This window comes from Macaca mulatta, chromosome X (genome assembly GCF_049350105.2).
Source record: "Macaca mulatta isolate MMU2019108-1 chromosome X, T2T-MMU8v2.0, whole genome shotgun sequence".
Lineage (NCBI taxonomy): Eukaryota > Metazoa > Chordata > Mammalia > Primates > Cercopithecidae > Macaca > Macaca mulatta.
This window is the reverse complement of record NC_133426.1, coordinates 24,819,387-24,890,983: the sequence shown is the minus strand read 5'-3', so window position 1 is coordinate 24,890,983 and position 71,597 is coordinate 24,819,387. Positions and strand designations below refer to the sequence as shown.

General features: G+C 45.8%; 1 protein-coding gene and 2 pseudogenes across 2 annotated transcripts; 2 read left to right on the top strand and 1 right to left on the bottom strand.

Annotated features, from left to right (window-relative positions):
• Window positions 1-38,731: 38,731 nt before the first annotated feature.
• Window positions 38,732-39,167, top strand: LOC700134 (small ribosomal subunit protein uS10 pseudogene; annotated as a pseudogene). The gene has a single exon (XR_001441931.2). The product of XR_001441931.2 is annotated as a small ribosomal subunit protein uS10 pseudogene (transcript).
• A 341-nt stretch (window positions 39,168-39,508) lies between these two features.
• On the bottom strand, window positions 39,509-40,334 carry LOC700016 (platelet-activating factor acetylhydrolase IB subunit alpha2 pseudogene; annotated as a pseudogene).
• A 14,279-nt stretch (window positions 40,335-54,613) lies between these two features.
• Window positions 54,614-66,777, top strand: ARX (aristaless related homeobox). The gene is made up of 5 exons (XM_001091313.5): window positions 54,614-55,037; window positions 56,772-57,648; window positions 60,280-60,325; window positions 63,146-63,474; window positions 65,674-66,777. Exons 1-5 carry the CDS (start codon window positions 54,842-54,844, stop codon window positions 65,912-65,914), a joined length of 1,689 nt encoding a protein of 562 aa, XP_001091313.1. The 5' UTR covers window positions 54,614-54,841; the 3' UTR covers window positions 65,915-66,777.
• The last annotated feature ends 4,820 nt before the right edge of the window (window positions 66,778-71,597 follow it).

Genomic DNA, 71,597 nt, shown 5'->3' with positions numbered 1-71,597 from the left:
CTTTTTTTTTTTTTTTGAGACGAAGTCTCGCTCTTGGCCCCCAGGCTGGAGTGCAATGGCGTGATCTTGGCTCACTGCAACCTCCACCTCCCAGGTTCAAGCGCTTCTCCTGCCTCAGTCCCCCAGGTAGCTGTCATTATCTTGTAGCAATAGTTTCACAGCACAAACACATTCCAAAACTTATCAAATTATACACTTTACATATGTGCAGTTTATCACATGTCAATGATACTGCAACAGAACAGCTAAAAACATTAAGAGATAGAATACTACGTCTCTTAAAATACTTTTGCCAAACAAAACAAATATATATATTTATATTGTTATATATTTATATATATAATTGATATATATTTATATATATACATGTAAATACACACACACACTGAATCCAATCAAGCCTCTCAACCTACCAATTTATAGGAATAACAGGGAACAGAGGAATATGTTAAATGACACCATGGGCATGCATTCAGCAAAATCCAGATTGTGGGAAACGCTATCAGATGAATGACACAATTCCTTCAGCAAATGAAATGCAAAGAACATAGAGATTGTGGAGGAGCTAATTGAATAAAAGAGATGCAGGAGATATAACTAATCACAATATATATACTTGGGTCCTCATTTGAACTAACAGACACAAAAATTTTATGAGACAATCATGGTAACTTGACCTTGAGCTAGATACTTGATAATAGGAAGAAATTATTTTTTAGAAGCAATAATGGTGTATGGCTACACTTATTTAAGAGGTCTTTCCTTTCAGAGTTCATACTCAAATGTTTATGTAAGAAATGATACAATGCCTCAGATTTAATTCAAAGAAATTCAAGTGTGGAATATTGATGGAAAGGTTGGCCATGAATGGCTAATTGTTAAATCTGGGGGACAGGTGCATGAGGGTTGACTATATTGTTCTCTCTACTTTAGTATATGTTTATATTTTTCCATAATAAAAGATTTTAAAGTGTTTTAAAAACTTAAGTTTAAAAATATATCATATAAAATAAAAATGTATTGAAATGGTCTATACAAAAGATATATATGGTATTTATATGTGCATATAAACATAAAAGAAAATTAGAACTATATACTGTATATGCTCAAATAGGAAGAAATTCCCTATTTTCTTTTCTTTTTTTTTTTTTTTTTTCTGAGACAGAGTTTCATTCTTGTTGCCCAGGCTGGAGTGCAATGGTGCAATCTCAGCTCACCACAACCTCCGCCTCCCAGGTTCAAGCGATTCTCCTGCCTCAGCCTCCTGAGTAGCTGGGATTACAGGCATGCACCACCATGCCCAGCTAATTTTGTATTTTTAGTAGAGACGGGGTTTCTCCATGTTGGTCAGGCTGGTCTCAAACTCCCAACCTCAGGTGATCCGCCCATCTCAGCCTCCCAAAGTGCTGGGATTACAGGCATGAGTCACTGTGCCTGGCCTGAAGCAATCCCCTATTTTCACAATGTGAAGTTTGCCCTCAAAAATGATGTTGTCAAGCTTATATAATAATCTAAACCCTTATGGATGTGGATGAAATAGCCAAACATCTACTTACAGTATCTAATTATTAATTATACATACGTATTTAATATCAGATATAATATAAACTAAATGTTAATTTCAAAATATTTCTCTTTTCCCCCATTCACATTGCATAAAATAATGCTATCTTCATTCCTTACATGCTTGTGATCACCAGAATCATGTTCTGAGTCTTTTCACAGTGAGATTCTAGAATCTCCAACTGGGTTAATGCATACACTCGGGAGTACAGCAAAGGCTTTCCAAGTGGTACACTGGTGACAGTTTTAAAAGAATCTGTCCCCAGGTCCTCAAATTTATAGACTCTTTTCCAAGAACTGACCTCCTGAAAGTGAATCAATGATAGAGGAGCAGGTTCTATGTCTGCCTGCCCTTTCATAGTCTCCCCTTTCTACCTTTACCATGGGATGTTGTACAAGCATGTAAAAACCTCCAGGGTGCCAAACAAAGGGTTAATTCCAAATACAGTACTGACATCAGTGTTGAGAAGGTGAAAGACATTAATGACTACATAACAAATTTTTTTGCAAGTAAGGTGGTTTCTAAGTCTTTGCTTTCAACAAAATTGAAGGAGGACCAAATAGAGTTGTCAGCTAACAGATGATTAAAAATAATTTCTGATGATAGATTACCATGTGATTTTTGGCATCTAACTAGGAGAAAATTCAAAGATTTAAGTGACATGACTATAAACAAAACTCTTTCCATTTCTAACTTTCTGTTTATATGAACAAGTTTTCTCAGAACTTCCATTTATGGAAAATGAAAATAAGTGGCCAGGTGTGGTGGCACTTTGGAAGGCTAAGGCAGGAGGATGGCTTGAGGCCAGGAGTTCAAGACCAGTCTGGGCAACATAGCAACACCCCGCCTCTACAAAAAAAGAAATTAGCTGGGCGTGGTGGTGCACACCTGTAGTCCCAGCTACTCAGGAGGCTGGGGTGGAAGGATTGCTTGAGCCTCAGAGATCAACACTGCAGTGAGCAGCCTAGGTGACAGAGCAGGACCCCGTCTCTTAAAAAGAAGACGGGGTGGCGGGGAGGGAGAGAGGGAGGAAGGGAGAAAAAGGGAGGGAGGGAGGGAGAGGAAGGAAGGATGAAAGGAAGGAATGGAGAGAGAGAGAGGGAGACAGGAAGGAAGGGAGGGAGAAGAAGGGAGGGAGGGAAGGAGGGAGGGAGAGAGAGGGAGGGAAGGAGGGAAGGAGGGAGGGAGAGAGAGGGAGGGAGGGAGGGAGGAAGGAAGGAAGAGACAGACAGGGAGGGAGAGAGGGAGGAAGGGAGGGAGGGAGGAAGGGAGGAAGGAAGGAAGGAAGGAAGGAAGGAAGGAAGGAAGGAAGGAAGGAAGGAAGGAAGGAAGGAAGGAAACTAGTAATAGAACTGATGCCAAATGCAGTCTCATTCTGGCAATGAATAATATTTGTTTTTAATATATCAATTAAGGAGAAAAGGTCTCATCTATCTCATTGAGATATTCTTTTCCAATATAATCTTTTAAGTTTGATAAACATTTGCCAAAATTTGTCAAATATTTGTAATTTGATCAATTGTATAATTTGATCCACTGTGTAACTCTATCTGGGATCAATTTGCTAACATGCCTTATGATCATGGGGAAATTTTTTTCACATTTCAAATACAAACACGTGCACACATACAATTTGTTGCCAAGAAATATGATAGCGAGACTTCCCTGTGTTAGGATGCAATTCTGTGAGGAAAATGAAATGTAATTATTATTACATAGAGAATTATAACAATATAAATTTTAAAAATAATTTGTGAGGCTTTTTAGGGGAAGATGGGTTTATTGAATCACTATAGAATTTAGATTTCCTTAAATAAATTTAAAGACTGACATAGCAGTTTTATTTTTTTTTTTTCAAGAGTGGCAAGCACTTGAAGCAGTTTTATTCTGAAATATCAATATTTACAATATGCTAGAATTGCATCCTCTGTAACCACTTAACCTTGTGATTAAAACTTTATTATTTATTTATTTATTTATTTATTTAGAGATGGAGTCTTACTCAGTTGCCCAGGCTGGAGTGCAGTGGCACGATCTCAACTCACTGCAAGCTCCGCCTCCCAGATTGATGCCATTCTCCTGCCTCAGCCTCCCGAGTGGCGGGGACTACAGGCACCCGCCACCCCACCCTGCTAATTTTTTTTTTTTTTTTTTTGTATTTTTAGTAGAGACGGAGTTTCACCACGTTGGCCAGGATGGTCTCGATCTCCTGACCCCGTGATCCGCCTGCCTCGGCCTCCCAAAGTGCTGGGATTACAGGCGTGAGCCACCACGCCCGGCATGATTAAAACTTTAAATACCAATTTAAAGTATTAGAAAGTATATCGTTTTTCAAAATTCTTTCAGTGGCTTGACAAGTAAATAAGTTTTTAGCCCACAGTTCTCTAGAGTTTGCATCACCATCAAATCCATTCTGTCTGAGATACATAATTATTTGAACCTGTGTATGATGCTGTCACTAGAAATTTTATCCCAACTAAAAGTGTCCATCTCCATAACATGAGAATATTGGATTTTTCATTCATCATGTATATATATACTTCATGTTTTCTGCCAAAAAAAATTATTTTTCAAGGGTTCATTTATAATATTATTCAATATTTGGCAATGTGAGGTCGTATACCCAGGCCTAATTACCGACTCTGTGCTAAATTTCTTTGCCTCCATTCTACAAAGTTTATCAGGTGACTTCTGTAGAAGCACCGCACGCTAACCGACTGTGCCACTGGAGCTCCAAGGTGACTTCTACAAACATTCAAAACTCTCAGGTGTTAAGATCATTTCAAACTAATATGTCTTCCCCAAATAGAGGTCATCCCATAATGAAAGAGGTTTTATAAGAGCTCACATGTAAGGCGATGCTTCTTTTTTGAGGGATAATTTCAGGAGAAAACCTCACTTATATATGGGCATATGTGATACACCAAAATATAAATAGTGATAGTCTCCGTTATTTTTGGTATCTTCCAAATGTTATAGAGTGAATATGTATTATCTTTATAACTAGAAAGAAGAATGTATTATTATATAAGAAGAGCTAGGCTAATAGTAATGACCACCCCATGACCCAGATTGTGATTACTAAATACTGATTCCCACTAAAAGGAACCAGGACTTTTTGGAGAAATCGCAAGGACAAGAAAAATGTGTAAGATTAGCCTGGATCACCCTGTTACGCCAGAAAGCAAAGGAGCTATAATAATCCTGATGCTGTGTCAAAAGAACTAGGGCGCCAACTTGAAGAGTCCATCAACCAAAGAGGGGATAATTGGAATATCAATAATAATAACAATAGAAATTAATTTAAAAGCATCAAATATTTGAAAAATCCACAAGTTCATAAAATCACTCAAAAAAAAAAACCCCAAAAATTAAACTCTTGTTAATCACCTTTGTGAATGCAACGGAACCAATTCACTTGTATGAAAACTGGTAAATAAAAGGAAAGAAACAAGCATTTATCTTGCCTTCGTTTAACAAAGTCTGCCTCACAGTAACCAAATAATAAGTAAGGGAAAGTTTCTATTCATAGAAGTATTCGAGCTAACAATCAAAGAAGGAATGATGGAATTAGAATATCCTCTAATGAATTAATGGACGTAAACAATGATCATTAATTGCTGCTAACATCACGGAAAGAGAAACCACTGGATACTATGTGTCTCCCGTATACAACACTCCTGATGAAATATTCTTGCCAAAGAATCAAACCTGAATCTGAGCAAGCCTCTGCGTCTACCAATTTATCAATTTATAGAAAATACAGGAAACAAAATAAGATGTTAAATGTCAATGCAGGGATGCAACTGGCAAAATCTAGACCCTGGAAAATTCTACAGGTCAAACAACTCAGATTCTTCAACAAATAAATAGGAAATTTTGAAAAACTTAAAGGACTTATAGATTGAAATAGAAAAGAGATATTGACAAATTGCAATGAATGGGCCCTTTTTTTTAAAATTTCAACTTTTATTTTAGATACAGGGTATGCATGTGCAGATTTGTTACATGGGAATATTGCGTGATGCTGAGGTTTGAGGTATGAATCCCATCACTCAGGTAGTGAGTGTGGTACCCAATAGTTTTTCAACCCATGTCACCCTCTAGTAGTCTGCAGTGTCTATTGTTCCCACGTTTATGTCCATTGTGTGCTCAATGTTTAGCTCCCACTTATAAGTGAGAACATGTGGTATATGGCTTTCTGTTCCTGTGTTAATTAGCTTAGGATAATGGCCTCCAGCTCCATCCTTGTTGCTGCAAATGATATGATTTCATTTTTTCAATGGCTGCATAGTATTCCATGGTGTACATGTACCACATTTTCTTTATCCAGTCTACCATTGATGGGCACCTGGGTTGATTCCATGTCTTTGCTATTGTGAATCGTGCAGCAAAGAACATACAAGCGCATGTGTCTTTTTGGTAGAATGATTTACTTTCCTTTGTGTATATACCTAGTAATGAGACTCCTGGGTTGAATGGTAGCTCTCTGTTTTAAGTTCTTTGAGAAATATCCAGACTGCTTTCTGGAGTGGTTGGATTAATTTACATTCAAAAAGGCCTTATTTGAATCCTATTTCAAACAAACAGACTGTTAAAAACTATGTTTATGGCACAATTGGGGAAATTTTTTTTTTTTTTTTTTTTTTTGAGACAGAGTCTCACTCTGTCACCCAGGCTGCAGTGCAGTGGTGCAATCTTGGTTCACTACAACCTCTGCCTCCCGGGTTCAAGCGATTCTCCTGCCTCAGCCTCCCGAGTAGCTGGGATTATAGGCACCCACCACCATGCCCAGCTAATTTTTGTATTTTTAGTAGAGACGGGGTTTCACCATGTTGGCCAGGCTGGTCTCGAACTCCTGACCTCAGCTGATCTGCCCACCTCGGCCTCCCAAAGTGCTGGGATTATAGGCGTGAGCCACCACGCCCAGCCACAAATGGGGAAATTTAAATATTGACTGGGTATGAGATTATTTTAAGAAATTACTCTTGGCTGGGCACAGTGGCTCATGCTTGTAATCCTGGTACTTTACTAGGCCAAGGCAGGTGGATCACTTGAGGTCAGGAGTTTGAGACCAGCCTGGGCCACATAGTGAAAGCCTGTCTCTACTGAAAATACAAACATGAGCCAAGCGTGTAAGCCCAGCTACTTGGGAGACTGAGGCAGAAGAAGCACTTGAACCCAGAAATTGGAGGTCGCAGTGAGATGACATTGAGCCATTGCACTCCAGCCTGGGCGACAGAGTGAGACTCTGTCTCAAAAAAAAAAAAAAGAAGTTACTGTTTTGTAGATATGAATACAAAATTGTGGTTATGCTCTAAAAAGAATTATGTGGTACATACATACAATGGACTATTATTATTCAGCCTTAAAAAAGGGGTGAAATTCTGGTACATGCTACAACATGGAGGAACCTTAAAAACATTATGCGGCCGGGCATGGTGGTTCATGCCTGTAATCCCAGCACTTTGGGAGGCCAAGGCAGGCAGATCATCTGAGGTCAGGAGTTCTAGACCAGCCTGGCCAACATGGTGAAACCCTGTCTCTACTAAAAATACAAAAATTAGCCAGAAGCAGTGGCGCATGCCTGTAATCCCAGCTACTCAGGAGGCTGAGGCAGGAGAATCGTTTGAACTGGGGAGGCAGAGGTTGCAGTGAGCCAAGATGGCACCACTGCTCTCCAGCCTGGGTGACAGAGCAAGACTCCATCTAAAAAAAAATTACGCTAAGTGGAATAAGCCAAATGCAAAAATGACAAATATTGTATGATTCTATTTATAAGGTACCTAGAGTAGTCAAATTCATAGAGATAGAAAGTAGAATGATAGGTGCCAGGGGCTGGTGGGAGCGGGAGTGAAGTGTTTCGCTTAACAGGTACACAATTGTTGGGGATAATGAAAAACTTCTGGAGACTAATGGTGGTGATGGTAGCACAACAATGTGACCGTACTTAATGCCCTAAAATGTACACCTAAAAATGGTTAAAATGGTAAATTTTAATTTGTAAATATAGCCATCAGTTTTCAAAAGTCCTCATCTTTTAGAGAGGCAGATGTAGTGATGTCTGGGATTAGATTCAAAATATTCAGGATGGGAAAGTGAATGAAGATAAGAATAGAGCAAGAGTTGATAACTGTTGAAGATAAGTGATAGATTCATGAAAATGTATTATGTTGGTCGTTCTACTTTGAAATGTGCTTGAAATTATCCATTAAAAAGAGGAAAAGGAGCTGGGCATGGTGGCATGTGCCTGTAGTGCCAGCTACTCAGGAGGCTAAGGCAGGAGGATCACTTGAGTCCAAGAGTTCTGGGTTGTAATGCACTATGTCTATCAGGTGTTTGCACTAAGTTCAGCATCAACATAGTGACCTCCCGGGAGTGGGAGGTTGCCTATGAACCAGCCCAGGTTGGAAATGGAGAAGGTCAAAACTCCCATGCTGATCGGTATTGGGACTGTACCTGTGAATAGCCACTGCACTCCAGACTGGGCAACACAGCGAGACCCTGTCCCTAAAAATAATAATAAAAATAATGAAAAAGAAAGAAGAGGAGAAAGAAAAGGAGCAGATTTATATTCTGTCATACATTGTCCAGGTCAGCCCATTGATGCCCTTCATTTTGAGTAACTCAGCCAATCTTGGCTGGAACCTCAGCAGGTGAGGTCTGGAATTAGTTATGCTGCTATTGGCCCAGGACCCAGAGTGACTACAGTTATAACTGGGGATACACAACTCTAGACATTTCAGTTCTTCCCTAATCCTTTCAAGTAGTCACTCATACAACAGTACTTCTATCTCAATTTCTTGCTTTGTGCCCTATCTCTCTCCTGGAATAGAAGCCTATTCTAAAGCTGTCCACCTATCTGAGACCTTCACACCTGCCTCCTCTCTGCTTTTTCCCTTATAATCTCAGCCTCTGTGTTCAATTTCTCCCTCAAAGAACAAATAATAAAAATATAACAAACACTTATAAAGTACTTATGTGTGCCAGGCATGGTTTCAAATGCATTACATATGTCAGGTCATTTAACCCTCACAATTGACCTATGATTCTAGTGCCATTTTAATCCCTACTTTGTAGATGAGGAAACTCAGGCACTGAGTGGTTTAAGTCCCATGCCCAAGCTGGCATACCACATGCCCATGCTGACATACCACATGTCAAGGCAGTGATAGAGCTGGGATTCAGACCCAGGTACAGTGAGTGGACCCAGAGTCCTTGGTTTTCTCCCCATATTGGAGATCTATGTCTCTTTCAAATAGAACATTCATATCACTTCCTAACCAATCCAGCTTACTCCTCCCCTGCTAAATCCCTATCTAAGGCTCTTGAGTGCTTTATTTGAGGTCAGTGGCCCTGACGGTCAAGCAGCTGGAATTGGAAAAGCTCTGCTGATGACAGAAATTCTGGCTGCCTGAGAGGGTTGTGAATCCACGCTGTTTCATCCCCAGCCCCTCAACTGGAGCAACAACAGGGTATGTGAGCCGGGAAGGCAATTTCTATCGTACACCAAATGATACAGGAAGTATTTGACACACCTGCAGAGTTCACTGTAATGGTATTTGACCCTTACTAAAAGCCTCTAATTTGAAGAGAGAAAATGAATATTTGTATGTTGAGGGCGACACAGAGAGGATACATTATAGTGTGACAGATGAAAATGGATTTACTAAGATATTAATAGTATCTAGACAAGTTTTCAAGCACACCTGGGAATACATTACTGACACATTACAGAAATACACTGATACACTTTTATTCCCATAGCAGGCAGAAAAACACTTTATCTTTTACCATTCAAAAGAAAACTACACTACAATGACACCCAAATCTATTAATTTTGTCTTCTGGGCTAAAACTCAATTTTTCTGAGTTTTGGGCATCATTGGTGAGGGGAAAGTATTTTGGGGAAGAAATTCACCAAGATCAAGTCTCTCTTTTGCTATCATTTCAATGTCATGTGGCTAATAATATGTCAATCCTTCATAAATGTATTATATACACAATACATATTCATGCATGTACATAAACATATATACATTTATACATATATACATCTCACTATTAAAATGTGAAATTCTCCTAAATATATTATACATGTACATATACATGTTGAAATGTGAATTCATAGAAATTCCATTTTTGTGGAATTTCTGCTCATGTAGTGAGTTCTTAGATATGTTTCAGTTTATTTCTGAACTCTCCATTTTCTTCTACTGATTTATCTATTTCTATGCCATCCTGTTTTCATTTTAGTATTTTAAAAGTAATTTTTAATCTTGAGATAAGACTTCATTATTTTTCACTTTAAAAATATACAGGTAATCAACTTGCAGTGATTTATTCTTCCACATGAAATTCACATTTCAACAAAGGTAGAATTTCAAATCTTTGCCAAAAGGATGAATTATTTCACATACAATGCTGATATCATTGCTAGCTATTTAAAAGGAAGCAAAACTAGACTTTGTCATATCATGTAATAAAGAAAAATAGAGGCCAGGCGCAGTGGCTCACGCCTGTAATCCCCACACTTTGGGAGGCCAAGGCGGGCAGATTGCCTGAGGTCGGGAGTTCGAGACCAGCCTGGCCAGCATGGTGAAACCCTGTCTCTACTAAAAATACAAAAATTAGCCAGGTGTGGTAGCAGACACCTGTAATCCCAGCTACTCAGGAAGCTGAGGCAGGAGAATTGCTTGAACCTGGGAGGCAGAGGTTGCAGTGAGCTGAGATAGTACCATTGCACTCCAGCCTGGGCAACAGAGTGAGACTCTGTCTCAAAAAAAAGAAAAAAAGAAAATAAAAATATAATAATAATAAAATAAAATTTAGGATAATTTTATATTATCTTAGTGTAGGGAGACTTTCTGAAACCAGACAGGCAACCCAGGAACCAGGAGTCATAAAGGCAAAGACAGACATATGTGACTACATTTTTTAAATCTTAATTTTTTTATATAGCAAAATAACCATAAGTAAGGTGAAATATTGGGGGAAACAGGCAAAGAGTAAGAATAGAAGAGGAAATCTAAAGAGTAAAAAATTATATAATAGGCTGCACAGCCTCATTAGTACTCACAGACATGCAAAATAAAATATGGGATTTTACCCATCAGACTTGGGGGATGGGGATTAAAAGGTAATTATATCCAATAACGTTGAAGATTTGGGGAAACAAGCAGTCTCGCATACTGTTGATAGAAATTTTACCAATTTTTTGGAAATTTTGGAATGCCAAATACAATTTTTAAATGCCAAATTAATAAATAAATGTCAAAATTAAAAATTTACATGCTTCTTGACCCACATTGGGAAATCTATTCCACAGAAATACAAACACCAATATTTCAGAACACTTAAATTCAAGATTGCTCATGATACAATTCAGAGGCAAAAAAAAAAAAAAAGGAAACAAACTGAATGTCTGCCAATCAAGAAATGCTTGAAGGCCAGGCGTGGTGGCTCACGCCTGTAATCCCAGCACTTCAGGAGGCCAAGATGGGTGGATCGCTTGAGGTCAGCATTTGAGATCAGCCTGGCCAACATGGTGAAACCCCATCTCTACTAAAAAAGTACAAAACTTAGTCTGGCATAGTGGTGCGTGCCTGTAATCCCAGCTACTTGGGAGGCTGAGGTAGCAGAATTGCTTGAATCTAGGAGGCAGAGGTTCCAGCGAGCCAAGATCGCACCATTGCACTCCAGCCTAGGTGACAAAGTCAGATTCCATCTCAAAAAAAACAAAAACAAAAAAGAAAGAAAAAAGAAAGAAAGAAATGCTTGAATAAACTGTAGCTTGTTTATTCATATTTATTCATATAAACAGACTATGCAATGTAACATTACACTTATCTTAAAAGAATGTTAAGGAAAAACATACCTTTATAACAGAAGAGGTTTGGTGGTCACTATCTTAAGCAAGTTATCAAATCACTTACAGTGGGACAGTCTATTACACACCTCCTGACGTTATACAATAGAAGTACACAGAATCATCTACAAACTATTCTTGCCAAATATATCCAAACCTAAATCTAACCAAGCCTTTAGACTTAACTTTCAGTTTCCAGGAAACACAGGGAATAGAAGAACAAGTTAAACAACACCCTGAGGAAATAATCAGACAAATACAGAATGTGGGGCATTCTGCAAGACAACTGACCTGGTCTCTTGCCAAGGTCAAGAGTAAGGAACAAAAAAGATGGGGAACTATTCTATATTAAGAGAGACTTAAGAGACATAAAATGAATTGTAATGTGTGATCTTTTATTGGATTCTGATTCTTTAAAAAATAGCTATAAAAAGATTTTAGCCCAGCATGGTGGCTCATACCTGTAATCCCAACACTTTGGGAGGTTGAGGTGGGTGGATCACTTGAGGTCAGGAGTCCGAGATCAGCCTGCCAACATGGCGAAACCCTGTCTCTACTAAAAATATAAAAATCAGCCAGGCGTGGTGGCACATGCCTGTAATCTCAGCTACTCAAGAGACTGAGGTACAAGAATCACTTGAACCCAGGAGGCGAAGGTTGCAGTGAACTGAGATTGTGCCACTGCACTCCAGCCTGGGCCACAGAGCGAGACTCTGTCTCCAAAAAAAAGAGAGATTTCAGATACAATGAGGGAAATTTAAATATAAACTGAATATAAGCTATAAGGGAATTACTGATTTCTAAGATGTGATAATGGCCTCATGGGTATATACAAAAAAGTCCTTAAGTTTTAGGCAATGCATGTGATGTATTTATGGGTGAAGCATTATAATGTCCAACTTACTCTGTCTCAAATGATTCAGGACAAAATATTAGGTTGCACTGTATCAAACTGTCATTTTTAAGATCAAAAACAGTTGAGTATTTACAATTTTGCAAGGCTTAACCTGACGAATGGGAGGAAGAATATGAGCACAAATATAGTAAAATGTTAATAAATAAATCTAGACCAAGGTTATATAGGTATTCAATATACTGTTATTTTGATTTTTCATGCTAGAAATTGAAGGAAAAACACAGACCTATGTCTATTGGCCTGGATTGATACATGATATATTGTCTTTTTTTTTTTTTTTTAATGCTGAGAAACATTTGTAGAAGACCCATGATATGATTTGGTTCTATGTCCCCATCCACAGATTACCTTGAATTGTTTTGTTTTGTTTTGTTTTGTTTTTTGTTTTTTTTTTTTTTTTTTTTTTTTGAGACGGAGTCTCGCTCTGTCGCCCAGGCTGGAGTGCAGTGGCCGGATCTCAGCTCACTGCAAGCTCCGCCTCCTGGGTTCACGCCATTCTCCTGCCTCAGCCTCCCGAGTAGCTGGGACTACAGGCGCCCGCCACCTCGCCCGGCTAGTTTTTTGTATTTTTTTTAGTAGAGACGGGGTTTCACCGTGTTAGCCAGGATGGTCTCGATCTCCTGACCTCGTGATCCGCCCGTCTCGGCCTCCCAAAGTGCTGGGATTACAGGCTTGAGCCACCGCGCCCGGCCGATTACCTTGAATTGTAATAATCCCCATGTGTTGTGGGAGGGACTCAGTGAGAGGTAATTGAATCATGGGGGTGGGTTTTTTGGTGCTGTTCTCGTGATAATGAGTAAATCTCATGAGCTCTGATGGTTTTATAAAGGGGAGTTCCCCTGCACATCCTCTCTTTGCCTGCTGTTATGGAAGATGACCCTTTGCTCTTCCGCCATGATTGTGAGGTCTCCCCAGCCATGTGGCACTGTGAGTCCATTAAACCTCTTTCCTTTATAAATTACCCAGTCTTGGGTATGTCTTTATTAGCAGCATGAAAATGGACTAATACAACCCATCAAAGGAGTAGAGCAGAGAAACAACCTAAATGTTTTTATAGATATGTCTACCCATAAAGAAAAGTGTTAATTGTGAATTAAGCTATTAATATTTTTATCTGAGGATAGTGAGAATGGAGGGAGTGAAAGATTAATAACACTTTTTTTTTTTTTTTTGAGACGGAGTTTTGCTCTTGTTGCCCAGCCTGGAGTGCAATGGCGGGATCTCAGTTCACCACAACCTCCACTTCCCGGGTTCAAGCGATTCTCCTTCCTCAGCCTCCCGAGTAGCTGGGATTACAGGCATGTGTCACCATGCCCGGCTAATTTTGTTTTTTTAGTAGAGATGGGATTTCTCCATGTTGGTCAGGCTGGTCTCAAACTCCTGACCTCAGGTGATCCGCCTGCCTCAGCCTCCCACAGTGCTGACATTACAGGCGTGAGTTACCATGCCCAGCCAATAACACTTCTTAATGTATCTCTGAATTGTTTCACTTGTCAAAATGAGGATGTTTTACTTGCATAATTTTTGAAAAACTAATTGAAAATGCACACATACTCACACATACCCCACCTATACAGAATCTCCCAGAAATTTGGAGTATGTATTACTTTTCAAATGGCCTACAAAGATTTCCACAATTTTTTAACTCTATATTTTCATTTAGATCAGGGGTTGGCGAATGCCTTCCTATCCTATGGCTAAATCCTGCCCACCACCTGTTTTTGTAAATAAAGTTTTATTGGAACACAGTCAAGCCCATTCACATAAACACTGTCTATAGCCAATTTCACAATACAATGGCAGAGTTGAGTTGTTGTGAAAGACTGTATGTCCCTCAATGCTTAAGGTATTTACTATCAGGTCCTGTCCTTTACAGAGAAAGTTTGCTAATTCCTGATTTAGATGGTCATCTTAATGGATGTTCTGGATAACCTGGACAATCTGCCTTATAATGAAAGGTTACTATCCTATTTCAGTGCTCTAATTTTCAGACGGATTTATAATCATTTCAGCCAGAGTAAAATGGCTTGGATTGTGGCGACCTAGTGATAAAAGAATATAGGTAGGCTTAAAAAGTAATTCCAGGGTGGGTACGGTGGCTCATGCCTGCAGTTCCAGCACTTTGGGAGGCTGAGATGGGAGGATTGCTTGAGTCCAGAAGTTTGAGGCCAGTACGGACAATATAGCGAGATCCCATCACTACAAAAAATAAAATAAAATAAAAAATTAGACAGGTGTGATAGTACGTGCCTGTAGTCCTAGCCCCTCAGGAGGCTGAGGCAAGAAGATCCTTGAGCCCAGGAGTTCAAGGCTGCAGTGTGCTATGACTGCCCATTGCATTCCATCCTGGGCAACAGAATGAGACCCTGTACCAAAATTTTTAAAAACAGTATTTCCAGAAAAACAACATAATCTTTTGCTCTAAATTAATATTGTTAATTTAAATGTTACAGGGTATATATTTGCTGGTTATATGCTGCTTGATTTGGTTTTATACTTGTATTAAAGCTGTAAGCAGAAGGAGTTATAACTGATCATATATTACCACATAATAAAAATAATTTAGGTCAACACTGGGCTCCAATAAATTTTTTCTCTTTTAAAAGGTTCTGAATATGTATGTTGAAAATTTCCATAATAAAAAGTGTATAATTAAGTGATTAAAGATCTGTGTATTATTCACTTTTGAGAATCATTCCCTTTTACAGTTGAAATAACAGCCAAGAATATGAAGCTGAAAAAACCCTCTGAGTCTATTTACACAGATTTAAGTATTGACTCAAAGTTGCCATATTTGTTATATACTTAAATAATATGCTATAGGATATAATGGAATTTTCTTCTTTGGATTTCTTTTTCTCTTTTAAATAGGAGAGTCAAAACTGTCTATAAAGGTTTATCCCATCATCCCCTTTGACTCAGGAAGTGGCCTATTCTAGAACATTTCCAGATTTCCTCCCATATTTTGAATTTATGAGTGGGAAATAAATTCTTTTTACCTTCACACACAATCTAAAGACTCAGGTGATTTCCTAAACTTAACAACACACACAAATCCTTTCAGCTTCTAATGGAGATTTTTTTTCTAATGGAGATATTTTAAGGTTGGCTTTCTCTCAAAACAAACAAAAAAGCAGGATATTTTTAAAAGGCCATCATGGTTGGGCATATTTCAATTATTCTGAAATGAACACTGGCAAAAATTAACTTCCAAAACGACCCTGTAGCAAACACATCCTGCAAATGCAGCCGGATTCCATTGGCTCTGCTTCTCAGCACGCTTCTCAATCTGAGAAACCAGAATGATGCGAAAGCAAGATGCATGTCTGCAAGGAATATGATGCAATAATCATGTGTCTACAATTCCATTATGGTATAATTAATCTTAATTACACATTAAATTCTGCCTGAATTAAAAGACTAATATAGCTTGAATCTTGTTTGTGTTGCCTATAATTTTACCGTGTTATTTTAAGAAATGTAAAATAAACCTTCTAAAGCAAAATGGTGACTTTGGGGGATCCAGTTCCCAAGGGCTCCTACAGCTCAACTGTGGTCAGCCCAGCCCATTTTACCCATTTGCTGAGGACCAGGGGGGAGTGTTTTGCATCCTTATCTCCCATTCCCAGCCTCAGAGGTAGTCAGGACGTGGGAAAGGAAGTGCTGATTACATATCCAGTCGCCTGACAGAAGGGGGCATCATCCTTACTCTCCTTGTATTTGTATCTCTCTACATTGTTCTGAAGACAAACTAGAGACTTGGCGTTTGCCTCCTTCTCCGTGCACCACTGTAAGAATTTCCTGGGTTACCTTTCAGTCTTCTCTCTCTTGCTTACACAGGCACTTGCTAACCTTCTGAAGATTCTCCAGGCACACTCAACAACTACAAGAGCAGAGGATCTTCTTAGAAGGCAGAAAGCTGCACCACAACAGCCCCTTTATTGTGGTACAATACAGACACAGTCTGTATTATCTGTGGGGCCAGCATCATGAGATCCTTTTTCCATTTCTACCTATTGAGCCATGGTGCAAATGAGAACTGTTTTTTGTTTGTTTGTTTTTCCATTTCCATGGAGATGGGAATTCTGATGTCCTATGCCTTGCCAAGGGGGCAAAAATGTCTGGAACTACTAGAAAAACTTGATGTCAAAAAAAAAACATGAACACAAAACAGTGGCTTATACTTTTTAGCAAAGCATATTTTGACCCTGAGAAGGACAAATTTGCTTATTTTTGGAATAGGGAAGAAAGTGTTCACTAAGAGTTCTGCACCAAAAGTGGAAATTACCAAAGGCACTATGCTCTGCATAATACTGAAAACTCTCGGCTAAGAAACTGGAGCAAAGGTGGCAAGGAATGATGGAGGGTGCCCTGGGAAAGAGGAAGACACTAAACACCTGCAGTGGGAAAGATGATGAAAGAGTATGGTAGCTGGCAAATGGGAGGCTCCACATGGAAGCTATAACCACTCCATGAAGCCTGGGAACACATCTACATCCCTCCTAGAGGATATAGTAAAGTGGAACATCAATGCAGAAACCCTCAAACTTCCCCAAAAATGTCTGAACTTAGCCTCTCTCTTCTTGATTTTCCTGTATTTTCCAGGGAGGTTACTGAATCATAAACAGTCCCTTAGGCCAGGCACAGTGGCACACGCCTGTAATCCCAGCACTTTGGAAGGCTGAAGTGAGAGGATCACTTGAGCTCAGGAATTCAAGATCAGCCTGGGCAACATAGGGAGACCCCTGTCTCTACAAAAAATTTTAAAATTAGCCAGATGTGATGGCACATGCCTGTGGTTCCAGCAACTCGGGAGGCTGAGGTGGGAGGATTGCCTGGGCCCAAAGGTTGAGGCTACAGTAAGCTATGATTGTGCCACTGCACTCCAGCCTGAGTGATAGAGTGAGACCTTGTCTCAAAAACAAACAAACAAACAACAGAGTCCCCTTTATCTGAGATATACCATGTTCATAGATTAGCGCACTTGAGATTGTATAGATGTCAATTTTCCCCAAAAAAGTCTAGAAACAGACCTGCACATATACTGTCACCTGGTTTATGAAAAAGCAGAGTTTCTAGAGTGCTGTTAATGTACTGCTCCTTGATCTGGGTGCTAGTTATATCAGAGTGTTGAGTTTGTGAAAAATTAACAAGCTGTATATTTATGATAGGTGTACTTTCCTGTTTGTATATTATACTTCAATTAAAACTTTGTTTTCAATCCCTTTATAAGCATTCAAATGGCATTTTTCAAAGATTAAACTGTTGTTGTTCAAAGTCAAAAAATAAAAGAAAATGTTCAAAATTTGGATGAATTCAAAGGTGATGTTGTTCCTAGTTTCTTGCTTGCCCCTTTTAAATACCTAGATAACTATTTGTTTTTCTCCACTCTTGCAATATTCTGGCCTCTTTTCTTGGACTGTTTATCTTCACATTCTTTTTCTTACCAGTATACTTCAAGGCATTTGAAAAGCTATTGATTAACAGATCTCTTCCGTCGTGCAATTAAACCAAGTGCCCCAGGATGCTTTGCTCCAGCCACTGTAACAAGCTTCTTTGTTAACAGAAAACAACTAGAATAACTGCACTGAAGGAAATATATAACTTAATAAGTGTTTAAAAGTCACATTTCAAATGTTTCCTCCTCACCCACTGAGAAACTCCTCATTTTTACAGGGAGTGCACAATTCTTCCTAAATGCCACTGGTACTGAGACTGTTACATTTTCTGTGGTGAAGTCACTTATCTTTAGCTGAATGCTTTCATAGATAACAAACAATTCGGTTTTGCGGGACACCCTATAAGCCAGTAATGATCATTTATTACTTAGCTCCGTTTGGAAACCTGTAACCCAAGACTCACTGAAGTCAATAAATAGTGGAAAAAAGGGTATTCTGGCATGAAAACTGTTTATATGTTATACTGGATTTGTGCTCACTTTCCATTAAACTCATTGAAGGGGCCTGGAAATTTCATTGTTTTCTATTTCGGAAATTCCACTTACCTAGAGAACCATCCCCAGTGAAATAAGATACATGGCTTTACATATCATATGTGCCTCTGGAAAATGAGGGGCACAGACAGTGGCAACACAAAGATATATTAAAAACTACATAATGTAACTTGTCTTAATATACTTTTCTGAGTCTAAAAATATGCCAGACCAAAAGAAACATATTTACATAAAAAGCAGACAAGGTCAAATAACAAAGAAAGCCCTTAATTAGTTGTAATCAACTTTAATTTGCATACCGTATATAATTCCTAAATGACTGTTAATAATAACTTTATATAATGGACTTCCAATTTTCATGAAAATGGCACATTTTGATAAGCAGACACAAAACCCTAGTACTAATAAGGTTTAATTTGCATACATTAGACTGATTATCCAAACAAAAGGATTACAGTATTACTTCTCCATACCTTTATGTCCTTATTATGCACATTTATTAACTTCACAAAAGCTAGCTGTTAGTGACAAACAATAGCCATGGTTGAAAGAGAAATCTACCGAATGAATAAGGTACATTTTAATGCTAAGGACAAAGGATAAATGCTGAATTTAACTGTTTGTTAGCTAAAGGGACGAAAATTACACAAAGGGTGCTTCATCCTTTGCATAAACCAGCTTGTATTTGTGACCTGGAAAAAATATGCCCTAACACACTTTATCACTCCCATTTCATAATGAACTTATCTCAAGCTAGGAAGCCTCAACACTGCAGTATGCTGAGAATTCATGAACAGCCACAGAATTAAGCTTTAAATGTGTAGTGCTAGGGTGCAGTGTTAATAAATATATTTCAACAAGCTTAGTTTTCAGCGGAGTAAATAATAATATAGGTGGCATTAGTATTGATATCGGTTCCTAATGGTATCATTTGTACCCTGCAATTAAAGTTTAAGCACTAAATAAAGCATTATTAGGAGATCCGGGTTGGCTTTTCTTATATGTGAACACAAATGAAGCTCATGAGTGTTTGGATAAAAGCCAGAAAACTTGAAACTTAACCACAAGTTACTTCTGGGGTTTTCCTCCACATTTTTGCTACTTGGCAAGATACAGAATTAGAACACCAGGAAATGATTTCCAAAGAAGGCAGGAGGAAATGGAAGCCCCAGGAACTGAACTGAACACCACCATGGTTAACTCTGACCATTCCACAACATCTTTGCTGAAGGATCTTTAAACCTTCCCATGTTACCCATGAACTGCTGCTCTCTGCTCAGAGCTCCAAAGAACTACCAAGGGCTGGGTTAGGAAGGAGATGCATTTCAGCTGATAATCCTGTATTGAGCAGGATTCTCCAACTTTCCCTCTTGCATTTCCAGAGCCTAGAAAATACATGATTCAAACGACCATTCAATGCCCATTTGTCAAATGCCTGGACACTACACAAGGAATGCCGGCTTAGAGATGCCTTTGTCCACTCCTCACCCCCGGGTGTGATTTCCCCACTGTAAATTCCTCACCTGGGAGCTGCTCTAAACGGCCACAGATATCTGACATGAAACGTCTTTAAACCAACCTAAGACTGGAAGGCTAATTGAAAATTATGCTCTTTAAAGTGAGCAATGGAGTTCCAAAGAATTTTGTTTTTCCCAGTACGAACTTAGAGGCTTTAAATCAATTTCAAATTGGACAAGTAGCAGTAAATATGTCTCCAGTATTCAGTGTAAGAATCACCACACGAGACACATCAAATAACAACAAATGCTACTGCTCTGAATAGAGATATTATCATGACCCCAAATGACGGTAGTTAGAATTTCAAAATACCACAATAAAACAAGAATTCATTGTTTTTACCATGCAATAACTACATTGACATAAGATGGTGATAGTGACTCTACTATTTTGCCAATCCCAAAGTCAATATCTGAATGTGTCCAAGATGTTGCCATTGACTTCAGCAGGGTCACCTACATATACAGGAACACCAAATTTTGATCCAGAAAATAAACAAACACTATACTAATGCAGTTCATCCAAAGACAAAAACTTAGATGGCGACTTTCTACAAACTCAAAGGTTTGGCATGTTGATCATTTTATTATGTCCTCAATTATCTCTCTTTATATGTGGATTTTCAAAAAGGGGAAAGTGTGGCCCAGCCTGGTTAGGGCCGTATTCCTTTCGTCCAGGGGCAGAGCTGGAATGGGCACGGATTAATCCTCTCACCCAGGCAGCTATTCCTTTTGCTGTTCCACAGTGGCCCGCTGAGTGGGAGGCTATGCTTCTGGACCCAGCACACAAACATAATACAACAACATGAGATAGGAAACGCAGTCTTGAAGCAGGAACATAACCTCTATCAGCGTTTCCTTTACTCAAACTGATAGCTCACGCTCCTGAATAAATAAATTTACACTCCAATTCTCTTTCTACCTTTTCTCTGTGCATTGTGGAATAGAAATAAAGATCTCTTTGTCAATTCAGATGTGCTGCTTTTCACGTGCTATGCCGCAGATCAGAGCACTTCAGATTATGCAGAGAACAAAGGCCAGCTTGCCTGCTTACCTGATTACTGAGAAATGTCCATCTACAGCTCTGTCTTCTAATAGTACGTCAGCTGCCACCGTGATTCAATCACATTCCAGCAAGACTTCTAGCAAAGGTATGAAATGCACCTCAAGCTTTAGAAGATAAGAAACACAAAATGAAAACATATGTAAATTACTGTCCTGTTAATCTCACCTACAAGTCCCCAAATCATTCCGACCTAAAGGGGATAGCTAGAACTGTACCCAGGCTCCAAATGAATCATTTGAAACATTCAAATTCTGTGCATACTATTGAATCTCATCTACTTGCATGAGAATATAAATGCATTGTACATTAGTTTGCCTGGGATATGACGCTACTGAACATACCCTCTTTTGCTTACTAATTCCACTAGTTAATATCTTTTAGTGAAGACTTGTCCAATCTTCTTTTCACCCACCACAGTCTTCTCTGAGAGTGAAAACTCAAATTACTTCATTAAGGTTAAGAATGCTAGAGCAAAGTAAATCCTTCTGGTGCATTCCTAAATGCCCTTTGGAAGCAAGAAAGGGAACTGGCAATGGTAAGTTTTGTGCTTATTACTTTCCTCTCTCTCACTTAGCCCAGGATTCCTGTCTGTGAAACTGAGATGTTATAGCATATCCAAGAGAATGAGTTTTTAGGAAAAAAATCATTTTGCATCACAGATCTTATGTCACCACATCATCTGACAAAGCAAGTATATATCCACTGACATTTCACTTATGCCTGGGTGATCAAGTCTCCCATTTTACCCAAGACAGTCCTGGGTTTTGCCTGTTGTTCTGGAGTAAATATTAAACACACTCCACTCCTTTTCACACTCCAAAGTGTTCTGGTTTGGACAATAAATTATATAGTCCACTGAAGCTGTTTCTCATCATTAGCATATGTAAGCAAGTATTAGATAACATCATTTACAGATGTCTATGTTGAAGGCCCTTCTCAAGTTCCAGAACATTAGTTCAACTTCATATTGATAAACTATATTGATATTTTATATTGATTTTTCATACTGATACTTTATATTGACATCTCATGTTGACATTTTAACATTTTTAAATCACTTTTGGGTATTTACATTTTTTTATCCATATAACAGGCCCAAATAGTATAAGTAGCGATGTTAGCATCTTCATTGACAGCTAAGACAAAGATCATCAATTTCCTGACCAGACAGTAAGCCTTCTTTATTTCTTACTCTAGAAGTACTCTTTCTCTTAAGCCATAATAGAAGCCTATACAATAGTACCCCCACAAATATGTACAATTTTATGTGTCAATTAATAAAATAAAATAAAAATAGTTTAAAAGGGGCCTATAGCCGGGCGCGGTGGCTCACGCCTGTAATCCCAGCGCTTTGGGAGGCCGAGGCGGGCGGATCACAAGGTCAGGAGATCGAGACCACGGTGAAACCCCGTCTCTACTAAAAATACAAAAAATTAGCTGGGCGCGGTTGTGGGCGCCTGTAGTCCCAGCTACTCGGGAGGCTGAGGCAGGAGAATGGCGGGAACCCGGGAGGCGGAGCTTGCAGTGAGCCGAGATCGCGCCACTGCACTCCAGCCTGGGCGACAGAGCGAGACTCCGTCTCAAAAAAAAAAAAATAAAATAAAAAAAATAAAAAATAAAAGGGGCCTATAGAATAGAACTGAGCTCTCGCTGACTATTTTTGAGACATCATTCACCTTATTTAACTCCAGCTCACTTCCCTAGCAGAAGGATGCTTTTGAAACAAATCCTACAGCTTTTTGTGGCCTGACAATAACCCTTTCACAAGAGTTGAACTTCTCATCTCTCCAGATTATATCAAACCACAACCCAATTTAAGATTTTTTAAATTATAAAGTCGGTGGGGTTTGGACAACGGAAGGAAAGGGACTCATGACACTGGGGATTTTTTCTGTTTTATTTTGTTTTTTGAGACAGAGTCTCGCTCTGTCACCCAGGCTGGAGTGCAGTGGTGCAGTCTCAGCTCATTGCAACCTCCACCCGCTGGGTTCAAGCGATTCTCCTGCCTCAGCCTCCCAAGTAGCTGGGATTACAGGCGCCTGCCACCATGCTGGGCTAATTTGTGTATTTTTAGTAGAAATGGAGTTTTTTTTTTTTTTTTTTTGAGACGGAGTCTCGCTCTGTCGCCCAGGCTGGAGTGCAGTGGCCGGATCTCAGCTCACTGCAAGCTCCGCCTCCCGGGTTTACGCCATTCTCCTGCCTCAGCCTCCCGAGTAGCTGGGACTACAGGCGCCCGCCACCTTGCCCGGCTAGTTTTTTGTATTTTTTAGTAGAGGCGGGGTTTCACCATGTTAGCCAGGATGGTCTCGATCTCCTGACCTCGTAATCCGCCCGTCTCGGCCTCCCAAAGTGCTGGGATTACAGGCATGAGCCACCGCGCCCGGCCAGAAATGGAGTTTTACCATGTTGGTCTGGTCAGGCTGGTCTCAAACTCCTGACCTCAGGCGATCCATCTGCCTCAGCCTCCCAAAGTGCTAGGATTACAGGTGTGAGCCACCACACCCTCAAGACAGTGTTTATAAGACTTCACATGTGATTCAGGCAAGTATTTTAAGGCCTGAAGCTCTGTCTTCTATATTAAAGAGAAATGAATCAAAACAGAAACATTTTCCACCAGGGGCATTTCCTAAAATGATACCTATCTAGTACTTTCTTTACATCCAACCTAGAATCACTGGGACCCGGGACACCAGAAAGCAAGGAAGACTGAATGTCCTCTTGCCTTGGCTTTTAGGACACCATGCTCTCCTGATTCTACCTGCCTGGCCACCCCACATCCTTTTGTACCAGACTATTCTATTCTATTCTATTCTCTTTTTTTTGAGACAGGGTCTCACTTCTGTCACCCAGGCTGGAGTGCAGTGGTTTGATCACAGCTCACTGCAGCCTCGGCCTCCTGGGCTCAGGTGATCCTCCCGCTTCAGCCTCTCAAGTAGCTGGGACTACAGGTGAGCACCACCACACCCAGCTAATTTTTTGAATTTTCAGTATAAACAGAGTTTCACCATTTTGCCCAGGCTGGTCTCCAAATCCCGGGCTCAAGAGAGCCACCCCGCCTCAGCCTCCCAAAGTGCTGGAATTACAGGCATGAACCACTGCATCTGGCCCTCTACCAGAGCTTCAAATTTGTTCATTCAGCTGAATTCCTCATAATTTTGTCTTACACACACTTCCTTGCAAAGGCTATCAACTGACAGTCCCCCTTTAATACATATGTATTTTAATTGGCACACAGCATTTTTTTTTTTTTTTGACACAGAGTCTTGCTCTGTTGTCCAGGCTGGAGTCCAGTGGCGCAGTCTCAGTTCACTGCAACTTCCACCTCCCGGGTTCAAGTGATTCTCATGCCTCAGCCTCCTGAATAGCTGCGACTATAGGTGGGCGCCACCACGCCTGGCTAATTTTTATATTTTTAGTAGAGATGGGGTTTTGCCATGTCGGCCAGGCTGGTCTCCAACTCCTGACCTCAAATGATCTGCCTGCTTCTACCTCCCAAAGTGCTGAGATCACAGGCGAGAGCCACCACAACCCAGCCATGGCCCACATTAATTTTTCAAATTGAACCAATATCTAAACCCAAGACATTTCATGGTAAAATCCAGATTCCTGGCTTCAGTTGAAAATCCATGCAATTCCATTTTCAGTTGAAAATCCATGAAATTCCATTACAGCTGGAGTAGACAGTCCCAACCATTGATGCAAAGTATGCATCTGGCCCGCATTCTCATATATGTTACCTGACTGGCCACTCTAAGCACTGGAGTTTGCAATCTCTGTTCCACATACCTAGCATGGATTCAGGGACCATCTCTTTGCACACTAACAATGTCCATTTGGACATTTTCTAAAGTCCAGTCCCACACACACCCACATGTCCTCAAAGGTCCAAACCACCACAAACCACAGGTCCTCTGAGGTTACCCATAATCCTAAATGTCCTCTGAGGTCCAAGGCCATATATTCTGCTGCCTAACCAACACCTCCAATTAGACAATTAAAAACAAGGGCATTCCAGGCCGGGCGCGGTGGCTCAAGCCTGTAATCCCAGCACTTTGGGAGGCCGAGGCGGGTGGATCACGAGGTCAGGAGATCGAGACTATCCTGGCTAACATGGTGAAACCCCGTCTCTACTAAAAATACAAAAAACTAGCCGGGCGTGGTGGCGGGCGCCTGTAGTCTCAGCTACTTGGGAGGCTGAGGCGGGAGAATGGCGTGAACCCGGGAGGCGGAGCTTGCAGTGAGCCGAGATCACGCCACTGCACTCCAGCCTGGGAGACACAGCGAGACTCTGTCTCAAAAAAAAAAAAAAAAAAAAAAAAAACAAGGGCATTCCATATTCAGCATCTCCAAAACTGCTCTTTCTCCCAAATGTAACCATCAGTGTGGCTTATCTCAGAAAACAAAACATTTCAAGCTAGACATTTGAGAATTATATCAGATACCTCCTTATCCTTCAACCTCTATATCCAATAATCACCAAGTTCTATTCATTGGCCTCCAAAACATCTTTCCAATGCTTCTATCTTCACTTTATCCACCTTAGACCATCCCACCATCATTTCCATCCTAGACTAGGCAGTAGCTTCCTAATTGCTATCTCCAAATGCATACTTGCACCTTTCCAATCCATTCCCTTGCTTAAAATTCTTCAATGGCGGCCATGCGTGGTGGCTCACGCCTGTAATCCCAGCACTTTGGGAGGCCAAGGCGGGTGGATCATGAGGTCAGGAGTTTGAGACCAGCCTGGCCAAAATGGTGAAACCCCATCTCTACTAAAAATACAAAAATTAGCCCGGCGTGGTGGCACATGCCTGTAGTCCCATCTACTTGGGAAGCTGAGGCAGGAGAATCACTTGAGTTGGTAGGTGGAGCTTGCAGTGAGCCGAGATTGCACCAGCCTGGACGACAGAGCCAGACTCCGTCCCCAAAAAAAAAAAAAAAAAAAAAAAATCTTCAATGGCTTCTCCTTTATGTGAATCCTTAATGAGGTCCTCCAAGCCCTAGATGAGCTGACCCTCTAAATTATTCTTCCACCGTCTTCCCTGGACCTTCTCCTCTACAGCTTCACTGGTTTTCTCTCAGTTCTGTGAAGATGCAGCACTCTTTCCTGCTGCAAGGCCCTCAGACAAACTCCTTTCTTTATCTAACAGTTATCACCTGCCTCTCCCCATTTGACCAGCTGAGCTCTTCCCACACTTCTGCTATCATAGTAGTTAAGTATGATATTGGTATCACATGCTGGGAGAATACATGAGACCACCCACAGCTAGAGATGACCACTTTTGAGTTCTGCCCCAGCCCCTTGGCTGCCCCTGAGAGGTGAGGTAGAGCAATTTTTCAGCTGGCCTGTAACCCACCTTCAGCATTGTGCTCCAGCGTATTTGTTGGGAGATATAGCACAGATCAGTTGGTTCTCAAAGTATGGTCCCTGAACAGCAGCATCAATATCACCCCAGACCTACCGAATTAGAAACTCTTGGGTGCGGCCCAGCCATCTGTGTTTTATGAGTGCTCCAGATAATTCTGTTGCACGCTCAAATTTAAGAACTACTGATTTTAATAACATTGTAGATAACACCTGCTCATCCCTCAGACCTTTCACTTCCTCAAGTCAGATCCCCCTGCTGTTTATTTTCATAGCACAAAGTACTTTTCCTTCATAATACATATCCCAAGTATTGCCAATTAAATATTTGTGTAGTCATCTGTTTCATGTCTCCACAATACATCAACTTCATATTGATATACTGTATTGATATTTCATATTGATACTTTATGTTGCTATTTCATGTTGATATTTTAACATTTTTAAATCACTTTTGGGTATTTTGTCTTATACTGTCTTATGAGACCAATTTTAAATCACTTTTGGGTATTTTGTCTTATAAGACCAATTTTGTCCTATGTACTTTGATCCACAGTGCATGGAGAAATGAGGCAGGTCGGGGAGAGCCTTTTTTTTTTTTTTGGAGATGGAATCTCACTCTGTCACCCAGGCTGGAGTGCAGTGGTGCAATCCTGGCTCAATGCAACCTCTGCCTCCCAGGTTCAAGCAATTCTCCTGCCTCAGCCTCCCGAGTAGCTGGGATTACAGGCATGTACCACCACGCCCAGCTAATTTTGTATGTTTAGTAGAGACAGGGTTTCACCATGTTAGTCAGGCTGATCTCGAACTCCCGACCTCAGGTTATCCATCCGCCTCGGTCTCCCAAAGTGCTGGGATTACAGGTGTGAGCTACCATGCCTGGCCTGGGGGAGAGACTTTAACACGAATAAGGAAACTCCTTTTGACAAACCCTCAAAGCTTTTAAAACACCTATTGGACATGCTCTCTGCTGAGACCATTGCCAGCCTGGGTCCAAGATCTTATTTTGGGTTGAGGGCACAAAAGGTACAATTCAAAGGAGAGACTCACCAAAACTGAAGACACCAACAAAGGCCAGTGGCCAAGTTTCAGCAGCGTGGATATTGACCATCCAAACTTCATGTCCAACCACCAGGACCTTAAAGACTTAAAATGGGTTTCAGAGAACTCAGCTGGTTCAAGATACCAACTTGTTTAGTTAAGATCAGCAATAAGGCTGGGCACTGTGGCTCATGCCTGTAATCCCAGCATTTTGGAAAGACAAGGCAGGCAGATCACCTGAGGTCATGAGTTCAAGAACAGCCTGGCCAACATGGTAAAAACCCTGTCTCTACTAAAAATACAAAAATTAGCCAGGTGTGGTGGCAGGCGTCTATAATCCCAGCTACTCAGGAGGCTGAGGCAGGAGAATCGCCTGAACCCAGGAGGCGGAGGTTACAGTGAGCTGAGACGGTGCCATTGCACAACAGCCTGGGCAACAAGAGTGAAACTCTGTCTCAAATAATAATAATAATAATAATAATAATAATAATAATAATAATAAAAGATCAACAATACTAGCTACTATAGGAGATTCCTCCTGAATTTTCTATATCTTAACTAAATTAAAGTCTATTGCTCATTTACGTCACTTGTTCAGTGAGGTTAGGAAAGGGGAGTATGTGTTCAACTCCATACAGTCATTCAAGGGCCAAGGTTCCTTCCATCTTGTGGGTCTGCCCTTCTCTAGGTCCATGAAATGCTCTCCACCTAACGGAGACACAGAGAGAGGACAGCATATGGTATGTTTATCATGAGCCAGGCCTGGATATGGCTCACAACACATCCACTCAAATTTCTGTTGGCCAGAACTTAGTCACATGGCCACACTCAACTGCACGGGAAGCTAGGGCCCAGGAAAAAAGAGAATAAGGACATTGATAAACATTTGCAATCTTGCCATATTCCTCCCTTCTGGTCATCAAATATGCATTACATGCTTCAACCTAGACACAGACCATCTCCCCAAAGAAAGAAAAAATAAGTGTTACCTAATCAATGCATCCAGATAAAAGACCATGATCTCTGGGGCATGTGCTGTTCTCCCCATCTGCTGAAGTCCAGATTTGGCTTCTCTTCTTCTGAAAACCTATGAATTAGACAAATTACCAGCATCTTGAAGAACCTGGTCACCAGCCTATCTGCCCACGAGAGGTCCCCAGGTTATTTCAGCCCTGATAGGGTTTGGATGTTGTCCCCTCCAAATCTCATGTTGAAATATAATCCCCAGTTTTGGAGGTGGGGCCTGGTGGGAGGTGTTTGGATCATGAGGGCTGATTCCTCATGAATGGCTTAGCACCATCCTCTTGGTGATGAGTGAGTTCATGGGAGATCTGGTTGTTTAAAAGCATGTGGCACCTCCCCACTCTGTTGCTCCCACTCTTGCCTGCTCCCCATTCACTTTCCACCATGATTGTAGGCTTCCTGAGGCCTACAGAAGCAGATGCCAGCACCACACTTCCTGTACCGCCTGCAGAACCGTCAGCCAATTAAACCACTTTTCTTTCTAAATTATCCAGTCTCAGGTATTTCTTTATAGCAATCCAAACTAAGTAATACAGGACCCCAGACTGCTACACGCCGAAGAACAGAGGACCAACCAGACATCAGCCTGCCCAAATGCCATGGGAATGAGAACCCTTTTGGCTACCTTACAGGCCTCATACTGTGGGAAGCCAAGGGCTCTTCTGGACCCCCACAGGAGCACTGTGGACATGAGAACCCATTGGGCCACTATGCTTCACCTGCACTGGTTCACGGAAGGTCCCATGAACCCACCCACTAGGGTTCTGCCTGGTCATTTTGGCCCCCAGCTTGCATGGGTGCTGGGGAACAAAGACTCAACCAGCCAGCCGGGCAAAGTGGCTCACGCCTGTAATCCCAGCACTTTGGGAGGCTGAGGTGGGTGGATCATGAGGTCAGAAGTTCGAGACCAGCCTGACCAACAAGGTGAAATCCCGTCTCTACTAAAAATACAAAAATTAGCCAGGGATGGTGGCGCACACCCCCATGGTGGCTCACGCCTGTAATCCCAGCTACTCAGGAGGCTGAGGCAGGAGAACCGCTTGAATCCAGAAGGCAGAGGTTGCAGTGATCTGAGAGTGCCATTGCACTCTAGCCTGGGTGACAGAGCAAGATTCTGTTTCCAAAAAAAAAAAAAAAAAAAAAAAAAAGAGTCAACCAGCCATCGGTCTTCAACCTGCTGTGGAAATAAGAGCACTTTGGACCACCTTATGGCCTTTGTACCGTGGAGAGGCGAGGGCCCTTGTAGTCCTTCCTACCTGTGTGCTGTGCAAGTGAGACGTTTCTCAGCCACCCTTTTTCTAAATGCTAGTGTCCCAGGGGACCTCCCCATCAGAAACCTGGCCGCCATTGAATGTTCCCTTGGTGATTTCGACCCCTGGCCTACATGCATGCTGAGAAGGAGAGCGCCAGCCATCACTGGGGACACGCCCTGTGGAAATGAGAGCCTTTTTGACTACCATATGGGCCTCGCGTGGTGGGGAGCTGAGGGCCTGGCTGGCCTCAGATCTCAGGTTTACCGTGGGCAGGAGACTCCTTTGGGCCACCATACTTCTCCCTCGCTGGTTCACAGTGGTGGGGCGGGGAAGGGGGTTCCGGTCAGAAAAATGCCCACTCACTAGAGTTCCATGGGTCATTTTAGCCCCCAACCCTACTGGGACTGGGGAACCAAGCACCAACCAGTCATCAGCCGGCCAGTGTGCTTTGGAAATGAAAGCGCCTTTTGGCCACCAAACGGGCTCCATCCTGCCTACGTTCTGGTGCCCCCAAGGGGTTTTCCTGTCAGAAATCTGGCCACTTGCTAAGGTTCCGTGGGTCATTTCAATACCACACTAACCCCCTCCCCGCCTTGCTTTACTTGCTGGGAAACAGAGGGTAAAACGGCCATCAGTGAGCCGCTTACTGTGGAAATGAGAGCTTTTTGGGCCCCTATATGGGCCTCACTCAGCACAGAGCTGAGGACCCTTCTGGTCTCAGGCTGTAGGTGTACTGTGGAAGTGAGAGCCCTCTCAGCGACCATCCTTCTTTCCATTCTTCATGCGGGTGTATCAAGGACCCTTCCGACTACCAGCTAATCAGCTGCAGGATAACTGGATTGGAGGTCCTTCTGAGCACCAGCCATCCTGAAATGCACGCACCAGTGGATCCTTCAGGGCCCCAACCTATGGTGGACCGAGGAACTCTAAGACCCGCCCCCAGGTCTCCAGGCACTGTGTAAGACGGATGCCTTTTGGCGACTGTTTCCCACACCCTGATATCCTGGAGGGATTTCCGGTTCCTAACCTGACTCTCAGCGAGAGTTCTGCAGGTTATTTTGGCCCTCCAGATTCCATGCATGTTGGGGAACAGAGGACCATCCAGAAGTTCTCTTGCCCACATATTGTATTGATGAGAGCCTTTTTGTTTTCTTACAGCTCTTGCATGATGGAAAGCAGAGTTGCCTTCTGGCCACAGGCTGCTTGCCTGCTGGGAAAGTGAGGACTTTAAGCCACCATCTTGCACGATGATGCTCCGGGCTCCTTCCAGCCTCCTGCCTGTCCACACAACAGGGTTCTGCCAGTCCTTCAATTTCTCAGCATGCTCATGTGCAGTAGTAAGCCAGGGCCCATTCGGCCAGTGTCCTTCTAGAGTACCAGTGTAAAGAAGGCCCTTCAGATCACCCAGTTGCTTGTGAGCTAGGGAACTGGATTGGAGACCCTTAGGGTCACCAGCCTGCACATGAACTAGTGTCCTTGGAGCCCTTTCAGCCACCAGCCTGCCCAGGTGCCATGTAGCAGTCAGTCCTTCTAGGCTTCAGCCTGTGTTCACCTGGGAAACTGAAGACCCTTCTGACCTCTTGTGGCCTGAGTGTTGTGGAAACAAGAGCCCCTTTAGGCTCTTTTTCACCATTCTTTCCTTGGGACCGTGTCCCAGTGGCCCTTGTCACCAACTTGCCCACTCACTAAGGTTCTAGGAATCATTTTATCCCCCAGCCTGCCTGCAGGCCAGGGAACAGGAGGCCATTCGTCATCAACTTGCCCACAAGCAGTTGAGTCTAGAGCCCTTTCAGCCACCATCCTTCCAGTGTTCTGGTGCCCCAGGGGCCCTTTCCAGCCACCAACTGTCTTTGCCCTAGTGCCATGGGGTCCTTCCAGTCCCTAGCCCACCCACAGGTCACAGTTCCCTTTGTCCTTCAGGCCCCCTACCTACACATGTGCTGAAGAACTGAAGGTCCTTCCATTCATCAGCCTGCCTTCATTCTGTGGAATGAAGAGCCACTGTCAGTCTCTTGCACTGGTGCTCTAGTGTCAAGGAAGGGACCTTCCAGACAGTAGCCAGCTTGCGTGCCAAGGTTCCAATGGTCCTACCAGCCCCCAGCCTGCCAAGGAATTATGATCAGAGGTCCCTTTCAGTCACCAGCCTGACAACATACTGGGGTCATGGAGGAGTGAGGTTACTCAGGGCAGTAGCCTGCCCACTTGCTGTGGAATCTAGAGCTCTATCAACAATCATTTGCCCTCACACTGTTTCTCCAGGGCCCTTTCAGCCACCATCAGTCCCACAGTCAGTTCCTTGTGTTGGTGACCTGGGGGAACTGTCCAGCCACCAACCAGCCCACACATTAGGGTACCAGATATCCTTTTGGCCCCCAAACTGTCCATGTGCTGGTGAACCAAGGGCCCTTGTAGTGCAAAAGCGGCCATAGACCATACAAATAAGTGGGCATAGTTGGATTTGGTCCACAGGTGTAGATTTCCGTCTGATTATCTATAATAGTCACTCTCTAAAGTTCTAGCCAGGTACATGCCTGTACAGAAGAAATACTACAGTTCTAAACCTTTTTTGCATCTAGATGTGACAATGTATCTAAGTTCTGTTCATTGAGATATGATAAAGAGCAATGCGTGCAACTGCTAAACCATACCCAAAAAGAGAAGGGAGGTGACCTCTCCCTTTCTCTCCCGTTCCAGGGATGGAATGTTGACATGCACTAAGTCGGGTCATGCAGATGAAGGCAACACCCTAGGGACAAAAAAGCAACAAAGAGACAGAAAGATCCTGGGATCACTATGACTTCTTGGAGTAGAGCCACCATATCATCTGTATGAAACACCAACATCTATATGAAAGTGAAATAAGCTTCCAACTTGTTTAAACCACTGTTGTCACTGACTTGCATACAGTCCAATCTATATCCTAACAAATATGCCTGGTTTCACCAAAAATTAAGGAGTTAGTTCAGTTCAACCTCTTAATAACAAAGAAAAACCAAAATCAGGAATCCAAGCACAAAAGTATGAGTGAGAAATAGCTCTTGAATCTTATGACTTCTCTCCATCTCCTGCACTACTATCTTCTCCCCTTTAGACCACTGCCATTTGACAGCTTAGAACGCTCAATGGTTTTTCAATGCTTTTAAAACATTGACCAGACTCACAAAAACAACCTACTCATTCTCCCATCTGCAACCCTCTCTGGCCTCATGCATACCAAACTCACCTCATTCTCCCAACTCTAGCTACATCATCTTTCTGTCCATTGTATTTACCATGCTCTCTCCTACCGCAGAACCGCTGTGCTGTCACCTCCACCTGCAACGCTCTTCCCTATCCTCATCACAGAGTTAACTCCAGCCTACTTTTCAGACATCAGCTCAAATATCACTTCCTGACCCTGTCTCCCTTGATTCAGCAAAGGCCATATTATGGGCTATGCTGACACCATGAGCTTGTCTGTCAAAGGCTTGTGACAGTTACAGTTTTCCATTTACTCTGTGATGATTCGACTAACTGTAAGCTAATCATGTCTTAGGGGCTATGTCTGATTTTGTTCACCATTGTATCCAGATGAAGGGTTCCTATAAAGTAGACAAATGAATTATTGTACATAAGCCCCTGTTGCAAAGGCAAGGCAACATGCTTCATAATGGTATTTGGTCTTGTCCTATGTCTCTGAGGATTAGGTTCAGCTACAAAGAATAGAAAACAAAACAAAACAAGGCCGGGCGCGGTGGCTCAAGCCTGTAATCCCAGCACTTTGGGAGGCCGAGATGGGCGGATCACGAGGTCAGGAGATCGAGACCATCCTGGCTAACACGGTGAAACCCCGTCTCTACTAAAAAATACAAAAAACTAGCCGGGCGCAGTGGCGGGCGCCTGTACTCCCAGCTACTCGGGAGGCTGAGGCAGGAGAATTGCGTGAACCCGGGAGGCGGAGCTTGCAGTGAGCTGAGATCCGGCCACTGCACTCCAGCCTGGGCGGCAGAGCAAGACTCCGTCTCAAAAAAAAAAAAAAAAAAAAGAAAGAAAACAAAAAGACAATGGCTTCAATCAGAAAAGAGATTATTTCCCTTTCATATAAAATATGTGTGGAAATAGTAGGTTCAGGGCTGGAGTATGATAGTTCTCTAAGATCATCAGAGATCCAGGTACCTTCCAGCCAGCCACTCTGCCATCCCTAGGATGTGGTTCTTGTCTTCATGGTTCCTGGCTCCAGCCATTACATCTATTCCAGGCAGCAAATTTGAGGAATGCAGAAAAGGGCCTGCCTCCTCTCTTTTAAGATGACTTCCTGGAAACACCACAAAAAACGTGTCCTTCTCCAGAATTAGTTAAATTGGCCACTCCTTCCCAAAAGGGAGGCCAAAAAATGTGATCTTTCAGCTGCACATGCCCAGATAAAAATCAGGGTTTGCTTACTAAAGGATATAGGGAGTGTTTTGATTATCTATTGCTGCCTAGTGAACCACCCTAAAACTTAGTGGCTTAAAATAATAGCAACCAAGAATAACTAATACAGCAATAACCATATTATTATCTTTCATAAATCTGTGGGTTGAGTGGGCTCAGTTGGGCAGTTCTTAGGCTGGCCTCACTTGGGGTCTCATGCAGTTGGCAGTCAACTGATATGCTTGGACCTGTCTCTTCCTTGTTATGATCTCATGACCTCTCCTCTCCACACATTCTCTCCATGTGACCTCTCTCCCACTGAGCGTCCAAAACCACAAAGCAGTGTCTTCCAGGCCTTCTCAAAGCTTAGGCAAAGTGTCACTTCACCACCCTCTACCGGTCAAAGCAGTCACAGGGCCAGTCCAAATTCAAGGGGAAGGAGAAATAAACTTCGCTTCTCTATGAGGGGAGTGACACAAAATTTTTTTGAGCAAAATGTCTACATTTCTTTTGAAATACACACTAAAACAGAATGAGTTTTACTAGTCAATGAAACTTTGTCAAAGCAAAATCACAGACTTCCACTGGGGAGGCCCAGTCAGCTAGCAGCAGTGATCCCCAAGCAGGAACACCAAGGAGAAGCCTGGGGGACCCCTCTCCAAAAAGCCTCCTTTCAAGAGGCCCCCAACTCACTTCTCCCATATGAACCCACACAGATTTAGGAGCTTGGACATTTTCCAATGACACTGGAAAATGAGCTCCTCATTTTCATATATTTTTAGTTTCTTCTTCACTGCAATAAATATAAAATTGGCAATGCTCATACACCACAGCACAGACAATATTTCGGGCTTTAGCATTCAACTGTAAACAGTGACTAGGTTAAAAAAATAAAATAAAAAGAAAGTAAGTTGGACTTTTTGGGTTTTTTTCCCCCGAGATGGAGTCTTGCTCTGTCACCCAGGCTGGAGTGCAGTGGTGCAATCTCAGATCACTACAACCTCCGCCTCCTGGGTTCAAGAGATTCTCCTGCCTCAGACTCCCAAGTAGCTGGGATTACAGTTGCCCACCACAACGCCCAGCTAATTTTTGTATTTTTAGTAGTGATGGGGTTTCACCTTGTTGGCCAGGCTGGTCTCGAACTCCTGACCTCGTGATCTGCCCGCCTCGGCCACCCAAAGTGCTTGGATTACAGGCATGAGCCACCATGCCTGGCCGCCTTTTTTTTTTTTTTTCTTTTTTTTAACAAAGAAACAAAATTCATAAGAGCCAGGCATGAGCTACTCAAGATTTATTTTGTTGGGTTAAGGTTTTGGACCAAAGATTCTGGTTTAGGCAGATGCCCTTGACAGCCCAAGTAGACCCAGGGTAGTAGCCAGAGCACGGTCTATGGCAATCTAGAATGCACGCACTGGAAGACAACCTGCCCTAGGTCACCCTTGGCAGTACATCTTCAAGCTGCCATGTTCGAGATACGAACACAGACATCTTTATAGTTCCATCATTGGCTGCCATCTAGTGTAGCAGGAATGCGTGGGTGAAGGAATAAAAATGTGCTGGGAGAGGAAGAGAATCGTATCTCTGCTAGCTGCCTGGAAAGTTGGCCCCTTAATCACAATGACAACTAGGACATTTCACTTGGACAGTGCATTAAATTTATAGATTTCTTTTAAAGTACAAAGACTAAGCAGTAAGTTCTGTCACTGAAGCAAACTGGGATGTCAATAAAAGAAAAATAGATTAACTATTTTTGCTTAAAGTAGTGCAAAGAAATCTGGCAAAAAATGAAAGTGAACTCAATATCTGCACGTGAGTAATGGGGCAGAATTTTATTTAAACGGCTAGTGGTTCAAATACTATTGCTTAATAGCTCTGATAGATATAAAATGTAGTAACATCTGAGGTTTATACACATGAGCAAAGGAGCTGAAGGCCAGGGATATGGGATTCTCGTTCAAGAGAGAAGCTAAAAGCACATGCTGCAGAAGCAACCTAATGGATTTATTTGGATCGTACTCCCACCTTCTGACAAACAGAAAAAGACCTGGATAGAAAACTGTCATTCCAGCCAGGCACGGTGGCTCATGCCTGTAATCCCAGCAGTTTGGGAGGCCGAGGCAGGTGGATCACCTGAGGTAAGGAGTTCGAGACCAGCCCGACCAACATGGCAAAACCCCGTCTCTACTAAAAATACAAAAATTAGCCGGGTGTGGTGGCGTGCACCTGTAATCCTAGCTACTCGGGAGGCTGAGGCACTAGAATTGCTTGAACCAGGGAGGCAGAAGTTGCAGTGAGCTGAGATAGTGCCATTGCACTCCAGCCTGGGCAACAAGAGTGAAACTTTGTCTCAAAAAAAAAAAAAAAAAAAAAAAAAAAGAAAGAAAGAAAAGAAAAGAAAAAAAAGAAAACTGTTTTTCCACACACAAAAATCTGGCTTAATTCTTCTTCCTATACAACTATACCTCAGCTAAGAAAAAAAATCTCTCATGAAAAACTCAATAACCTGGGCTACTAAAAATAAAAAGGAAATTTTTAATACATAAACAAGTTTAGTAAACAACATGTGAATTTTCTGTTGTTAATGAAGACATGATACATTCAAAACAGTATTTTTTTGAGATGAAGTCTCACCCTGTTGCCCAAAAAAATATATTTTTTAAAAAAGAATAAAACAAAAAAATATATAGAAAGAGACTTCACAAGAAAAAATGAGCCCAAGTCAGGCCGAGCGCGGTGGCTGACGCCTGTAATCCCAGCACTTTGGGAGGCCCAGGCAGGCAGATCACAAGGTCAGGAAATCAAGACCATCCTAGCTAACACGGTGAAACCCCATCTCCACTAAAAATACAAAAAAATTAGCTGGGTAGTCCCAGCTACTCGGAAAGCTGAGGAAGGAGAATGGCGTGAACCAGGGAGGCGGAGCTTGCAGTGAGCTGAGATCTCGCCACTGTACTCCAGCCTGGGCAACGGAGCCAGACTCCGTCTCAAAAAAAAATTTAGAAAAAGAAAAAATTGAGCTCAAGTTCTATCCCTCACAATCAGAAGTGGGTCTTAGCACAAATCAGTAACCCCTCCTCCAACACACAAAAGCACTGCCATTTGCCTTTCCAGCAGAACATAAAACATTTGTTACTGAATTAGAACATTAAGCAGAATCACTGCAGAGCATATTTTGATGGGTTACTTCAATATCCACCTGGTTCAGTTCAAAATATCTGTAGATCCAGTTTGTACATATTCATTAGGTATACTGAATAAACCACCTATTATCCCATTATTTTTTTTAAAATGGCAGTTCTTATAGCTCAAACATCAAGATCATAAAGAGTGCTCTTAAAACAAATTCTCAGATGAAGTACATTAATGAGACACCTTACAAGTGAAACAAACCTAGTTCTTTTTTACTAAAATGACGGGATAAAGGCAGTCTATGCTGAGGAGTGGCTTCACTTGTTTCCCCATGGAAAAAGGCTGAAAATTTTTTGGATGATAATTTAAAAACTAAGCCAATAAAAAAATATACAGGCCAGGCGCGGTGGTTCACGCCTGTAATCCCAGCACTTTGGGAGGCTGAGGCAGGTAGATCACCTGAGCTCAGGAGTTTGAGACCAACCTGGCCAATATGGTGAAACCCTGTCTGTACTAAAAATACAAAAATTAGCTGGGCCTGGTGGCGGGCGCCTGTAATCCCAGCTACTCGGGAGGCTGAGGGAGGAGAATTGCTTGCTCCCGGGAGGCAGAGGTTGCAGTGAGCCGAAATCGTACCACCACACTCTAGCCTGTGTGACAGAGCGAGACTCTATCTCAAAAAATAAATAATAAATAAAACAAAATAGAATATACACCTTAAGATATTATAAAACTTGAAATAATGTCAGGTGCTATGGAATGGAAACAGTTCTGAGTCCCCCCTCAACAACAACAACAACAAAAACTGTAACAGGTTTTAAGGGAAAAACAAAACAAACCAGAACTCTGAATATGAATAGCAATACACAGACTCCATAGCACAGAATACCACACAAGAATGAGTTCTATAGCAGTACTGTCATAAGAGTAGCTGGCTGGAGACTATACTTCCAGCAACAGGGCTCCTAGGTCAAAAATGTGTTAAAAGCTTGTGATGTCAACAAGGACCAAAAAAAAGAAAAAAGAGGAGATGAGGGGGAAAAGGGAGGAAACGCTGCATGGACAGGTCCATTATAGACATGATATTCAGAAGCATAAAAATAATATTCTCCAAAGAGTTCCCCTACTGGGGCAAAACCTGTTTTTCACTGCTAAGCACGGGAAAGATTAAGAAAGCGGACTAAATTCACTTGCAACCATAGCATCTTCCACATTTGAATGACAAGCATGTTCAACCTGACGCTGCATGTTAAGAAAATATTCAGCCAGGCATGGTAGCTCACTCTGGGAGGCCGAGGTGGGTGGATCACGAGGTCAGGAATTCGAGACCAGCCTGACCAAGATGGTGAAACCCTGCCTCTACTAAAAATACAAAAATTAGCCAGGCGTGGTGGTGGGTGCCTGTAGTCCCAGCTACTCAGGAGGCTGAGGCAGAGAATCCCCTGAAGCTGGGAGGCGGAGGTTGCAATGAGCTGAGATAGCGCCACTTCACTCCAGCCTGGCGACAGAGCAAGACTCCATCTAAAAAAAAAAAAAAAGCTTTTTGAGGAAGACGCGGTCGCAGGACCTGCGGATCTTTGGTTCGCACGCTCCTGCCCCTGACTCACCGCTGTTCGCTCTCGCCGAGGAACAAGTCGGTCAGAAAGCCGCGCAGCAGCCATGGCTTTTAAGGATACCGGAAAAACACCCGTGGAGCCGGAGGTGGCGATTCACCGAATTCGAATCACCCTAACGAGCCGCAACGTTAAATCCCTGGAAAAGGTGTGTGCTGACTTGATCAGAGGCGCGAAGGAAAAGAACTTGAAAGTGAAAGGACCAGTTCGAATGCCTACCAAGACTTTGAGAATCACTACAAGAAAAACTCCTTGTGGTGAAGGTTCTAAGACATGGGATCGTTTCCAGATGAGAATCCACAAGCCACTCACTGACTTGCACAGTCCTTCTGAGATTGTTAAGCAGATCACTTCCATCAGTATTGAGCCAGGAGTTGAGGTGGAAGTCACCATTGCAGATGCTTAAGTCAACTATTTTAATAAATTGATTACCAGTTGTTAAAAAAAAAAAAGAAAAAGAAAGAAAATATTAAATATGCATCTAAGCAACATAAAAACCAAAGACTAAATTATGAATCTTAAAAAATTGGAAAAAACATGTTTTAAAGCCAAGTAGGTATGATTCTGAAAATTATTATATATGACATAATCCAAGAAAGGCCAAGAAAAGAATCCTCATATTGTTCAGTATTTAGGCTTGATGTTGTCCTAGGAAAATAGTGATAATTCAAAGAACATGTTACACATACAACTAAAAAGTCCCCTTCTGGTTTCAAATGAATTGAAACAACAATCTTCCTTGGCTAACTTTTCTCCTCTGTCAAACAAACCTTCTATGTACAGGACCAGTTTAAATCCCTCCTCCCCTTCAAACACGAGATATGAACATCCAGGAACATTCTGCAATGCAAAGTGCCTTAAGAAAGAGAAGGATTCTGGAGCGCCGGGGGTGATAGAACTGATCTGAGGAAACTGAGATGCTGTTGACACTGATGGGAGCCAGTCGGGCAATAGTGGTTTGTTTCTCCTCGGGTGTTTCCTCCAACAACTGCATGATCAGTTCACGCAGGGGTTTGCAGACCTTTGAGTAGCTCCCTCCTGTCAAATGCAGAAAATCAAACATGTCGTGGCAGGAGATGGCATGGTTGGAGTGCACGAAACCCCTGTCAGTATCCAGGAGCTGCACGTTGGTAAGTTTCAGCAGCGAAATCTTGAGGAGTTGGTTCACCTTGGCGTTCTTTTGCCTCAAAGGGTTGGGTTTCTCACCTTGAGGTAACAGATCAAATACAATGATTTTGGCCTGTGGCTGCCTTGTGTTGATAAGTTGTATCATGGCCACCATACCACCTGCTACCTCTTCTGCTTCCTTTTCATGGTTGTTTCTTCCCACCCAGACAACAATGACCTTAGGCTTAATATTCCCCAGTTCTCCATTCTTTAATCTCCACAAAACATGTCTTGTTGTATCTCCCCCAGTTCCAAAATTCGGTGCTTGAAGTGGGGAAAAAAAGCTCTCGCCATGTCTCATATGGCTGCATTAACTGCACCATGGAGCCTCCCACAAATCGTACATCAGGCTCTTTGTCTTTACAGTCCAAAACAAGTCTGTCGTGCTGAGATATCCGTCTGTCATCTCCTTGAATGTCTTCCACCGCATGTGGAATAGCTGCTGGGTTTGAGTCTCCTTGGTTCATTCTACACTGAAGGAGGGGGTCCATGCGGGCCCCAAGCGGCTGAGGCGTCCATGGGTGTCGTGTCTGTCGCTCCCTTGGTCAGGCGGCCCCACTCGGGCATATCCCTCCTTGGGCCCCAGTACCAGCAGCAGCCGGGAGTGACACAAAATTTGCAGTCTCTTTAACCCACCACCAGAAGGATGGATATTTGGATGCAATTAGCAGTCTTTGTCTCACATCCCTTCAAGACAAACCATCTAGAAGACTAAGAGAGGGACGTTGGTCTATAAAACTCCTCTCTTTTAAGATGACTTCCTGGAAACACCACACAAAATGTGTCCTCCTCCAGAATTTAGTTAAATTGGCCACTCCTTCCTGAAAGGGAGGCCAAGAAATGTGGTCTTTCAGCTCATGAAATAAACTCATGAAAACGCATGAAAATAAACACTGGCCATTATGCTTAGAAGCTAAAGGAAATCAGAGTAAAACTAATGGTAATCTCACAGTGATTCTCATGCCAGCTTTTTATAAAGCTCTAGCAAACTTTTAAGACATACCGCCCGTGGGTAAAATAATTTGCACATTAGTAAGCAATTGAGAACAGATGAGTCATAGAAGAGGAAATACAATTGACCAATTGTCACATGAAAAAATGCTTGACCTCATTAATAATGAAAGAAATGCACATAAAAATAATAAGTTTTGCCAGCTGCAGTGGCTCATGCCTGTAATCCCAACACTTTGGGAGGCAGAGGAGGGGAGATCGCTTGAGCTGGGGAGTTTGAGACCAGCCTGGGTAACATGGCAAAACCCCGTCTCTACAAAAAATACAAGAAATTAGCCAGGCGTGGTGGCATGTGCCTGTAGTCCCAGCTACTCCGGAGGCTGAGGCAGGAGAATGGCGTAAACCCGGGAGGCGGAGCTTGCAGTGAGCCGAGATCGCGCCACTGCACTCCAGCCTGGGCGACAGAGCGAGACTCCTTCTCAAAAAAAAAAAAAAGAAAAGAAAAGAAAATAGCCAGTGCTATCAATGTTGTCGAAGCACAAAGTGAAATAGTCTTTTTTTTTTTTTTTTGAGACGGAGTCTCGCTCTGTCGCCCAGGCTGGAGTGCAGTGGCCGGATCTCAGCTCACTGCAAGCTCCACCTCCCGGGTTTACGCCATTCTCCTGCCTCAGCCTCCCGCGTAGCTGGGACTACAGGCGCCCGCCACCTCGCCTGGCTACTTTTTTGTATTTTTTTAGTAGAGACGGGGTTTCACCGTGTTAGCCAGGATGGTCTTGATCTTCTGACCTCGTGATCCGCCCGTCTTGGCCTCCCAAAGTGCTGGGACCACAGGCTTGACCCACCACGCCCGGCCGAAATAGGCTTTTTAAAGGACATTTTGTCAATATCTATAGTTACCATGCATACCTTTCAATGGAGCAATTCCAGTCCTGAGTCAATATTCTATAAAAATAATTTTACAGGTATTCAAAAATGTAAGAAAAATAAGGCCAGGTGCCGTGGCTCACACCTGTAATCCCAGCACTTTGGGAGGCCAAGCCGGGCGGATCACCTGAGATCAGGAGTTCAAGACTAGACCGGCCAACATGGTGGAAACCCATCTCTACTAAAAATACAAAAATTAGCCGCGTGTGGTGGGGCACACCTGTAGTCCCTGCTTCTCAGGAGGCTGAGGTAGGAGAATCACTTGAGCCCAGGAGGCGGAGGTTGCAGTGAGCTGAGATCATGCCACTGCGCTCCAGCCTGGGTGACAGAGCAAGACTCTGTCTCAACAACAACAACAACAACAACAAAAAGCATGTAAAATAATGTGCATTTCAGTGTTCATGTGTCACACAATATAAGCTAACTTTTATTTAGCATCTATAGTGCAGCACAGTGCGGCAGGTACTTTTATCATCTTCAATTTTCAGGTGAAGAAAGTAAGGTTAATTTGATTGCCCATGGCTACTGAGCCAGAAGTAGAATGAATGGGCTCCAAGCCCTGTCCCATTGATTCCAGAGCCCAGGCCCTCACACACTGCACATTCTGTTACAGATGTCTTCACAAATCTTGCCAAACATGGCAGATGTGCACTGCTTTAGGATTACCTTTCTTTCTTTTTTCCTTTTTTTCCTCTTCTTTATTTTAATTAATTAATTAATTTATTTATTTATTTATTTTGAGATGGAATTTTGCTCTTATTGCCTAGGCTGGAGTGCAGTGGCACGATCTTGGCTCACTGCAACCTCCACCTCCCAAGTTCAAGTGATTCTCCTGCCTCAGCCTCCCTAGTAGCTGGGATCACAGGCGCCCACCACCACACCTGGCTAATTTTTTATATTTTTAGTAGAGATGGGGTTTCACCATATTAACCAGGATGGTCTCGAACTCCTGACCTCAGGTGATCCACCCACCTTACAGGTATAAGCCACTGTGCCCAACCAGGATTACCTTTCTTCTCATGTATTCTTGTCATCTTAGTTCAAGTCATTCAGACGGGCAAGAGAGAGAGATGCTGGAGTGAGGGGGAAGATACTGAGCATAGAGTTAGGAGAACTAGATTCAAGTATAGAATTATTTAAATCACCATATTTTGAGGCGGGGGTGGCAGGGTAATACATAATGCTGGCAAAGTTGTAGCAAAATACATAAGCTGTAATACATAATGCTGGCAAGATTGTAGCAAAATTGGTACATTCATATGAAGGTAGTGTCAATTGGTTCAACCAGTTGGAGACATTTTTGGCAATATTTCAAGAGACTAAAATGTTCATAGTCTTTAATCAGTAATCCCACTCTTAGGAAATTATGTAAAGGAAACAGTGCAAAAGAATAAGTTAGGTGCACAAAGGTTTTCATTACAATGCTATTTGCGATAGCAAAACAATTAAAATAACACAAATGTCTAATATGGGGGAATGATTAAGCAACGATTAAGAGTTTGTGTTTGACAAGAACCACAGCTGTTCACCTTTTTTCTCAGAATCCTTTGGCTCATCAAGCCCTGATCCTCACGCAGCCCCGGGTGCTTGTGTTAAATAAAACAACAACAGTCATGAAGGCACATTTTAGCTCTGCAGAATCAGAATGGAGTCAGCCCAATGTTTTCTTCACATGTAAAAAACTGAGAACAGCTCCACCTGCCCTCTTTTAGCTCTGCATAAGTCTCTGGTCTTTAGCACATTTGCTGTTTACAGTTGCAACTCCCTCACAGTTTTCTCATCATTTCCAGAATGTTTTCTTCCCTGAAGTTGTGCCTAAGCTTCTGGCGTTCAGGATGCCCGCCAGGAGAGGCTCTGGGGCCTGGTTGCCTCCAGCGTCAGCATGACAGAGGCCAAATCGCCACTTTACGAACTGCAGAGCCTCACCAAGAGATGACCTATAATTATAAGAAATACAACAAATAGTGATTATTTTTATTGATGTCAAACTGCATTTTTACAATGAGCTGTGTTCCAAGTGAGAATGCCTTCTTCCCTGGCCAATGCCCAGCTACAACCTGCTTACCAACTCCATGCACAGAACATAATCAGTTCTTGCAGGTTTGTCTGAAGTGTCCTAGAGAAGCTGTTTGGAAACAATGTCCACTGCAGGGGGCTGCCAGTTTTGAGGATGACGTGAGGTGGAACAATGACCATCATTAGTGAACAATAATGGAATCAGAACAATAAACCAAATGCTTTAGGAAGTTAAAATGTTCCCTGCCTAATGGCCACATGTGCCATATAATTATTTTCTTTGTGTACTTATTGCAATTTTGAAATTGTCTTTCATTATAAATTGTGTTTACAATATAGGTGACCCCCTTTTGCTACATATTCTAATACTGCCAGGTCGTGATGTTTCTCAATACGGTAGATGTCTTTTCCTTGGCTATATTTATTTATTTAGCTCCTTACTTCTATCTTTTTTTTAAAGCTGCTTTCTTTTCTATAAAACCTCTTTCAGAAGGTAGCTGAGAGTAGAAAGGAGGTGTGCTTTGTTAGTCCCAAATTGTAGTCGTCCACCCACTACTAGCAAGCTGTGTGACTGCGGACAAGTCAGTTCATCTCTCTCTAATGCCCCAAGTTACTCATTCTGTAAAAATGGGTGAGATTTACAGAGGATAAGAGCAGTAGATTCCAGGGTCAGACTGCCTAGCTCATTCCCATGCTGGCTCCACCTCTGAGACCTTGGGCAAACTGCTTCTCCCTGTGCCTCAGGTGAGCAACCATCGCAGTTTGCCTGGGATTGAGGAATTTCCCAGGATACAGGACTTTCAGTTGGAAAACCAGGCAAATCCTGGGAAAATCAGGCTGAGTTGGACACCCTCTCTGTGCCTTGATTTTCTCATCTGTAAAAGAGGGATTCTAATAAGTTGATCCATGTGAAAAGCACTTAGAACTGCAGCCTAGCATTTTGGTGTTCTTTATATGAAGGAAACTTTTTTTTTTTTTTTTTTTTTTTGAGACAGAGTCTTGCTGTATCACCCAGCCTGGAGTACAGTGGCGCGATCTCGGCTCACTGCAACCTCCGCCTCCTGGGTTCAAGCAATTCTCTCACCTCAGCCTCCTGAGTAGCTGGGATTATAGGTGCGTGCCACAATGCCCAGCTAATTTTTTTGTATTTTTAGTAGAGACACAAGGTTTCACCATGTTGACCAGGCTGGTCTCAAACTCCTGACCTCAAGTGATCCACCCACCTCGGCCTCCCAAAGTGCTGGGATTACAGGCATGAGCCACCACACCTGGCCAGGAAACACATTTTAAGTACTGGCAAAGAGTAAGCGCTCAATCTGTGCCACCTTCTATTCTCAGGATTGTCTTCTCTAAGGCATCTTCTGTCTCTCTCTTCCATCCCACTCTGCTACTATTTCACCATCCCCTTTCTCCTCTCTTCTATTTAATAGCTTAAAGGCTTAAATGTGAGCATAGTTTGTAATAAGCCCGACATGCTGTGAAATCCTTTGTTTCACTTACCACTACAGACAATACCAATGATGCCTTCGAAATGTTTTTAAGCAATTTAATATAGCTCTCATTGGAATGTCACAATTTTCAAAGTTGTAGTTCAATCTCCCTTTAGTGTAATGCAATAAAAAGGTTACTCTAATGTCATTTCCTTCGTATAAATAACATCAAAATGCTTCAACCCAGAAGCTGAAGAAGAGCGAAAGAAGGTGAGGAGAAGCAGGTAAGAAATTGGTCCATGATGACATGCAAGGGCAGCATTGCCTGGGCGGGTTTCCCTCTCTGTCTTTGACAAGGCATTTCTGGGTGAGATATTTTTGCTTTCCATGCAGTGGGAACCAAGCCTGACCAAAGGGATCCTGGAAGGTGGGGGGATAGCTGTTGAAGAGATGGCTGGGAACAAATGAATGCAGAGAAAATCTCCATAAACAAGGCCCCCTTTGAGAGGAAAACAGGACTCAACATATGCCAGATGGAAGTGGGACCTCCCAGGGAATGGAACTTGGAACAGCCCTCTCTGTTCTTTTTCTTTTCCCAATCTATGATTCCTAATAACTAAATAGGCCATATTTTTGGAGGAGATCAAGAGAATGAGTGAAAGAAAGGACAGGCATTTTCTCTGATGATCAGTCCCTTTTTCAGTTGGCAGAGAGCAAAAAATCCCTCCTCAATATTTTTGTGGGGTGTGGGGGGGGGCGCAGAAATTAAATCAGCCTATCTTTGTTTACAATTCTCTGTGTGGGGTACACACCACCATACCCCAAAAGCCAGGCCTGCATGAGGGAGGAAGGAAGGAAGGAAGGAAGGAAGGAAGGAAGGAAGGAGAGAGAGAGAGAGAGAGAGAGAAAGAAAGAAAGAAAGAAAGAAAGAAAGAAAGAAAGAAAGAAAGAAAGAAAGAAAGAAAGGAAGGAAGGAAGGAAGGAAGGAAGGAAGGAAGGAAGGAAGGAGGAAGGAAGGAAGGAAGGAAGAAAGAAAAGGAAAAGAAAAGAAAGAGAGAAAGCAAGCTAGCTTAGAATCGGCTCTACAGTGTGAAAGATTGTCAACAACAGCATTTTCTATTTGTACTGTTGGTGGTCTCTTCATTTGTCAGAAAAGGGAAATTTTACACCTGTTAGATTATAGTCTTGCAGCTATTTATTAGGTAGAACGTACAGTGACAGATAACGCCAACTCTCTATTATCCATGAAAAGAAATACGTAAAAATCACTCCTATGTCTAAATTTCACTTGAACCGTGGGTTTCAATCGCCTTTCTTTCCAGCCTTTCTGGGATTCTCTAAGCAAAATACATTGCTTTTAATTTCTTTTTAGTCCTTTGCAAGCCTTAAACCGTAGGAGTAATGAACAATGAAATGGCCCCAACAGCAGTAATGGGAGAATTGAGGGAAAAGAATGGGGCCAGGATAAATAAGGGATGGGGGCAGGGGAAAAGATCAATCAGCGCCCACCTCATGAGGATGAAACATCAAGTGCCATTTGCCCAAATAAAAGTACCTACTACACTCCCACAGCCACAGTGCAATTTTCTGGTTCGGAAAAGATGTTCCTGGGTACCAGGAGCTGTACTAAGACCTGCAAAACCTAAAGTGGGGGCAAAGAATGTGATGTTGATTAGAGGCATGCAACACAAAATTTCATGCGATTGTGAGAAATCTACAATTTCCTACTCAAAAACAAATCCGTTTGAGATTTCATTTAATCTCCAAAGAAAAACAGCTAAGGCTCACTTTCTGTGCATTAGCATCTGAGTAGATGTATTTGCTCTCCTCCTCCCACTCCTTCTGCCTCCACTCTCGGCCTGCACCTGCTACCACGGTCATTTTTGAGGGGCGATCGAGTCTGTGCGTCCTGGGGACCCCTCGGTCCCGAGCCCCACGCGGAGCCCGGCGCCTCTCCTCCCAGGCCCTCCCGGCCCGCGCCCTCTCGCGGGCGCCCATAAGTCCAGCGTCCTCATTCACCCGCGCCATTGGGGCCACCGGGGGTCGGGTCTTGGCTTTGCTCACCGGGTCCCCGAGACCCAGGAGGCGATTTGACAAAGGGCGTCGGGGCCGCAGCCGCAACGCCCCTAAGTAGCGCGGCCCCAGCAGGGCGCCCGGAGCTCCCCTGCCCCTGGGCTCCTGCACCTCCTTCCAGACGGGGAAACCGAGGCCGCCTCGGGCAAGCCGTGCCCTGAGGAGCGCCCTGCCCGGGGTGCCCGGTTAGAAGGGGAGGTGACGCCGTCGGTGCCGGACAGGCCCGGCCTCAGCGGCCCCACGAGGCCCCTATAGGCCGTGAGTGCTCCAGTTCTCCGCCACCGTCGCTGTCCCAGTCTCAGTCTGGGAACCGTCCCCCTTCCCTCAGAGATGCTGGGTGTCTCAAAAGAGATCCCGGGTGGGCTGGAAAGTCGGGAGCAGAGTGGGGATCGTTGGGAGGAGGGTAGAACTGGCCCAGGTTTGGAGGAGTCGCCTGTCAGAGCGTTGAATGTAAGCCCTTTTGCGCAGTTATTTTTATTCCGGGGCCTTTCTTGCCCGTCCTCGTCCTCGTCCTCCTCCTCTATTTTTTACCCCTTCTGTTCAGCTGTTTGTGTTTTCTGATCGGGGAAGTGATTTGCGGCAGGAAATTAGATATCTTTATTCCAGAAACACTGTGGTTCTAATGGTATCTATTCCAGAGCCGGCTCCATCTTAGTAGCTCGCTCTTTCTTTCTTTCTTTCTTTCTTTCTTTCTTTCTTTCTTTCTTTCTTTCTTTCTTTCTTTCTTTCTTTCTTTCTCTCTTTCTTTCTTTTCTTTCCTTCCTTCCTTCCTCTTTCTTTCTTTCTTCCTTCCTTCCTTCCTTCCTTTCTTTCCACTTGCAGGTTATTTTGCGATGAAGGGAACAGAGCGCAGTGCAGCCCGGCATCTTTCCTCCTCCCTTCCATACAATACAACTCTTAATTAAACACAGGGACACCCACACCTCCCTTCCCACAGGACCACTTCCATCTGCTCCTCCCGCTCTGAAATATCAGCCTTGTATGGGCAGGGAAAGCCTCGTGTTGAACTTCCCAATTAGCAAGACATATCGCAAAATGAGGGACTCTGGGAGCTGTTGTCACTACTATTTTTGATCCTTCCTTTCTAGGCCCTACCTAGTAAGTGTTTTGGTGGCCTTGGTATAACTTTAAAATCCTGCAAGTCTTTAGAAGCACGATTTCTGTTTTTCTGATTGATGAGTTCAGATTAATACACACGGTGCAAAAGAAGTAAGTTATGGATCGATTTGAACTGGGAATTTTTTACGTTTGTAAAAGCTTCGTCTTTAACTTTTTTTAAACCAGAGGTTGTAAGGGCTTCAAGGAAATTCAATTATTTCCAGGTTGAACAAGTGAAAGAGGGTTGGACAAGAACCCTGCATTTCTCTTTTCTCAATTTCTGGCTAGACCAAGAGGGAGTAGATAATGTATGAGTAGCGGAAGTAGTGGAAGCTGGGATTTGAGGATTTCCAGATTTAAATGTTGCAGGAGAAGTGAAAGGAGGGGGAGAGGAGGATACCTGGGGGGAGCTGGAGCAGGGTGGTGACCCAGGAGGCCATCAAGTCAGAAGATGGAGAAATCCCAGAGAGAGGAGGTAGGGAATCATCTAGTCAAAAAGTGAAGAATCCTAGCTTCAGAAGATGGGAGCCCCAAAATCTGAGCTCAGGGAACTTAGAATCACAGAGTGGGGTATTCTCAAATCAGAAGATGGGAGGGGACCTTGAGTGATATGAAGGTACCACAGAGGCCTATGTCAAATCAGAGAAATCTCAGAGTAGCTGCCTTCGGACGATACTCCGCCACCACCACCACCACCACCACCACCACCGGGGACTGAGGAATCTGAGGGCGCAGGCCGCCAGGCCTCCATGAACACCCCAGAGACTGCGGATTCAGACTTCCCGGCTGGTGTCGCATCCTCGGCACGCTTGCCTTGGCCCCACCCCCAATTATTTCACTTCTCAGTCCAGCGTTTCCCGAGGTTCGCCGGCAAGAATCCACCCAGCAATTATCTCCCTTCTCGCGCGCATGGGGGGACATTAACCACGAACGCGCTGGAGAAGAAAGGTACAGATGGGTCTTTTATTGAACACTTGGAAATGTTTCCAAGGCTTTTGTTTTTTTCCCCCATTCATTCCTGCCGGATCACTGGGATCTGCCAACTTCAGTCCCCAGAGGTTGCAGCAGGAGAGCCCGGCCCACTCGGAGCCCCCGCTAGGGGGCGCGCTCTGGCCGTGGCTCTGAGCCGAGCCCGAAAAGGGGGCTGGGGTGGGGAGGCTAGGGGTGCGGACGCGGACAGCCCAGCTCGGGTCCGCGCGGCCTGGGAACTGACACAAGCGTTGGGTCGCCCGCTGCATCTTACTCTAACTCCAATCTGTGCCCACCCGCCCCCAACCTCCACCCCGTCCAGGGTCGCCCGGAGCAGCAGCTACTGAGTCAACGCTGCACCGGGGACGCCTCTACCCTGGCCGTAGGCGGGGTCCTGCCGTCCGGCGGAGGAGAGGAGAAAGCAGATGGTGGTGATTACAGGGCACAGGAAAGTTTCCCTGTCTCTCGGGTCTGGAAACCTGGAGGGATGGGTGCGGCGGCAGAAGATGGAGAGCTCCCGCCGAGGAACTCCGTGAGAGCTCAGAGCCCAACCACCTGCTTCTCGCCCGTGGGAGGGGACACACGCCCCCTCTTCTGAGAGCAGACAGGAGGCTGCGACCATCTCGTCCAGCTTTGTGCTTGGAGCAAAGCTTGAAAAAGCCCCGGCTGCCGCCTGGATGGCTGATGGTGGTGGCGGTGAGGGGTTCTCTTTCCTCTCTAATTCTTTCTCCCCCACCCCCTCCCCCGGCTACTGACGGGCAACAGAAAGTGAGGAAGTTTGTAAATAAGGGGAGTTGTCCTAACATAGCCATCACACTCACGCATCCATACCTTGAGGGCTCGGCCGTGGTCCTCGGGAGGCTTCCAAAAAGCTGCTTCCCAACAAACCTCTCCCAGCCAAGCCCTAACTGTGGAACCCAAGGCTTAGGCGGAGGACACGGCGAAGAGGGAAGGATTAGCAAACGCGACAGAGTCTTCCCAGGAAATCCAAGTTCTATCAGTCCCTTTGGACCTTTCCACGGGCTGTTTCTTTGCAAATACATCAACAAATATACACCGTCCACAGACATATCCCAACAGCCGTGGGGAGAACTGAGGCAGGGTAGGAAGTGGAGAGCACGCAGGAGGCCGAGAAGGCGAGGGAGAAGTTCTAGGCAAGCGGATTATGTTACATTTCCTCCTATTACCAGACTTCCAGGAGGAGACACCTCGATTTGTGCATAAAATGCATACCCTAAAGTGGATAAGACTCTGAAAGCAGCGTTTGAGGAGGTTAACCTTGACTGGTTGAAGTTAAGGGGGGTTGGGGGGAAGCAAATATTTCTGTTTGTGCCCTCCGGCTCTTCCCAGCACCGGCTGTCAATCCCGACGCTTGTTATCCTCACAAGGCTTCAGTTTGTTTGCCTGATCTCAGCAAGGTTTTCTTCCACAAGTAGAACTATAATTGCTATAATTCTACTGTATCATTTGGATCATTGCAGTATTGTTGTTTTCTCTCTCTCTTTCTCTCCTCCTAACACTGCAATAACGCGCTCCAGTGTTAAATTAGCAGGTTGCGGAAGACCATAAATGAATGAAAGTTTGTTTAAAAAAAAAAAAAAGAAATTAAATAAATAAAACGGCAAAATGACTTGGCAAAGGGGATATCACATCACAGAGAATCCTTGCGTGTAATCAGGTCTTATTGTCTTCTCTTCCAATGGCTTCCAAATTGGTTGCTAGATTCCAATGAAGTTTATTTCTATTGTTTAAATATATGTTTTGAAGAGGCTGACCGTAATTTAAGGGGACCTGAGCTGTCCGGTGCAACTGGAAGCCCATCACAGCTTGATTTATCTATGTGTATATTGCACAATAAATTAAAACATCTCAAGTGAAAAGTATGTGAGGTTAACTCTCTTCCAAACATTTTTTTTCTTCTGGATAATGACATCTAACTGCCACCCCCCTTATTCCACATTTCTTGCAAATATAATTTTAAAACTACAATGTAGAATTAGCTCTCAGAAAAGAAAGGGGTTTCTTCTTCCACTCTCCTCTTCAAGGCAAATTATTATTTCCAGTTCTGGGAACAAGCCCCATTTTTCACCATAAACAACAGTTCTAAACACATGTGACCATCACTTCCAGCCATTATTGTCATTTTTATTTAGTGATTGATTTTAAAAGCAGATGAACTGCAAACCATCATTTTCCAAGCAGTCCAGGAAAAGCAAACCAACAGCTACAGACCCCAAAGATTAGAAGAGCCTGGACTTGTGAATAACAAAGTACAAACAAGAATGATATTATCACTAAAATGAAATTACTTTTGATTAGTAAGTAAAAGTGAGGCAAAAAAAAAAAAAAGGAAGTGAAGTGTCATTTTCCTGGCAAAGTAAAATTAAATTGGGCTAAACTGTAAGTTCTTTCATACATAATCCTATAGCCCAATTCTTAAAAGTCTGCCTACTCAACACATCAGTTACACTCTTCCTAGATATTAGAGACATCATTTTATTTTTCTAAAATGATATATAGAATAACATATTTTATATATATATATATATATATATATAACCCATATCCTAATGAGACATTGTGAAGACCACCACATAGTCTTATGTCTCCCCACCCAGCACCTTAGAAAAGTTTTCTGTAATTTTAAAAATTTAATCTCTTAGAAATAGCAAAAGTTAATTGTAGATTTTTGAAGTTGGTTATTGAATTGTGACAAAGGCGGTCTCAGGGCTACTGTGTGTAGAGTGAGCTAGGTCAGGCCCTTCTCCCCGAGGTGAACGTGTTTCCCAATAGCATACTCACTTGGGAAGATTGATTAGAAAATAACAAAAATAAATAAAAGAACAAATAAAACTAGTGTTTTCTCACAGGTCTCCCCTGAAAACACTTTATATCCCATTAATAGAATTAGATCTAATTCCAGGGATCATTAAGTCAGAATCAGAAATTCTTTGTTAACCTCCCCTTTTACAGTGGATGATTAAAATTAGAATACACCCCAGCAGAAAGTCCGACTTCTTTTAAAAGAAGAACAGCTGCACAAGGGGAAGGAGGGGGATGGAGGCGAAGAAGTCTTCCACCCAGAGAGTTGAAACTCCGTTGGGCTCTCAGAAATGATTTGTGCATTTGTCTTTTTGTTTAACATGATCTTTCTTGGACTCATTTTCAGCCCACTCCCTGCGTGTGCGGAGCCGACTCTGAAGTCACAGAGCCACCCGGCAGCCGGGTCTTGTAGATTTCCAACGCGGGGCCCGCCGGGGAGGGAAAAGTGCCTCTGTCTCCCCCAGCCACCAAGCCGCAGGGACGCCCGCGAGGGTCCGCGGCTGGAGGCTAGGAGGAAACCGAAGCTTCTTTACTCCTCTTGGCTGCGATGAGACCCGCGCGCCGGGAATGCACCTTCCGGGCCGGGGGAGGGAGGGTGGGAGGAAATCAGAGCGCAAAATATTAGTTTAAAGCTGAACCGGACGGTGTAAAAACGCCGAACTCTTGGTGGGGATGGAAAAGGAAGAATGCGGGAAAGGCAAGGAAAGATCCCAGGTGACTTGGAATCGCAGAGAGGGCTTAAAGGAAAATCAAATGTCAGCGATGGCTCGGGTTCTCCTCCGCTCCGCACCACAGCCCGCCCCATCTTCCAAGTGTAGGAAAAACGGACGAGAATTAAGCTAAAAGCCAAAGAGAGAGACAGAGAGGGACGGAGAAATTCTTTTTGTCCTGTCTTGAATAGTAGTAGTAGTATCAGTATTAGTATTCGCATTATTCATGTGCCTGTTCCCAACCCTTCATCCCCTCCCCCCAGTTTTGTCTTGAAGGCTCCTGCCAAGGCAGCCCGATCTGTCTGCTACCCACCCACCAGCATCCAAGAGTTATGCAGATGTTTATGGCTGAAAAAAAAAATCCCAGTTATGCATCCTTGTATTTTTAAATACTGACTGTAAGTGATTCAAGTATAATCCTTTGTAAAATGCTTTTCTCTTTGACACATTGGAGGGGGTTGAGAGAGGAAAACCCGGCGTGGATTCCCCCTCCCTGGCCCCTCTCTCACCCACCACTCTCGCCCCAACTCTGCCAGCGTCGGGGCCCCTGGAAATCCCTAGGAACCTGCACCCAGGAAGGGAAGGCGTCCGTGCTGGCCCCTGGCCCAGGCTCGACCCAACTTCAGTCGGAGTTGGATTTTGGTTCTCGGCGCTGGAAACTGTTTGGGAAGAAGGGTGCTATGCCTAAGTTTCACTCTCTCACCTTTTCTCAAGGGAGCCAGGTCATGAGAATTCAGAATTTTAGACGCTTAGATTTGGCCGCAGCAGAATTTGGGTTCCTTCCACCCTGGAGAGGTCAGGCATCCCCGAGGGTTCTGCTCCCTAGGTGCGATTGGAAGGTGAACAGCCTCAGGGTGACTGCCTAACAGATATGAATGTGTGGGGGGAAGAGGGAAGAGAGTCCAGGGAGAAAGAGGAGGCCCCCAGACTCGTCCCCAGTCGCCCCTCCTCGCTGCTGATACTCGCCTGTCCCTTCCCACCCAGTAAATGCTCTAGGGAAGGCCGCACGCCTATGGCAGAGCTTTGTCTGTAAGGAGGCTTTTTCCCATTCCAGAGTTTAAAACGGAGAGGAGAACGGCTGGGGGACGCTACAAACAAGAGAGCCACAGTCGGGCTCAGGGTGAAGACAGACAGCGCAATGCCTTGGGCCACAAGAGAAAAGCGAACTCCCAGACGGCAGATGTTTGCTTGGGGCGGTCACCCTGGCCCCTCGACGCCCCTCCGGCCTAGAGAGGACCGCAACTGAACGCCAGTGAGGTTAAGGCGGTGTCCTGGGAGCCCAATATCGGCTTTGAAAAGTGCCAAGTGAGTCTGAACGTGAGCCTCGAGGCCTCGCCTCCAGGGAACGAGGTCCTCGGGTTAGTGGAAGGGGCGCACGCCGCCCGGATGGCATTCACAGGCCTGACATCCCAATAAGCTAGAACTTCGGCCGACACTAAAGGGTCAAAGGAGGAGTTGCAGGAAGAGGATGGCGGACTTAGAAAATTGGTAATTTAAAAAAAGAAAGAAAGAAAGAAAGAGAAAAGGAAGAAAGAAGAAAGAAAAGAAAAGAAAAGAAAAGAAAGAAAAGAAAAGGAAAATTGGCTCTGGTGCGTGCCCGCTGCCCCCATCCCCGCCTGCCCCTCTGGAATCCAGTCCGGGCTTTGCGCCGCACCCACAGGCCGACGCTGCCCGGCCTCTGGCGAGAGCCAATCAGAGGGCGCCTCTCAGCACGTGGAGGAGAGAGACTCCAGAGCTCTGCGCCCGCTGCTCACTACACTTGTTACCGCTTGTCCTGAGCGCGGAGAGGGCGAGCTCGGGCCGCGGGCAGGGCGGGAGCCGGCAGCCGGCAACCGAGGGAGGCAGAGAGGCACAAAGATCGCAATAATATCCATTATAACCCGCTATCTAACCCCACCCCCAACACACACCCATCCATCCCACCCTCCGGGAGAGGCAGCCGGCGATCTGCTCTCTGCACCCTGGGAAAAAGCCCCAGCCATGAGCAATCAGTACCAGGAGGAGGGCTGCTCCGAGAGGCCCGAGTGCAAAAGTAAATCTCCAACTTTGCTCTCCTCCTACTGCATCGACAGCATCCTGGGCCGGAGGAGCCCGTGCAAAATGCGGTTGCTGGGAGCCGCGCAGAGCTTGCCTGCTCCGCTGACCAGCCGCGCCGACCCAGAAAAGGCAGTGCAAGGTAAGGATGCGCCCGTCAGGCACTTACTAAGGGCGTTGGGCCCTGATTTGGATGTTTAGTGTTCGGGGGCCAGTGGCCTGGAATTGTCAATTTGGAGAGGGAGGAAGGAGAGGGCATAACTCTGAGGCCTGCTGCCTCACAGAGCGTTAAATATCTAGCCAGGGGCTGTCTCTCCCTCCCTCCCTGCTTCCAGAAAAAGGCCCGTTTTCGCTTAGGGAGCCTTTAGGTTTTCGGTGTTGATCGTTAGGTTGTTTAAATGCCCCTTTTGGTGGCCTTGGGTGTGCTCTGAAGAGGGGCGACAGGTCAGAAACAGTAGATGGCCGGTGGACCCTTGTAGCAACAACTTGATGAAGACAAGAAGCCCAAAAGCTGGTGAATCGGGGTCTCCAGGCTGAGCGAGCCTTGGCCTTTCCTCTTTGGAAGATTTCTGTATATGCGGTGTTTTGGTTTTATTTTTTTAATTGTAGATTACTTGTGACCTTTTAAACCAAAGCTTTGCAGAAAACATCTTCCTGGGATTCTCCAAATGCTCCTTAATGTATTTAAAATGTATGAAATGTGTGACTTCTGGGTGCTAATTTTTTTTCTCTGTTATTTTATTTTTTAAAATAGAGTTGAGCTGTTTAAACTATTTTATTTTTTTCTGAAATTAAAAATTCCAGAACAAGTATCCTTTTGCCCCGAGCCTGTTACCCTCAAGTTTCGCCTCCAGCTTGCTGCAGAGGTGTCGCAGGGAAAGGAAAGAACTGTTGATTTCTTTTAAAATTCAAAAACAGCCGTCCAGCCACAACGCAGTTTGGACAGCAGGAGCAGACGGTTGAGAAGGGGGCATTTAAATAAAATTGACTTTTTTGCTTTCTTTTTTTAGCTTGCAGTGGCACCTATGCCAGGCGCTTCCTCAAAAGGAAGGAGCGGCCTGTGCCTGCTGCACTCCCACTCCCTCTCTGCCCCAGGCCTCTCCCAGAACATTTTTGCCAGGATGATTTTTCTTTGCCTTTTTGTGCAAGAAGCCCCCCAGCCCTCTCCCGCTGTGGGCTGTTGGGGCGCGGCCTGCACTTGGGGCCACAGGGTAGCTGTCCCCCACCCCGCCCCGCAGCGGTCGCCCTCAGGGCTGCCACCCTCTTGCCAGCCCTTGCCCTCATGGTGGAGCAGCGGGCAGAGGTCGTGCGCAAAGTTTTCAGGATGATGGTGATTTTTTTTTAAAGTTGTAGAATGTTTTCGGATTTTCCTCTGCCCTGAAGTGGGAAGGGAAATAAAAGTGAGAGAGTAGGAAAGGGGAAAGAGAAAGGAATAAAGAAGAAAGGAGAGAGGGGAGAGAAAGCCTGCGAAAAGAGAAAGAAAAGGGGAGAGAAGGAGAGATGAGGAAAAGAAGGGAGGGGGAGAAAGAAAAAGAAAAAAGAGAAGGAGAGAAAAGGAAGGAAGAGATGGGCAAGAGGAATAGATGAGGGAAGGAAGATAGGAAATAAAAGAGGGAGAGTGAGAGAGGAAAAGGAAAGAAGAGAGAGGGAAGGGGAAAAAAGAAGGAACCCAGAGAAAGGGAGAGGGAGAGAAAGAAAGAAAAAGAAAGAGCAAGAAAAGTGGAGAAAGAGGCCAAGGCGTCGAAGTCTGGTGGTGCGCGGTCCCCGCACGCCTGGGCCTAGGCACTGGGGGAGCAACTGCGGGCGGGCCCCGGCAGCAGCCCTGGCAGGGACTCCCCAGCCGGCCAGCTGGCTGATCGCTCTCCCTTGCCCGCAGGCTCCCCCAAGAGCAGCAGCGCCCCGTTCGAGGCCGAGCTGCACCTGCCGCCCAAGTTGCGGCGCCTGTACGGCCCGGGCGGGGGCCGCCTCCTTCAGGGTGCTGCAGCGGCGGCGGCGGCGGCGGCGGCGGCGGCGGCGGCAGCCGCCACGGCCACGGCAGGTCCACGCGGGGAGGCCCCTCCGCCGCCACCGCCAACCGCGCGGCCGGGGGAACGGCCGGACGGCGCAGGGGCCGCCGCGGCCGCCGCGGCAGCGGCCGCCGCGGCCTGGGACACGCTCAAAATCAGCCAGGCGCCGCAGGTGAGCATCAGCCGCAGCAAGTCGTACCGCGAGAACGGGGCGCCCTTCGTGCCGCCGCCGCCCGCGCTGGATGAGCTGGGCGGCCCGGGGGGCGTCACGCACCCGGAGGAACGCCTCGGCGCGGCCGGGGGCCCGGGCAGCGCCCCGGCTGCGGGTGGCGGCACCGGCACCGAGGACGACGAGGAGGAGCTGCTGGAGGACGAAGAGGATGAGGACGAGGAAGAGGAACTGCTGGAGGACGATGAGGAGGAGCTGCTGGAGGACAACGCCCGCGCGCTGCTCAAGGAGCCCCGGCGCTGCGCCGTGGCTGCCACTGGCGCCGTGGCCGCAGCAGCTGCCGCTGCAGTGGTCACAGAGGGCGGGGAGCTGTCACCCAAGGAAGAGCTGCTGCTGCACCCGGAAGACGCTGAGGGCAAGGACGGCGAGGACAGCGTGTGCCTGTCTGCGGGCAGCGACTCGGAGGAGGGGCTGCTGAAACGCAAACAGAGGCGCTACCGTACCACGTTCACCAGCTACCAGCTGGAAGAACTGGAGCGGGCGTTCCAGAAGACGCACTACCCCGACGTCTTCACCAGGTAAGCGCGTAGGGTGGTCGCGGCCGCAGCGGCGGAGAGCGCACGCGGGCCCCAGGGAGGGACAGCGGGCGGGCAGGGGCCCCGGCCTCAGGGCGGACACTTGGCTCCTGGACTCTGCGGAGGAGCGCCCTCCCAACACACCCACCCTTGCTCACCCAAACCACCCACTCCCCCCACCCCTACCCCGGTTCGGGCTTTAAGTTTAGGCTGGAATGGTTTCTCTCCTTCCCAAGGTCGTTGCAGTTTAATGTTTTCAAATTACAAGTTTTAGTTAGAGAGAGGAAAAGAAACAGCCTCTCCAAAGAGCGCCGGAAAGCGCCACCTTGGAGACGCGCGCGCAGCAGAGGGCAGACACAAGGCCTCCGGAGCTGCAGTCCGGGCTAGGTCCCCGGCGAGGCTCAGCAAGCGCTGTCCGCGGTCGTGCGGCCAGAGCAAAGCAGGGGCTATTTTTGGTCGCTGTGCTGTGCGCTCGCCACCCCCGCCTGGTGCCCCAGGAGCCGGGTGGGTATCAGTTACGCAGTTCGCAGTGAAGCTGGAGCCTGTGCCAGCGGAGAAGGCCTTTAAAAAGATTCGAGTTCTGTCGTTTCAGGACTCCTGAAATAACCAAAGGAAATCAGAACTGGGCAGTGTTTGGTGTCTGAACACCTGAGGGGCCCCAGCCAGACTCTCCCCTTCTACTCTCTGTCCTCTCCCGACACACACATTAAACCCACCGTGCGTTTAATGTAAACGGGTTTACCGGGTGGGCAATGATTGCTGGAAGCCTGGCAGGGAGTAGACAAAGCAGTTGGGGGAATTTTCTCTTTGGATCAGTGTCCAAGCCGGGTGTTCCACCTGGTCACACTCCACCTCCATTTGTTTTTCTGGGAAACATGTGCCTGTGTGATGACTGGACCCTCGGCCCCAGCTTATTCAGCCGACCACCTGGGGCGCCGGTCCAGGTAGGGGTCCTTCTCTCCCACCCCAAGGCCAAGTTCTGAGCTCAGGCGAGGAGCAAGGGTTAGGGCAAACGTCCCCCACTGAGGGGGAGAAAGGGATCGGTGACTGCCTAGCGCGGGGCTTGTCAAGCGCGGGCAGTTCCTTCAAAGGAGACGTGCGCAGCTTTTCAATGTGCATTTTAGAAGGGGAATGCTGCCCGCCACTTTGAACCAGAGGAGAAATCGCTGCTTAGGGCTCGGGAGGCCGAGTTAACTCCAAAATGTAGTTGGCCTGGCAATGCCTAACTCTCCTAACCAGCAACAGAAAAGAGAGGACTTAATGCCAGGCAAAGGCATTTAAACCTGGTCATCGCTTGGGCTACACTTTGTCTTCCCCTGTGTCACCCAGTCCTTTCCTTATCTTTAAAAAAGGAAATAAGTTTAAAAACCTATGTGTGCTATCGAATAGCGAATTGGCCGACCAACGTTTTGCGTTTATCATACGTGTGTATTTCCAAAGAAGAAACTGAGCTGGTGTCAGTTGGCATCCAGGTCCGCCCTTTTTTAGCTTCTGGCGGGCTTAGGGGCGGGGGAGGACCGAAGTGCACGAGGAGGGGCAGCTCCTTTTCCCCGCCCCACCCCCACCTCCTTCCAACCCAGGAGTTTGAGCCCCTTGGCTCCGGCCCTGAGCCAGCCTGAAGTGCCGCTTTAGATTTGCTGATGCCCGCTGTAGCTGGGGACAACGGAGGGCACTTATGGAGACGGTTTACCTGTGGTGCTGAAGTTTCAGGTGTGGACTGGGGGCCTACCGGCAGGGCAACCCCAGGTCCCAGGCTTCGGCGGCCCCCGCTCTTTCATATCAGCGTGCGGAGGGCCAATTATTCTCGGCGCACTCATATTTTCGGTAAACAGGTCGTAAGCCGTTTTACAGCATCCTAATGGTTTCCTATTTGCCTTAATTGTCGCAGTAATAACTGCAATGACGGGGTAGGGTTTCAGTTAAATTGACTTCCCCTGAGATGGGCAGGGTTTGTAGTGGGCACTGGAGTCAGGAGGTGCGCAGAATTTTGTTTAATCGAAAAATTACCCCACTGAACTCTTAACAAGCTTAACATACCTGCAGAGGGTAATGGGGAGTGTAACCCAAGGGGATGATGGAGGCAGGAAGGCGAGGGAGAGAGAGATGGAGGGAAAGGCATAGCGCTGGAAAGAGAAGAAGAAAGAAGGAGGGAAGAGAAATTTTTAAAAAGAAGGCAGAATGAAACCAAGGGGACAGAAAAATATTTTCTTACTTAAGTGCTGAGTTCCTATTCCACTTAATATTAGGACAAAACAGGGTGTAAGCTCTGTGTGTGTGTGTGTGTGTGTGTGTGTGTGTTGTCTAACTCTGGCTTAAGAGAGTGAGAGAGAACCTGTGTACCCAGGTTTGTAGACTCAGAGGCTCAAGAAGCCACCCTTGCTTGTCACACACGAATGTAGTATGATATAATAGATAATATCCTATATCTGGCAATGTACTTGGTGTTTTTGCATTTTCAGTCAAATAGTTAGCACTCCAGGGGTGATGGAATGGCAATGCCCATATGTTTGGGGGTTGGGGGCAGGCAGCCAGGGGAGACCCTAGTGGAGTAGGCCTGCCATAGAGGAGTGGATAGCTGAGAGGGCATTGCTGGGGCCTGCAGTGACCTCCTGTCTGTCTGTTGCTTTCTTATAGGGAGGAACTGGCCATGAGGCTGGACTTAACCGAGGCCCGAGTCCAGGTGAGCTGCACAACAGAGGGAAGAAGGAGGGATGAGGGCTGGGGGCCAGCGGGAGAGAGAGAGATGGGTTGGTAGGTGGGCGGGGGAGGGTTGAGATCCCCTTCACAAAACCAAGAGAAGCAGAATCAGAAAAGTAGACCCAAGCACTCTCTCACACACAAAGATATTTAAAACTTCAGACATGGGAGGTGGAAGGGGGAGGTTTTTGGGTTTGGGAGCCCGAGGAAGGAGTTCAGGATCAGAACAAGGGCTTTAGAGTCCCTGAGACTGCAGTTTGGGAGCCCCTAGCCCTAAAGCCCCTATAGGAAACAATCCACCAACCTACTTCTCCTGATTGAAATAATGGGATGGAGCATGGATTTGGTTGTTAGACAAATCCGCTCAGCCCCAAGCAGGTATTTGGCTGCGATTAAGTCTCCAATCGGGCTTCATAAAAGCCCACTTAGTGCTAGAACAAACAGGGCCATTTGAAGGCAAAATGCTGTTTGATTTCCCCTCCGCCCCACACAAGGAGCTGGCTAATGCTATTTGATTTCCCATTTTTTATAGCAATGAGCCCACATTGATCTAATAGGGAGTGAGTGCAATGCTATTAAAGGTGTTTGCAGCCCCATACCAGAGTGCATTTCCGAACCCAGGCCTCATAACCAAAGAGACGATCAACACTGAGCAGCCCCGATGGCCAACAGAAAACAGATGTCCCCGGGTTAGGAGCTGAGTGAATCACTTTACAGTCAAAATCAAGCGCTGATAAAGCACAATAAATTCCATATGGCTCATTTAATACACAACAGCTTCTTGCATTAGAGGGCTAATGATGAGTCCTGTCCCCTCCTTTCTGTTGACACATTTCTCCATTGTCAAACAGAGATGTGACAGCAACTCCGTATTTTCAGCTCAGGGGAACGAGTCGTGGGAAAGTTAAATAACTTTTAAAAAGAAAGAGAGCGCCCCCTCCCTTTCTCCTCTCTCCCTATTCACTGGAGAAGATGTAATTAAGTGAATATGAATTATTAGAGTCCTTTCGTTTACCTTTGGGGGGCCTCAGAGGTATTAATTCAATAATGAGGAATTGCAGGGGGACATCTTGATAATTGCAGTTGAGCCGGGAGAGACGATCTGTCTGTAAAAAGGTTTCCACGTTCTTTGAGGGCATTCTGAGTCCACTGCCCCCAGTTCCCCTTATTCTTTCACTGCGATCAAGGAGTGGCGGATATTCTTGTCTAGACAGATTTGGATACACAAAAGCTGCCCACCCAGTCCGGTCCCATCTACAGTCTTACTTTTTCAAGCCTCTGGGTTTCCACACTGAAGTGTTTCTGAAATTCACAAATAGATTATTTTGAAGGCTGTGGAATGGTGTCAAAGGGCCCCCTTTTGGCAGAATTGGAAGTAATTGACCGATTTGGATTCTTGATTTTTCTTGCCCTGGGGGGCTGTCTAGAAGTCAAACCAAGCTTAGATGCTACTGCTGGTAACAAGTCCCAGTGTGTAGATTTGAAAAATATGGATGTGTTTCACATTTTAAAATATATTCCTCTGGGATAATTTACATTATATTTTAATATAACTCTGTATAGCCCTGGAGTTCATTCTTAATTTTCAGACTTGCGTGCAGTTATAAACCCAGCCCTAAAAATATTAATGCCTTCAGGGGAGAAGGAGCATATCTTCCCAGCTGTGGGTGTGATGAGCAGGTCACATAAAAATAATTTCATGCTCCTGGGGTTTATTTTTAGATGATGGTAGCTGCCATATTTCAGGTAAAGGTCTCTATTAAAATTGCTTTCTATTAGCAATTAGGAAAATACCTCAGGCTGAAAACCTCCTCCAAGCCTAGAACTATCTTATTTAAATAACCGATTTAAACTACATCTCCAAAAGGAAATAAAAGACTTGTTAGCTCTGAAGATGTGAAAAGTCTACACCTATCCTGCCCTCTGATTTCTATGCGCCCAGGTATGCTGCCTGCTTCATCCATGTAGTCAGTGCCTTCCTGCATAGAACTGGGTCCTGCGGGGAGCCCCTGCCAAGAGCAGGCTGTGTACCCCTGTTTCATTTCATAGAGGAATGACCCCTTGAAATGTATGCTTGCTAATTAACTCGAGCACTTCTTCCCTCCCTCTCATCCCTCCCTGAACCCCAGAACCCAGCATAGTGCTCTTAGGTGTTCAGTAAATATTTCTGAAAAGAATAAATGAACTATCTCTCCACTTTCCTCTTCCATACAGAGCCAAGAATTTTGCCAGCTCTTGCGTAAATCTGAAATAGGTGAAAATAGCTGACATACAGTAAAACAAGCATGTCCCTCATCTCTTGGTGGCTGCCCATTCCCTAGAGTCACCATTGAATGCATGCTTTCACTTGCCTTATTTTACCCAGTCCTCATAACAGCCTTATGAGTGAAGTTTTATTATCCCCATTTTACAGATTCGAACACTGAGGTTCAGAGAGGTTTAAGTGACCTGCCTAAAGATCCTAGCAAGCAAGTGTCAGCACAGACGTTTAAACTTTGGTTTCCCCAACTCTAAACACACTGAATCGCGTTCCTTAAACTTGGAAAACTGGCCCAGTTGGAATGCGGGCAGAAAGGGTTTGCTTGTCCTGTTTCCAGCTGACTTGAAGTTGTGGCTCCTATTCACTGCTCATTTGGCCCCAGACATGTCCGAAAACTACCTGAGGCCAAAGAGGGGCAGGTGGGCGCGGGCCGCGGTGGAAAGGAAGGGGGGCCCTGTAGCGCGCCGAGCGAAGGGACGGGTACGCGCCCCGTGCGCCCGCCGGCCCGAGCCGCGCCGACCCTGGGCTCTCTCTGCCTTGCAGGTCTGGTTCCAGAACCGTCGGGCCAAGTGGCGCAAGCGGGAGAAGGCGGGCGCGCAGACCCACCCCCCGGGGCTACCCTTCCCGGGGCCGCTCTCTGCTACCCACCCGCTCAGCCCCTACCTGGACGCCAGCCCCTTCCCTCCGCACCACCCGGCGCTAGACTCTGCTTGGACTGCCGCTGCCGCCGCCGCCGCCGCCGCCTTCCCGAGCCTACCTCCGCCTCCCGGCTCGGCCAGCCTGCCGCCCAGCGGGGCGCCGCTGGGCCTGAGCACTTTCCTCGGAGCGGCAGTGTTCCGACACCCGGCTTTCATCAGCCCGGCATTCGGCAGGTAACGCATGGCCTCGGAAGTCTGTCTGTCTGTCTGTCTCTCATACACACAGAGGCTGGGGGCAGGGAGGAGGCAGGAGTCAAACAGGGTTACACACATCTTTTTCTTTGGCCCAACCTCAGAGACTGTAGCCAAAGAAAAAACTCTCTAATTGCGCCTCAAAAAAAGGGGGGTCTTGAAGGGATTGACTTGGAACTGAATGGGAAAGGGGAAGGCAGTGGCAGTAACGACAACCGTGACAACGGGGAATGAAAGCTGTAAAAGTACCATCTGAAGGCTGCAGCAACTCCCACCATAGGTGGTATTCAAGCAAACATGTACAGGTGTAGGGTACAGAGCAGGGATGACTTTTCAAGTTTTGCAAAAGTTCTTCCTCATGCCCCCAAACCTGGCAACCTGAGGAACACAGCCCTCATCCCCATGGGAGCCCTCGAGCCACCAGGCCCTCTGGGTGCACAGAATTCTTTCTTCTGCCCCAGACTCCATCTTCCTTGTCACTCAAGTGACCCGCTGCCAACGACAGCTCCGTATGTGCAAGCCCCGATCTACAAGGTAGTACAAGACAACGAAATAAAAGAAACAGCTCATCTTATAACTCCTTTTCTTTAATGAACATCGAATGAGGAAATAAAAAGTCTGCATAATCACATAGACAAAGAAACAAAGGAGGGATGTATTGTGTTAGCGCAGTGAAAATAAAACTGGATGCAGCTTCAATGATCACTCTTTGGGAGAACAAAGAAATAATAGATTCATCCAACTGCGCAGCTGCTTAACAAAAAATCATCTTACAGAAAATTAAGACTCGGAGTAAATTTAGTTTCTTATAACAAACCAATAAAATAAACAGCGAGTGCACTGAAGCAGAGTTAGTGACTCAGTTTACCTAATGGAACCAGGGCATGTTACTACGCCACCTCCGGGTCACACTTTATCATATCTTTCTGAGAAAAATTTTAAAGTTCTGTCTCTTCCCTCCCTCCACTTTTTCCCTCTGACAAGTGACTTGTAAACCCAGGTGAACCGTGGCTGGAGGACCGTGTTGCGAGATTCGGAGAGGCTGGAAGAGGGTCTGGGCTGGGGTGGTGCGAGGAGTGAGCAGTGGGCTTGGGAGAAGGAGGCGGCGCTCCGTGAGCCCAGGTGGGCTCATTTCTAACCCTGGAAATTCGGAATTGGCCCCGCGGGCCTGGAGCCAGAGCCCTCAAGGAGGCGGTCGGGAAAGCTCGCGGGCGCTCCAAAGCGGTGGGCGTGGGGGTGGTGTCCGGTGGCCCCGGGCGGCTCCGGCCACAGCTAATGTCCGGGTGCTGTGTGCATGGGGTGGAAGCGTCACGTGGAGTAATCCCGGCGCCACGCGGAGGCGGTGGCGCTGGCGTGGGTGCCAGGCTTGGGCATCGCCTTGCGCCGCGCGCCAGGGTCGTGGGTCGGGGGCTCCCTGAGGCCAGAGGTCACAGGGGCGCGGGGAAGACAGCTGGGGTCGCCGCGCCAGGATGTGGGGCTGCTGGCAGGTGACACCCGCCCGTCGAGCGGAAATCAACAGGCGGTCGTCCTTCACTCCCACCCGCGGGCACTGGCCAGACGCGGGTCGCTGAGTCCCGGGCGGAAGGGCGGCCGCGGCGGCGCGGGTGGCCCGGGAGGCCGGCGAGCTAGGCCTGTTTCTCCAGGGCGCAGTAAGTCCCGGGCCGAGGAGCCGGAGGGAGACCTCAGAGCCCGCGGCGTGCGCCTGGGCAGCTGGAATCCCACCTTCTCCGTCTTTTTTCCTCCCCACTCCCACCCTCCACCTTCACTTCTTCTTTTGCTCTCCGTCTCTCCTTTTCTCCCTCCGCATTCTCTCCTAGAAGATAGTGTCTGCAGCCTCTGGCCTTGGAATACAGCGTCCGTTTGAGCGAAACCACCGAATCCACGCCACTGGGCCGTGGGGCGTGGGGTTTCCACGCCCGCCTGTGGACCCCGGCCCGGCCCCTCGGGGAATATCTGGACTCGGTCTTTTCACCCCAGTCGGTTCCCTGCCCTGGGAAAGCCCTTTCTGCGGGGTCCAGCCTCCGCCCGCGCCCTCTGCCCATTTCCCCCTCGCCGCGGCCCATCCGGGTCCCGTGGGTACCGCGCCCCTCAGCTGCCGCGGCGACTAGCGGCTGGAGACGCTGCCCGAGGCGCCGCGCACAGCTCCCGAGGCCATGACCGCGCTGTTTGCTCTCCCCGCAGGCTCTTCTCCACAATGGCCCCCCTGACCAGCGCGTCGACCGCGGCCGCTCTCCTGAGACAGCCCACACCCGCCGTGGAGGGCGCAGTGGCATCGGGCGCCCTGGCCGACCCGGCCACGGCGGCCGCAGACAGACGCGCCTCTAGCATAGCCGCGCTGAGGCTCAAGGCCAAGGAGCACGCGGCGCAGCTGACGCAGCTCAACATCCTGCCGGGCACCAGCACGGGCAAGGAGGTGTGCTAAAGGCTGCCCTCCACCCCCGCGCCCCGCGCGCGCCCCGAAAGGTCACCTCACTCAGCACCACTCAAGACCAAATGGAAACAGAGGACCAGCACACTCCCGAGACGGCACTGAGAGAGCGCAGCCGCCTTCGCAGCACTCTGGATGCGGGCATGGCAGCCCTCTGCGCTCCGGGACGTGGCACCTCCTCGGCTGGCTGTCCACCCACCCCTGCCCCTGCTACTGCCAACCTCGCTCCAACTCCAACATCCACTCTCTCTTGTTCTCGCTTTCCTGAAAATATCGGGGAGGTTTTCTCCCCCAGACGCCTGACATTGAAGTAAAAAATTTAAAAAGCCCAACCTCTTTCTCCTGACACCCCACTTAGCCTTTTTTTTTTTTTTTTTTTTTTTAAATAGCATTTTGGCGCTCGAAGTTGATCTCCCCAGTGAGGGCCCCAGCGTGAAGCCAGGGCTCGGGAAGCAAATGCGAGCCTGTAAGATAGCTAACAGTGCACTTAAAGGAAAGGGGCATCTTGTTCTTGTTCTCTTCTTTATCATACACCAACCAAGGTTTTTATATCAAACCAAAGGGAAATACTCTGCTAGAATATGGACTGTTGAAGTCACCAAACTGTGATTATTGATTCTGTACATACCATTGTTATTAAAAAAAAAAAAAAAAAAGAACAGAGCTTTGTATATTTGAAATGTTATAACGCAATTGCACTCAGCGTGGTATGGTAAAAGTTTGTCCTCCTGTAGATTCTTACTGTGTTGTAGATACGGTAGGGTTCCTAGACAAATATTTATGTACTCAAGCCCTTTATTTAACTTATTAACTGTAGAGGCTTCCGAAACCTTCAAGATAAAGGCAATGGTACAGTACTTTTGTGTAATGTGTAATTGTTACCACTTTTCCTTGCTATCTAGTGGAGAAGTGTCACGCTCAAAATAAAAAAAATTATATGTTTAACAAAACGAAGTGTGAATGTTCCATACAGGCGCTGAGGGGACAGTAGAAACCACCAACCCCACCCCCTCCCGGAAGTCAAGGGTGGGTTCCAGTGTCCAGGCATCTCGTGGGATTATCTGCACACGCGTTTTCCTGGCAGAGGTCCCTGGTTTGAATCCGATCCTCAAAGGGAACCGGATTTCCTACAAAGGTTAAGGACGCCGCCGCGGTACTTTCCACGCGCACCTCGGCTCTCCCTGGTCGTATCGCAGCGGGAGCTGGGGGCCCCGGGCCACGGAGGTGGGGTGAGTTCCAGGATGGGTGGATGGTGGGCGTTGTTGACGGTGGAGTCAGAAATTTGAAGCAAGCGGGAGTCTTGGCTCGGAAGGCGAAGGGAGCTGTTGGAAAGTGCCACGTAGCGAGGAAGTGAAGTGCGCAGTCCGAGATGACAGGTAATGGCGAGAGCGAGAAGCCCAGGCGCTCCCTTCCGAGGGGGCGGGCTCCACGGCACGTTCTCAGGGAGGAGGGAGTGTGTGTGGGGGGGGGGGGTGGGGGGGGATAGAGAGAGAGAGAGAGAGAGAGAGAGAGAGAGAAACATGCGGGAGCAGTAGTGATGGAAAGGCAGCGAGGGGTATCCAAGTGGCAGGTCTTAACTCGACAAATGTCATTACATCACTTATCCAGGCATGGTAAATGTATACATTTAAAAAAATCTAAACAACTCAGGTTTCGTGAGGAGACCCAAACAGATTTGCAATCCGTAACCACCTCAGCGCACCCCTCCCTCCCCGCGGCGGGGACCGCAGCTTCTCCCTCCCCCAGGCCCTGCCCGCGCCCCTCCGGGTGACCGCTCGGTGGAAGCCCGCCCGCGGGGGCTGGGTCTCGCCGACTCTCCCAGGGTGATGGGAAAGGGAAGAGAAGCTTAATTAGTTTCAATTTGCTGTAATTAGCGCGCCGGACCTTTGGGGAGAGGGGCAGGCGGGAGGGGTGCGGGGGTGCCGCGGCGTGACTACCGCGATCGCGGAGCTGGGGCCGGCAGCCTCGCCACGCCGCCGGCCAGTCGGTCGCCGCGGGGGGCGCGGGTGCGTCTCCGGGCCGGGGCCGTTGGGCTCCGCGCGCGCCCTGGAGGAGGGGGGCCGGGTCCCCTCGCGGCCCAGGGCGCAAGTGTGCGCTGCCGAGGGGAGGGTGCAAGGTCGGGCAGAGGTCAGCGGCCTGCCAGGCGCTGTGCCCACCTGGGTGTGGGCAGCCCGCCCGGCAGCTTCGGCGCTGGAGCCCGCGAGACCCGGGCTCGCCCCCTATCCTGCACCCCCCTTCACTCCCCACTTCAATCCCCCCCTCCCCCCAACCCCGGGTCCATACGCCCGGAGACCCCGACCGCCCGAAACGTTGGGCAGTTCGCCGACCCTGCTAGCCGGCTGGTGGCCGCTTCTGGCACTTGGGCCGTCGGGTGGATCACCGTCGCCCTACGCTGGCCCTGGACTCACGGGGGCGGCACTTGCAAGAAGGGCCCCGGTCTGGGGTATGGGGAGCGGCCGCCAACTACCATTCCTACCACCCACTCCTTTCCCGGGTTTAGTAGGCCCAGTGGGAACTTTCTAGGGCCTTACTGGAGGTCTCAGAGTCTAAAACCCTCAGACTCCACATCCACAGGCTCTCGCTGAGCGAAAGCCGCTTTGCTGGGGTGGGCGGGACCGCTGGAGAGTTTGGGGAGGAGACAGGGTACTGCTGGATAAGACTGAGGGAAAGAAGTTGGGTGTGTTGTTTTTTTTTTTTTTTTTTTTTTTTGTGGTCAATATCAATTTTCCGTCGATTTTGCCTTTTTGTTTAGTAGGGCTTCTTTTCCCCCCTCCAGGCTGCTAGTTGGATGGTATACGAGAAACAGTACCATTCTTCCTGTTAATGAACTCTTTTTTAAGTCATTTTTTCTCATTTGACCCTTCCATGGAACAGAAGCAAATTGCGTGAAATTACCTCCAAGGATTACATTTATTACTGGCCAATGAGAACCCCTCGCCTTGTTTTACAAACTCTTAATCCTATGTCATTCTGATGCTGCAAACAAGCCCGGTCCTGGGCCTCCTATTCTTTCAACTTTCCCCAGCTGGAGGGACCTCATTCTGCACTTAATATTCCCCATAAATATCACACGCTAAAGACCCCCTGACTTCCAGCAAGTCCACATTAAACATGTGACATGTCACGCATGACAAACTCTGAGTATCTTTTCAAAGCATCATTAAAAGCAAAGAAACCAATTTTCTTCTCCTTCCAAACCTCCCCAAGTGCTGAATGATGGGGATTGGAAAGAGCCACTGGAGCGTACTTAGGGGGATTTTATGAGATTTTCCAGAATGATTTAATCTTATTGTGAGCATTATTAATGAATGGCAACCCAATTTGGCCCCAATATCTGGGAACTTGGTCACAATGCTGGGAGCGGCTGACCCCCCCAACCTTAAGCAAACCTCTTCCACCATGGAGGAGGACACACAGAGCCCCAGGGAGTTTGCGAGAGCCTAGTTCAGGGCATGGCTGTGTCCTATCACACCCAAGGCAGAATGGCCCAACACCTGCTTTCCCAGGGCCACCCCCACAGCATCTTGGGGTGAGGGGTAATTGAAGCCTGGGACAGGCCTCTGTGGGAGGGTTGAGGGGAAGGGGTAAGCTAATTTGCTACATATTCAGACAGGTTAGCCAGATCTGGAGGAGGTCCTGGAAGGCAAAAAGGGTGCATTTGGCATAATATTATCAGAGGTGTCCTTCCGTCACCAACTACCCATGGCCCGAACTGTGGACAGTAGTCAGGGCGGGCATCTTAGATGTGTGGGGGGGCAAGTGGAAGAATTAGGGAGAGTGACTGTTGAGAAAGTTTGGGCCTCCTTGGGACTTGAAACTCAGACTTAAACTAAAATCCATGCTGAAATTGGCTCAGACCAGTTTCCCATTTTTTTCTCTTACTACCCACCCGCTACCCAATTGGGGCAAACACTGTTGTTTTTGATTTGTAGTATCAAGAGCCAAAGCACCTGTAGTTCTGTTTAGTATCCTTTTAAGTGTGATCTTACTAGAATGACAAAAGGGGCTGATGTGAGAGAAAAGGAAATTATAATAGGTTAGCCCAACTTGCTTTTAGAGAAAAAAAATGTCCATGAGCGTGTGTGTATGTGTATACCCAAAAGTGAGTGTGTCTGAATGAAGGGGGTCTTAAATGGGGCCTAAAATGATATTTTGGAACACAGAAGTCCCCGGAACAACTGCATATTTCACTGATAGTGGCAGCCTGGCTGGGGGGCGGGAAGAAGAAAACCCACTACCTGACGGTGGGGAGAGCTGGCGGGGTGGCGGGGCGGAGAGCATTTTTCAAAGGAAGAAGTCTTGTTGTCCCTGGACATTATTAAGGGTCCAGTTTGAAGTATACATTTTTTTTCCTTTAAAGAAATGGGAGTGATTACCAGTTATACATTAAGAAATGTCATTCAGTCATTTTTATTCATTCTCCGGAAATCTTCGTAAAAGCCTGAATCATACTTCTACAAGCAGCAATTTTGTTAATCCAGGGGGTTATTACTCTGGGCCCTTATTAGGTTCTACACCACTGCCAAGCAATCCTATAACCCTCTCAAAAGAAGTTTACCTCCCTGTTATAAAACCAGTAGTGGTATTTATACTGTGCAATAATTAGTGTATTACTTGAATCCACTAACACGTTCATTTTATCTCTGCACAAAACCTCTAGTCTGCTTATAGAAAGCTTGTGCCTCCTTTGGTGCTGTTAAAGTGGTGAAAGAGTGAATTGAAGGCTGGTTGCACTTTCTCCTTTTGCCTCGCCTTAATTCCCATCTCTTTTTGCTCTCATCCAATTAGCACAGTGTATTAAGCGGTTTATCATCTCATAGTCAGCTATTGAGAGAAACAAGGCGAGCACTTTGCAATAGAACCTGCGCTCCTTTGACACCCTCAGGTACTTACATATTCCACTGCGCTATGAATAATAGAGGAAGAATGGAGCGCTAATTCCCTCATCAAAGAATGCCTTGTCTGCTGCTTTGCTCAACAACACCATTCTGATCAAAAGAAAAGCAATAAAGCTTAGCATAACAAAACGAAACCTACTTATTAGCTTAGTGGTTAAATTAATGCAGAGCCGCTGCTATTCAAAACCAAGGTTTGAAAACAGCCTCCAACAACCTGATAATGCTGCCTTCGGGATGAAGGAATTTTAATCTGAAATTTGAGGCTGGCTGAGATGAGTTAATCTATTAAACTGCTATAAGGAAGCTCCACCACAAACTGTTCAATTAAGAAATATTTAGGTGAGATGGAGTGAGAAAGAGGGAGAGAGAGAGGAGAAAGAGGGGGCGGGAGGGAGGGAGACAGGAGCAGAGAATGGCAGCTTTAAATTTGGGATGGGAGCATCGAATTAAAGAGTCGGGCATCCTGACAAGAGGGTCTGGGGCTTGGTGTTTTCCTTAAAACCCTAAAACAAACAGGAAAATCTGTTTTTGGAGTTTCCTTACTGTTGCATCTTCCGCCAAACTCATTTTAAATGATGTTTGAAGAAGTATGTCGAGGAGCATGGTGTGTGTGTTGAAGGTAAGAGGTAGCAAGGGCTGGAGAAAGGGGTGATGGTGACGGGCAGTGAATTCATTCCCTTTCAACATCTCCTAAATTCCACTCTTGGAACTTTGATTAGCCCCCACATCCTGGGCAACAGTCAAGATTAACTCCATCTGTTTTCTGGACAAATTAAAAT

Coding starts and splice junctions, on each gene's coding strand:
- ARX (XM_001091313.5), top strand. CDS start 54,842: ATGAGCAATCAGTACCAGGAGGAGGGCTGCTCCGAGAGGCCCGAGTGC. Junction 55,038..56,771: donor CCCAGAAAAGGCAGTGCAAG/GTAAGGATGCGC, acceptor CCTTGCCCGCAG/GCTCCCCCAAGAGCAGCAGC. Junction 57,649..60,279: donor TACCCCGACGTCTTCACCAG/GTAAGCGCGTAG, acceptor GCTTTCTTATAG/GGAGGAACTGGCCATGAGGC.